This window comes from Peromyscus eremicus, chromosome 3, assembly GCF_949786415.1.
Source record: "Peromyscus eremicus chromosome 3, PerEre_H2_v1, whole genome shotgun sequence".
Lineage (NCBI taxonomy): Eukaryota > Metazoa > Chordata > Mammalia > Rodentia > Cricetidae > Peromyscus > Peromyscus eremicus.
The window spans coordinates 140,651,634-140,723,722 of NC_081418.1; the positions used below are offsets into that span (position 1 = coordinate 140,651,634).

Sequence of the window (72,089 nt, forward strand, 5' to 3'; positions counted from 1 at the left end):
TGGATTAGCACAGACAGATGGAGACACAAGAAGCACATGGGAATCCAGACCAACTAACTGGGCTGCTGAGGACAGAACTGAAGTGACAAGAGAGAAGAACAGATGAGACTTCTGTGAGCACAGAGATGTGGGAGCTGTGGAGTTCCTTTCATTGCAATACCCTAGAACAGGGGCTTGCTGAGTAAGTAACTAAATCTGTCTATAAGAATATCTCTGGGTCTGCACGTAATTTTTATAAGAAAATAACCTACAGAAACTGATCAAGCATATGGGATCAAACTGCTTTGAAAACCATGAAAAGAATGAGTTTCTTTCATTTATTTTGTTTCATTTATTGTGTGTCTGTGTCTGTGTGTGCATACACACACATGCCACAGCTCCTTGTGTGGAGATCAGAGGACAACAGTTCTCCTTCCACCTTTACATGGGTTTGGGGTTCATCTCAGGTTGTCAGGCCTTGTGTCAAGTATCTTACCTACTGAGCCATTTCATCATCGCAAGGAGTTTTTTGCAACAATATTATACAGAAAGTATTATGGTACCCAGTTGCTGCCCAGTGAACACATGTTTTTTTCATTCTATCTTTAGGCAAGTTGATGTTTTTCTCCGTGAAAGGGATTTAAACTTCCTTGCTACACATGAAAACGAAAATGCTCATCTCTAAGTAAAAAGTGAATACTAGCAGTTACTCTGGAAGTTGAGGCAGGAAGATAGAAGGTTCAAGACTTGCCTGGGCTAGAGTTAGTTCAGGCCAGGTTGGAAAACCAAAACCCCATTGAAAAGCAGAAATTAAAAAGAGCGCTAAGATGGGGCTAGAGAGATGGCTCAGTGGTTAGGAGCATGTACTGCTCTTGGAGAGGACCCAAGTTCAGTTCCCAGTACCCGAATCCAGAGCAGCCCGTAACACCATCTCTGGAGGACCCACCGCCTCTTGACTGCACTCCTGTGCACAAACCCACATTATGATGTATGTGTCCATGTATGTAACTACATTATGTTTGTGTCTGTACATTAGTTACATACACAAACACACTGACACAAACATAATGTAAGAATTAACAAAGCAAAATCTGAAAAAAAAAAATCTAAGGATATAGTGACAATGCCCTGAGTTCAGTTCCCAGTAATGAGAAAAAAAAAAGGAGAGGTGTGTGGGGAGGGGGGATGATAATATATTGAAAGACTCAATACAGGACTAAAAAAAAGCTTCCTTCTTCCCACAATGCCCATGCCCTAAATCTCTGGACCTTATTAATGTGTTGTTTTTATTAGTGTTAAATAGCAAATGGAAATTAACTTTGCCAATGGAATTAATCAACTAACTTTGAAAGAGATTACCCCCAAATAACCGAGTGAGTCCAGTGTGTCACCAAGACGCTTAAATGGTCAAGAAGAGGGCAAGGAGTTGGAGTGAAAGACTGAAGAAACCAAATCCAGGCAGTGTGGGCTTTCAAGGTGGAAAAAGGGGTATGAACTCAGGAATGTGCTCAAAGCTCCAGAAACAAGCAAGACTGGAACTGGTTTTTCTTTAGAGCCTCCAGAGAGAAGACCACTCTACCCATGCTTGACTTCAGACCCACAGAACCCAAACACAAGACTGTGTGCTTTGGAGTGGGGTGTTGGTTACAGCAGCCACAGCACAGGTGAGGTCTCATGCTAAAACAAAACAGAACTGTAGACTCACAGACCATGCAACCTCAGAGCATGTTGTTGTTGAGACCATAGCGAGAGGTGGGAAAGGTTGGGGAGAAGCATCAACGGGAGACAGCTGAGCAGTTCCTAAGATGCCCTGACTATTTTTGAGTACACTTATAATGGACTGCATTTGAGCATATATATATAGATTAAGCTATTGTCATGGGTTGAGGTGTGACCCACTCCATTTGTATGTTGACATTGTAGAACCTCCTACCCCCAAATTTGACACTGTTTAGGAATAGGAACTTTTAAAAGATGAGATAAGCAGGATTGGCCTTCATCTAATATGACTGATGTGCTTATAAAATGAAAATGCAAAGGCAGACAAATGTGTGGGGGATGGGGGGCATCATAATATGAAGACAGTCACCTCTCAACCCCAGAAAGAGGCCCAGAATAAACCCTTCCCACAGAGCTCAGGAGCAGCAGTCCTGCAGACATACAGACTTTACATTTGTACTTCTACAACTGAAAACTTGAGTTTTGGTTGCTCAAACCCCATCCAACTGCCAATAATGAAGGCATGGAGAAAAGGTTATAATTTGCAGTAGCACAAATGCTTCATGATGTCTCAGTGAAAGGATCAGTCTCCAGGTGTCTGTGAGTGGAGACGCCGATGGAGGAAGAAGGATAAACCAGGCAGTTAGCAGAGGCCGGCGTCTGTCCAGGTCCACTGCAGTGTACCAGCACCGGCCTTTCCCCCGACCACACACACACATCCACTGGTGGCTCTTATTAAGTAGCAGGGGAAAGGCATGGATGGTTTCATGTACAGAGAAAACACACACAGGGAGAAGACTCTTTACGGAAGGAAGTAGCACAAACGAGAGAGAAACAAAAGAGACAAGATGGTAATGAGATTGAGGAACTGATAGAGGGAAATAGGGAAAAGGAAAAAAAAAGATAGATTACAGAGAAAACAGGTTTGGCCTAACGAAGGACAGAACGTAGTTTTGGAACACGAGATAATAAAAATATTATCTCATTGAACAAATATTATCTCACAACCTTGTGCAGCAACTGTAACTGCAGTGCCGAATTCCAGGGCTGAGCATGCTGAACCCAAGATACTTATCTAAGGGGCTACGACCCTCCTATAAGTAATTCCTGTGCCCTCATTTATTCTGTACCCTCTAGGTCCTGGCTGTCTCCTCTCCGAGAATTTCATCTTATTTTTCTCTTTACCAAAAGAGACATGTTTTCGTGACATAAAAAGTCAGAAGTCAAAAGCCACAAAACCCTTGCTCCAAAGAAATACAGATCAACGCACCTTGGTTCTCATACAGCCAGCCTGGCCATTCCACCACCAGCTCCTTCTTTCCCTCTTTTCTCTCCAAACTTCAGACTCACCCCAGATGCAACCCGCATGCTTCTCCCTCCCTCTGACCCCAGAAGCCAGCTGCTACCTTATCCCTCCTCCGGTCACTCGGGTTTCAGATGGAGCTGGCCAGTCAGGGCACTGGAAGGGACAGGTGAGGCTCAGCCAGGTGTGCCAGCCTCAAGGAAAGGCTTTCCACTCTCAACTTCCCCCAGTGGGGCGTGGCTGCCCGCAGAGGATGAACTCTGGGCGGGCGCCCCACAAGGGGAAGTCTGCGGGCCCTGAGGTTTCCGGAACTCACCACACCGCAGCCAGCAAGAAACCTCGGCCCGAAACTGTAAAAGTTGGACTTGTTGCCAAGCGACGGGCTCAATTTCGATTGCAAGGTGAAGAAACGGAGCAAGAGAGAAGTCAGTTCAGGTGGGGCAACAGCGCCACCTCCTGGTAGATCCCGTAATCAGCAGTTTCCCCGGAAACTTGCAATGTCAGGGAGCAAGGTCTCCCCACCCCAAGGCTTTGCCAGGTGTTACAAGGTAATAAGGACCACAACCTCCACTCCAGTAAACCTAAAAGGAACCGATGCAAAAGAAAGTCCTAGAAGTAGGTCCTCACATATTTAGTACAAAGGTTTAGAAACTCCTTACGTGCTGGTCCCCCACCCCTCCCCGGGGGAAAGGCATATGGGAAAGTAGTTACCTACACTCCTTTGTTAAGCCAGCAGTATCTTAAACCCCTTTGTGGGGGGAAGGAGTCGCACATCAGATATCTTGCATATCAGATACTTACATTGAGATTCATAACAATAGCAAAATTATAATTATGAAGTAGCAATAAATAATTTTATGGTTGGAGGTCACCACAACATGAGGGACTGTATTAAAGGGTCACAGTATTAGGAAGGTTGAGAACCACTGGAAGCCCTCTTGACTTACAGTTGCGTCTTAGGGAAGAATTATAATTCAACTGATAGAATTACTTCATCAAAAAAGGCATTTCAAAAACCTAAAAAAGATGATCAATCCTGGGGCACACTGCTTTGTAACTGTTTCAAAGACATTTAACATGAAGTGAGGCGAATGACTCTTCTGACTTTATCTGAAAGCACGGAGACCCGAGAGAGGCAGCAACACCTAGCCATGCCCCCAGGCTTTACCTGAAAGGCTTCCCTGGCAACAAGAGATCACCAGAGAAGCTCTGCAGAAGCTGGGAGCTGTGGCCAGACACAGAATTGCGCAGTTGTGTCTGGCACCTTAAGTGAGACTCCCGAGGTACGAAGGGACAGTAGACATCAAGAACATTTAAGCCACGCAAGGGAAACCGTGGGACCCTGATTAGGAGTAGAGTTTAACCTGGTGGTTATGAGGTCCCTTACCATACTGGGGTCTTGGGGACAATTGAGGGTAAGTTTTGTTAATTAAAAAAAAAAAAGATATTCTACAATCAGCTAAAGGCAAGGAAGTAAATGTGGGCTGTCAGTCTTAGTGTAATCTGTTAACACTGGGTTGGTGTAGCCCAGAGAATGTTGGTCATGAGTAAACGTCCATGTTGTGTTAGTTTTATATCCCTTGTTAGCTCAGGTTGTATGGTAGTTGTCTATTGCTGATTTAACAAATTGCACAAATACAGTTGCTTGGCTAATACAGATCTGCATGCCAGAAGTTCACCAAAGGTCTTTTTGTACTAAAATGACTGGCTGTATATATGTCTTTCTGGGGGATCTCGGGAAAAATCTTTTTCCTTGCCTTTCTGACATCTAAGACTTCTCCCATACTCATTGGTTTGGTATAACGCCTGCTTATTGTAGTCATTGCCCACAGTGGAACATCACTGCTGGGTAAGCATCCATCTCTGAGCTTTCTCAGGGCTGAGGACCTGCCATCAGAAAGATTACTTCCCAGCTCTTTCTTCCGCCATCGAAGCTAGCCAGGCAATGAACAGGTGGAGTACTTCCACATTTTTCAGTGCTATAGTTCAAACCCAGGGCCTCACATATGCTAGGAAGTGCCTTTCCACTGAACTACATCCCCAGTCCTTGTTTTCTTTAGGGACAAAATTGTCGGGTAGGCAGGGAGTTAGGAAATTGGAAGGGGAGGCAGATTCTCAATGAGGCCGCTTAATGTTTTCAAGAAGGACATTTCAGTAAACAGTATTCAAAATGCTTATTTTGTTTGGTTGAAGAGGAACCAGATGAGCAGCTTGGGCCTCTAATCTGTCCCTGAAGCTTAAATTTAAACAGGTGACAGTAATTATAAATAGCTGTGCCTTCCTGCCCCAACACCGAAAAGAGCTAGAAAGGTAAAATTCTCAGTCTGGTTAGCTATAATCTCCTGTCTCATACACCCATCCCGAGGTTTAGGTTACACAGAACAACCTGCAAGATTAAATCAACAGAAATAAAATGTGTTTGCTTCTTCCTGTGTTGGCCTGAGGAGGTGGAGTGTCACATGATCTTGGGCAAAAGACAATTTTTATGCTAGCCTCAATAAAGCAAAAGGCTTACTACAACTGTCCTTTGTACTTTCTCCATTCACCTGTCTTGCCTTCTGGCAAGGAGTACTATCCTTCCCCTGGATTCCAGGTTTCATTCAAAGTTTTCTTAACCTTTTTACTGGTGTCTATTTTGTTCCTGGCTGGGAAAGTGCTTTTGGGAGATGTCCCTAACCTTAGGCTGCCTATTCAAAGACTGGGGTAGTTTTCTAATTGTGGTGACAGAGTTTCACTGTGGGTGGCCTTCAAATCACTGGGAATCTATTCTGCCCTGTTCTTGTAATCCTCCTGCCTCAGCATCCCGAGTATTGGAGTTAGAGAGTACAATCACACCTGCTATATGTGTGTTTGTCTGACTTTTATTGTTATGCACATCATTCTAGCCTCCCCCCACCCCCGAAAAAAAATCATATCTTAACAAAATGGTTCCATGAGTAAACATTCTTGCTGCCAAGACTGATGACCTGAGTTCAATCTCAGCTCCCACAATGAGGAAGAAAGGAGAGAAAAAAAAAAACCACAGGTTGTCTTCTGTCCTCCATGTGCAAGCCCTGCACACACACAAACACACACAGGCACACATGCAAACACACATTCACAAACATTTATGCAAATAAGAAAATAAATAAATGTAAGTAACATGTTTTTAAATTAAAAAGTTTAAAAAGAATCAAAATAATTCACATGCCTTATCAAAGAGTATTAGACAAACTCAAGAAATGTCAACAAGAAGCAAAACTCAAAAACCTTACAAATACATGCAGAGTAAACTACACATTCTTAAGTGACCAATGGGTCATGAATGAAAAAAAAATGAAATCAGGAATGAAATTTTAAAATTCCTAGAATCAAATGAAGCTGAAAACACAACTTACCAGGACCTTAGGGTACAGGGAAAGGGTTTCTAAGAGGAAAGTTTACATCTGTGGATGTTTGCATGAAAAAAGAATCAGAGCTATGTCAAGTGATTAACGCAATAATGTTTCTAAAGTTCTCTTGGGAACAAAACAAACACCAAAGTAAATAGCAAGGGAGGTTGGGAGTGGGGGTGCAGATGGGGTGGGGGTGGCGCATGCCTGTAAAGCCAGCAATTGGGAGATGGAGTCAGGAGGACCAGAAGTTCGGAAAGGAAGGAGTTTTGTGTAACGTCTTTTACTCTAGAACTCAGAGAAGCTGTGACTGTCTGCATAAGTCTGGGCCACCAACACTCCATCATGGACTGGAGAAGAATGAAAAGCCCCCAACCGTCTCTGAGGAACTATAGGCAGTTAACCATTTCTGGAAGAGTGAGAGGCCTTCTTCATTGGTAGAACCATTTGGGAAGGCGCCAGTGCTCCTGTAAAACACCTGTCATCCCACTCCTGCAAGCAACCCAAGCTCACTGGGTACCCCCCAAAAGACTTAAAGTAGAATCAGGGTTAATTAGGAAGATGACTTAGAAGGAGATAAGATAAGATAATGGGGAGTAGAATCAAAGCACGTTATGTTCATCTGGAATTGTGAAAGAGTGATTTCCTTAAGAGCCTGAACATTTCCAGACCAGCACCTTTGTGGTTTAATGTTCCTGGAGTACTCGGGATCTGAATCCTGAACCCCCTCCTTTCTGTGAAGTCTTGACTCAGCCATTAACTTATCAGTGAAGCCTTTTCTGACTCCTCCCACACCCCATCTTGGTACATCCATCACTCTTAGCAGGCTCCCACTCTTTCAGGACTCACTACTCCCAGACATACTAACAATTACTTGTTTATTTCTCCTCTTTCTTCCCTAACTCCACCATACAAGATTTTGTTTGCTCACAGATGTATCCCTAAAATGATGTATGGCATGTATTAGTCACACAATATTTGTGAGAAGAATGAATAATGTCAGCAATCCCTGGCTTATATTTCCTTCTGGTGAAAGCCTAAAGTGCAGTTGTACAGTTCTGAGGCAATTGATTTGACTCTTTTTGATACAATGTTTCTGCTGCAGCATGGTCTTTCTGTACTTTGTGAATACCTGTTGCTACTATTGGTTAATACAGAGCCTGTTTTGGCCTATGGCAACACAGGATATAGTTAGGCAGGAAATCTAAGAGAGATACATGGAGAAGAAAGCAGAGTCAGGAAGATACTTCAAGCTGCCAGGGAAGCAAGATGTAACAGAAGACAGGTAAAGCAAAAGACATGTGGTGATACATAGATTAATAGAAATAGGTTAATTCAAGATGTAATAGCTAGCTAGCAATAAGCCTGAGCCATAGACCCAACACTTTGTAATTAATATTAAGCCTCTGAGTGATTATTTTATAAAAATGACTGCTGCTCAGGCGGGACTGTGCAGGACCAAGAAACTTCAGTCTACAAGTTTCTCACTTAGAAGTATATCTATTATATATCTCATCAAATTCTTAGCCCACCTACTATTTACAGTGTTTCATGTCTAACATAATGTGCTCTATACCAGTTTTGACTTCAATGTATTTTCCTTTCACTTTATTCTCTTATCAGTGTTTCACTTATTCTTTTTTCTAGTGTCTTGTATATACATATACATGTGTCATATATATATATATATATATGTTCAACAAACACATACACACACACACACACACACACACACACATCCATTTCAATCTTTCTGAGAAAGAGAGGATTCAATAATCCCAGGGAACTTCTAAAATTAAGCTAAGATACTACTTCTTATCAGGCAGTGGTAGCACACACTTTTAATCCCACCACTCAGGAGGCAGAGGCAGGCAGATCTCTGAGTTCAAGGCCAACCTGGTCTATAGAGAGAGTTCCAGGACATCTAGGACTACACGGTGAAACCCTGTCTTTTTACATTTCATTTATGTAAACACAGCATTAAGCAATCCTTCACGAAGTAAGAATTGTATAATTCATGATGGAATAAGCATGAGCTCAGATCCTGTGTCCCCTGTTAGTAAGGCTGCATCCTTAGTAACAGGCTGCTGTGTTTGTAGGCCCTCACATTCTTCTATTAGCAAGGCAGCATGAATAGGGAAGCAAGGATGTAAAAAGGAGAAAGAGCATTGTGAAATTGCATCCTTTTTTTGTAATTTTTGCCTTGGAATTATGGCAGAGACTGTTCAGCTCCTCTTATCTAACCTAGCTTTTTTATAGGTGCATTTATACAATTCTCCCAGCCCCGTGATGATGTTGTAAGTAGCACTTGCTTATAGACCACTAGCATCAGGGATGTGTACTCTTTATCTGAAGCAAAATGGCTCCCTAGTGGCCCTGTGTACTGGCTGGAAGACTGAAACCACATTTTAAAAGTGACAGAGCCACAGCATGAAGGAAATTTCATTCCTGAGTAGCCACTGGGAAGAACATGCCTGGGAAAAGTCACCCAACCAAACACATTGGCAAGAAAAAACTGAAATATTAAGCCACTGGAATTTAAGGCTGTTAGGACAGCAGCTGGCATTAATTACTCTGAGGAAAGCCAGCCTAGGAATATTTCAGAGGCACATTTTCCATATCAGTAGAGGGAAATAGGATAAGCTACCATAAAGATAAAATATAGCATCTGACAATGTCTGCTATTGGGTTATTTAGTGAGCTATATATAAATTAGGGGGAAGATATAAAGATTGATTCAATCCTCAACCATGAAAAAGAAGGAGGAGAAAAAGGAAAGGAAATAAGGAATGGAGGAAGAGAGAAGAGGGAGGAATATATGAAAGTAAGCTTTCATTAAAAATCTTTAAAATTTCATAGATTATGGTGAAGCATAGTGGCAGATGCTTAGTCTATGTCATGTAGGGAAGGGGGAACATCTTGAGAAAAGAATGGCAATTACAAGAAAGGAAGTGACTAATGATCTGGAAGACATTTTTTTTAGTTTAGGGGGTTGGCACATATGTGTGAAGGTGCCTTTTGAGGCCAGAAGATATTAGATCCCTTGGAGCTGGAGATACAGGAAGTTGTGGGCTGAGAAACATGGGTTCTGGGGTTCTGACTCTGGCCTTTACGACTGAGCGGCAAACTGTATTAACAACTGAGCCATTAACTCCAGCCCCATGGAAGATATATTTTTGTTTTGTTTTGTTATGTTTTTTGAAAAATGAGTGACTCTAAATTATTTACTTTATAAAATCAAAGTAACAAATAGAATGCACCTTGAAATGAGAAGGGTGTAGTAATTACTTCACGTTACATGGAGGCTTCCTACTATCATGTGCTAAAATATTCAGTTATCATATTTAAATTGTTTTCTTTTCCATTTATGTGAAGACAAGCCTGTACTTTGCCAATTTTATTGCCATAATTACTGAGGAGAGTATCTTTTGCTAGCAAACAATTTTGAAAGATGAGTAGCTTTAGTCTAAAAGTGATATTTTAACTATCAAAAGCCCATACAACCAAAAGTGTGCCTGCATTAACTTGGGAGGTTAATGTGAAGAGATCAAGAGTTCCAGGACAGCTGGGCACAGTGGTGCATGCCTTTAATTCCATCACTAGGTGTTGTAGAATATTTTGATCTCACTCTGATACTCCCAAGGCTTGCCAATAAAGTTAAACCTTAAATCACGGGGCAGAGCCAGTGATTAGCTGGCCAGAATTGGCCATACAGAAGCCAGCAGTTTGAGTATAGAAGACACACAGGAAGGAAAGGGTGGATACTTGAGTTTGGTGCTTCCTTTTGGTTCTGGGACAAGGGAAGAGACCTGTCTCTTGCAGGGTCTCTGGCCAAAAAGCAAGGTCAGCTTCTTGCTACTCAACCTCTTTGAGCTAGCCGGTTTTCACCTGATCCTTTGACTCCCAAGTCGTATTGATAAATAGACTTAATTTAAACCTACCTATAGCATCCGGGGCAGAGCCAGGACATGGGACAGGAAGTTTCAGCAGGCCACGGCCTGAGTGGCTGGTGGGGCACTGACTGCAAGGCTGTGGGGCTGCAGACAAAAATTAAAATATCAGTAGATTCATGTGCAGCTGCTAAGCCAACAGAAAAACATCATTTGGTGCTCCAATAAATGGTATGACCACATGGATGGAGAAGTCATGCCAACTGGAGCATTCTCAATTACTGCCTGGGCCTTTCCAAGAGCCGCTCAAGGGACTATGTAAAAGGCTCATGCTTGGAAATCACAGGAGTGGCTTGGGCCTGATGGTGATGGCACTGTTGCTGTGGACAAACTGAGAAGTAAGCAGATTTGGCAAGACACTTGGGAAGTTCTTAAGGAGAGAGGTAAATAATATTAAAAAGAAAGATCTTTCCCATGTTAAGAATCAGAAATATCATAATATAAGGAGTTAGGACTCTGTAAAGTGCTACTAGAGATGGCTTGCAAGTGGAAAAAATAAATGAGAGGATAAACCACATAGCTGGAATTGATGTAATGCCAATTTTAAATACTATCATTTGGTAATTCATATTTTCCTTTTAAAAAGTTGTTTAGTAACTGCCAAATATGAAAATTTGACTGATAAGATACAAGACTTAGAAAGACTAATTATTGATAAGAAACAAACCTTAGAAAAACTTACTAATGAAAATAATAAAATTTGACTGATAAGATACAAGTCTTAGAAGGACTTACTACTGATAAGATACAACCTTTAGGAAGACTTACTACTGATAAGATACACGCCTTAGAAAGACTTACTAATGACAATAAGAAAATTTTGACTAATAATATACAAGCCTTAGAAAAACCAGCTAATCAAAAATAAGGAAAATACTCAGACACAGACAGGAATTTAGAAAAGAACCTACCACAGCATTGCATTATAAAACTGAAGAGTTTTATAATGGGATTATATTGCTAGCAATCCATGGAGTCTACTTAATGATCAAAGGAATTTATTTGGGGGTTAACTCACAAGACAGAATAAAGGAATTTGTCACAGAATCCTGGAAGGGTGAGGCAAGGTCCAATGCTGTTCTCTGGTAAGCTCTGCCCTGATCTGCCCCAGCATCCAAAACCACGAGGTAGTGAAGACAGAGCTGTATACATGCATCCCAGGTCTTAAGGATCCCCTAGCAATCATGCACCAGGGGCATGTATCTCAAGGTCATAGGCACGTGTAACAGTTACCTGCTACCTGCTAGAGGTGGTGCTTCAGGGCATGGCTCAAACAGCTCCCACTACAAGATGCAACCTAAAGTTATTAGAAAACCAACCTAGGCCCTCTGGATAGGCAAGACAGTTGTTTAGCTTGAACTATTTAGAGGGCCCCCCAGGCAAGCAGTGGGATCGATTGGGACCCATCCCTGGTGCATGAGCCGGCTTTTTAGAGCCCAGTGCCTATGATGGGACACTTTGCACAGCCTTGGTGCAGGGAGGAGGAGCTCAACTGAATGTACCAGGCTCTGCTGAATCCCCATGGGATAAGGTAGGAATGGGGGGTGCATTAGGGGAAAGGCTGTTGGGCAGGAGGAGGAAGAAAAGGGGAACCTGTGGTTGGTATATAAAAGGAATAAAAAAATCTCTTAATAATAATAAAAAAAAGAAAGCTGTTGGGCAGTGGTGGCACATGCCTTTAATCCCAGCACTCGGGAGACAGAGCCAGGCAGATCTCTACGAGTTCGAGGCCAGCCTGGGCTACCAAGTGAGTTCCAGGAAAGGTGCAAAGCTACACAGAGAAACCCTGTCTCGAGAAACCAAAAAAAAAATGAAAACCAACCTTAATTTTTCCAGTTACCATTCAAGAATGACAACCAGATGATAGGCACCCCCATGGCTATACGGAAGTTATCTAGGATCCTGTAGTATTATTAATTTCAAGAGTTTTAAGGAAGCAATCCTTTCAGGTGGCATCCATTCATCTTTTTATGAAGCAAATGTTAAATTCATGGGCCACTTGGACCAGATATATTTCACAAGATTGAAAAGATTTAGCAACAGCAATATTGGAAGCTGGTCCTCAGTTACAATGGAAAACATGGTGGAGAGAGGAAAGTAGGGTCATAGAACAATAAAGCAGAGCTAAAGGTATTGAAATTCCCCAAGAACAGATTCTTAATGAAGGGCAGTATATTGGGTTGCAAAGACAGTGTGAATTAGATGATCACACCTTGGCTCTAGCAGCTTTGAATGCTTAGGTGTGGTGATATATTGTGTTCCCCAAAATATTGTGCATATTAATAAAGCTTATCTGAGGATAAGAGGGAAAAGCCAGCCATTATATTAAACATAGAAGTCAGGCAATGGTAGCACACACCTTTAATCCTAGCATTCAGGAGGCAGAAGTCCATCTGGACCTCTGTGAGCTCAAGGTCACACTGGGGAACAGAGCCAGGCATGGTGGCATACACCTTTCATCACAGCACTAACTATAGAGGTCTGGAGGTCTGTACAGGAAGTGATGTAGCTGGGCAAAGAGAGGAAGTAAGATGCAGAACAGAAAGGCATATAGGCATGTGTATACAGGAAATAGGTCTCTTTGGGAGCTGAGGAGTTGATGAGGTGAGAGGTGGCTGTACCTCTTCCTAATCTGATCTCTCAGGTCTTTACCCCAATATCTGGCTCTGGGTTTTTTTATTTATAAGACTATTGAGCAGTTTGTATTACACTTGGGACAGGATTGAATCAGGAAATAGGACTGAGTCACTTACTAAAGTTATACAAGGCCAAAAGAAGCCTTCACTGATTTTTTTTTTTACAAGGATTGACTTCAGCTCTAAATAGAATAATATCAGTTCCATAAGTTAGACAAATATTAATTGAATCTTTGGCTTTTGAAAATGCTAATGGAGAATGCAAAAATATGTTAGGCCTTTAAAGACAAGATCAGCACCCATAGATGAATGGACCCAAAATACAGCTGCTATTGGATCCCACACTTATAATGATAATTGGATAGGATAAGTTATTTCTAAAAATTTAAAGAATAATCTAAATGTCACTTGTTTTAATTGTGGTAAACAGCATCATTTGAAAAATGTATTGTAGAATATGAGGTAGGTTTATAGAAAATTCAACCACAGAAAGTACCAATCAGGAGAGATCAATTACAGACACTTAATGATTTTCAAAAATTGCTGGGAGAGGTTAACTGGCTACTTCCCACAATTGGATTGACAACCCAAGAATGAAATAATTTATTTTAAACCTTACAAGGTGATAAAGACTTGAATAGTCCAAGAAAATTGTCAACTGAGGCTGAGACAGAATTGGCTCTGGTAGAAAAGAAAAATGCACACGTGGATTCCTTGGACCCAGAGCTTGATTATATCCTAGTCATACTACCTTCTACTTACTCTCCTAAAGTAATTCTTATGCAGAGAGAAGATAATATCTTAGAGTGGGTATTTTTACCACACAGAGTAAAAAAATTAAATACTTATGTAGAAAAGTTTTCTGAATTGATTCTGAAATGACAATTAAGACTTCGTCAGTTAGCAGGAATAGATCTAGCAGAAATTGTGGCATCTTTTAATAATGCTGAAATTGCCTTATTATGGACAGAAAATTAACATTGGTAAAGAGCTTGCAGTAATTTTAGGGAGGTATTAGCAACAAATATCCCCAAAGCAAGAGATTTCATTTTATTTTTTAAAAAAAAACTATAATAAAGGGAAAACCAATTTCTGGAACCTCCACATTTTATTTTTTATTTTTTATTTATTTATTTTTTTTTTTTTTGGTTTTTTGAGACAGGGTTTCTCTGTGTAGCTTTGCACCTTTCCTGAAACTCACTTGGTAGCCCAGGCTGGCCTCGAACTCACAGAGATCCGCCTGGCTCTGCCTCCAGAGTGCTGGGATTAAAGGCGTGTGCCACCATCGCCCGGCTTCAACCTCCACATTTTATAATGATGCATATAAATCAAGAAAGGCAAGTTATAAGTCATGAAATTTAAGTTAAGTGGCTCAAAGCCCGTATGATTCAGTTTACAAAATTGTATGCTTTTGTAGCTAGAGTTTTCCTGCCTGGCCCACAGTCAGGACAAGTCTCTGTCACCCGCCAGTCCCACAGCCACTCAGACCCAACCAAGTAAACACAGAGACTTATATTGCTTACAAACTGTATGGCCATGCCAGGCTTCTTGCTAACTGTTCTTATGTCTTAAATTAATCCATTTCTATAAATCTATACCTTGCCACATGGCTCTTGGCTTACTGGCACCTTCACATGCTGTTTGTCATGGCGGCGGCTGGCAGTGTCTCTGACTCAGCCTTCCACTTCCCAGAATTCTTCTCCTCCTTGTTCCGCCTATACTTCCTCCTGCCTGACTACTGGCCAATCAGTGTTTTATTTACTAACCAATCAGAGCAACACATTTGCCATACAGAACATCCCACAGCACTTCCCCTTTTCTTATATCTCATGTTATGAGATTTTCCAGAACCTCTTTTATTTGCCTTGTTTAATTTATTTTACATACCAACCATAGTTTCCCATCCCTACTCTCCTCTTGTTCCCTCCCCACCCATCTTCTTTCTATCCACCTCCCTCATCCAATCCTCAGAAAGGGTAAGGCCTCCCATGGAATCAACAACACATGGCATGTCAAGTTGAGACAGGACTAAGCTCCTCCCCACTGCTTCATGGCTGAGCTAGGCATCCCACCATAGGGAATAGGTTCCAAAAAGCCAGCTCATGCACTAAGGACAGATCCTGGTCCCACTGCTAGGGGCTCCACAATCAGACCAAGCTACACAACTGCCACCCACATGCAGAGGTCATCAGTTGGTTTCATGGCTGTTGGTCTAGTGTCTGTGAGCTCCCATGAGCTGAGGTGAGCTGACTCTGTGAGTTTCACCATCATGAGTCAGTAACATCATTAAGAGGGTAGTTGGGGCTGCCTCCAGAACCTCTAAATGTTGTTACTGACTCTCAATACGCAGAAAGACTTGTTTTACATATTGAAACCACTGAACTTATTCCAGATGATTCAGAATTAACTTTGTTATTTATTCAATTACCACAAGTAGTCATCCATTGTATATAAGACATATTAGATCACATACAGGTCTACCAGGCCCTCTAGCACAAGGTAATGATGAAATTCATCAGCTATTGGTAGGGTATATGCTAGAAGCCTCAGAATTTTATAAGAAATACCATGTTAACAGCAAAGGTTTGAAGAAAGATTTTTCTATCACTTGGCAACAAGCCAAGAAAATTATAAGAAAATGTTCTACTTGTTCTTTGTATAATCAAACTCTGTTACTTGCTAGAAGTAGCTGAAAAGGTACTCAGAAAATGAAATTAGGCAAATTGATGTGTTTTATTTTGCAGTTTGGAAAATGAATATATGTGTACCATACCAAAGATACACATTCAGGATTTCATTAAGCAATTGCTTTAATTCTGAAAAGGTTAATTCTATAATTACAAATTTACTAGAAGTCATGGTCATTATAGGGATGCCTGTACAAATTAAGACTGATAATGCTCCAGCATATGTCTCTAGTAAGATGAACAGTTTTGCGTATTACAACATAAAGCATTTTGCAGGTATACCACAGAATCCTACAGGAAAGCAGTTATAGAAAGATTTAATCACACATTAAAAGATATGCTTAACAAATGGAAAGGGGTGATAAATATTCCCATAGACAGATTACACAGTGCTTTATTAACCTTAAATTTTTAAAAAGCTAATGAAAAGGAAACAACAGGTGCAGAGAGACATTGGATAATGGAAAAAACTTCTGAACTAAATCATCCTACATATTTTAAAGATGTGTTGACCTCAGAATGGAAGCTAGGAGATGTGTTACATTGGGGAAGAGGTTTTGCTTTTGTTTCCACAGGAGAAGAAAAGCTTTGGATACCATCAAGATTGATAAAGATTAGATTTGAAAAGAGAGACTTCTGGATTAGGAGAGGCAATAATTTATCAATAAGTTTGGTCATTCAATCCAAACTAATTTATAAGACTAACAAGTGCCTTTCATTTGATTAGGCATGAAAAAAATTAATTGTTTTATTATTAAAAGATGCTTTTTCTGTTGCCAAAAAAACCCATATTGTCTTTAAAAAGATATAACCTACAAAATGGAACTCCCCAATGTTAGAGTTGGGACAGGGTTTTGTTTTTGTCTTTCTAAGAGAATAAAAGTATCCAACTAAGGAATCTGAAGACCAATGGACAATTGAGAGATTTGAAAAGGACAAAACATCAAGAGAAAATGTCCTGAGAAACAGAGTAAATTGGCTTAATTGTGTAGCACACATCCAACAGTGTAGAATTTCATAAACCTTCCCAAATATTTATTTCTGCTACTCTCTACAAACATAAAGGGCAAATGGTCTTTTTGTGGTCCTAATTCAAATAAAAATTAAAGCTGGTATTAGAGTTGGAGCATGCCTCTCTCCTTCTCTAAACTCATACATGCTTGTTAGAGGAAAATCAAAAATTTCTGCCTCATGTCAGAGGAGCCACTTGGTATGAGACAGAAGAAAATCAGAATTGAGGGACTATTCTATTGCCACTTATTTAATAATCCTTTGATTCTATTTTGACTCTTTAAAACTTTTCTTAAGGTATAAATATTTCTAAATTTATAAGATTTTATATATATAATTAAGATTATATAAAATCTTCTAAATATATATTTAAACTTTCTGTTGTGATATTAATGGTCATATAGGGTAGTAATTAATTCCAGAAATAGGCTTGATCTAGCTTCCTGGATGTGGTTTCAGGCTTGAGTCTGAAGCAGGTAACTAAGAATTAAGTTTGTGTACTCCAGGTGTATTTAACAAACAGTGGTCCTTTAACCTCTCCAAGATCTGCTACATATGACATTTAAAATGTTTTAAGTTTTATGCTCTGAACCATGATTCCTAGCAGTGACCTTTGGAGTCTCCAAAAAGATGATGAGGCCCCACAATGACTATTCCACCTGGATTGTGGTAATGCCACTAAGCTGACAAACACCACCCAAAGATCAACTTTGGACTCCAAACTGCTTAGGACAACTTCAGAGTGGTTAGCTAGGAATGTCCAGCCTCACAGACTACTCGAGTTAGGACTTCAGATAATCCCTGCACTTTCCCATTACACACAACAATGATACAGCTAGCTTTCCCAGGACTTTACCATTATCTCAATTTCCTCAGGATCTCATAAAGATGACATCACTCCCAGAAATCAGGAAGTAATTTGAAGACCACAATGCCCATGTTCCTAAGAGTTAGAGTGGGTGTTTTTGGTTGTTTGGTGGATTATAGATGTTTGTCATCATTTAGGGGGTTGGTTGCAAATCATTAATGGTCATGGTAGGGAGGAAACCAAGCAAGGGAGGTTTGATTCAAGGATCCCTTCTGAAAAAAATGAGGGGGGCGGAGATGTGGTAATGATAGGATAAAAGGGTAGATTATTGAACCTACTTTTAGACTAAAAAGCAACTACTAGTCTTAAATATTTTATATTGGTATGCATTTTTTTATATTGATAAAAATTTAAGGTTATTTTTGGTATACCATACTGTATATATGTTTCTATTCTTGTTTAAGGTATTGTACCCATGAAGCTCATGTTAACATGTAATGTATAATTAAGAAATACTGGTTAGTACTTAGTCATCTGTAATAATCAAACTTGTAGTCATGGTAGGCATATTCTCAATGTTCAACAGAAATATATTTTAGATAGATAGGTGGTCTTTAAACACTTCAGATACCAATAGAATATGGCATTTAAAAACTTTTAATAACCTAAGGCTTTTCATGACAGTGAGACACGTCTACTCCTGGCAGCACCAATTTACTTCAAAACAGAATGATGAGCATCAAAGAAGCTCCATATCGAGTTTGCTTTCAATTTGGCAAAGATAGCCATTTGGGCAAGAAACTTCTCTTGCCTCAACTGCTGACACTATCCTGTCCAAATTGGACAAGCAAGACACAAAAGAATGTAACTGCCAAACTTTGCCAAGTCAAGGCAGGACAGTCATTCATAATTTTCTGTTTCACAGAAATGTCTGTCAGATATTGTAGGCCTGTAGGCTGAAGATGAATGCCCCAATGTTGCAGATGAACCTTGGGTGACTGTCGAGGCAGCTAGATGTCTCTGTCATTTCTGTAGTTTTGGAAGTTGTTTGTTCTGCACTTCCTGTTTACTCAGGTAATTTTATATCCATCTTGGATCTTTGATGGGGTTGAAGACTAGATAGTTATAGTTTTAGTTTTCCTTGAAATTCCTTCCAAGGAATTTCCTTCCAAATTCAGAAAAGAAACTCACAAAAAAGGTGTAAAAATGTATAAGGTTGAGAGACATAAAAACTTAAGTTGTTTATCTAAGATGTTTTAAGGTCTGGTTTAGTATAAAACTTTGGACTAAGATAGTATAGATAGTACAGTAGTTTCTCCAAATTTGCCAAATATGTGGCCTGGGCATTGTGAAAGTAATTCTTAGCTGATAATTCTCCTTATTGTATATAGTTTTATTATGTTAGAGTTAAAAACCTTCCCTTTTTATTTAGATAATACCTAATAATTGTTCTAATCACCTTTGCTTTTTATTTAGACAAAAAGAGGGAAATGTGGGCTATTTTGATTGCATTCTGATTCTCCTGAAACTTGCTAACAAAGTTAAACCTTGACTAAAGGGTGGAGCCAGTGATTAGCTGACCAGAATTGGCCACAGAGAAGCCAGCAATTTGGGTATAGAAGATGCTCAGGAAGGAAAGGGCAGGGACTTGAGTTTGGTGAGTCCTTTTGGTTCTGGGACAAGGGAAGAGACCCGTTTCTTGCAGTGTCTCTGACCAAAAAGCAAGGTCCTCTAGGTGCTACCTAACTTCTCTGATCTTCACCCCATCCTTTGACTCAGAGTCATATTGATAATTAGAATGATAGAGACTTAATTTAATCCTACATATAGCGGCTGTGGCAGAATCAGTCCATGACCAGGCCAGAGGGGCACTGACTGTGGGGTCATAGAGCCTCAGATGATAATTAAAATATCAGAAGATTCATGTGCAGCCACTAAGCTGACAGAAAAACATCAACTGGGACGCAGAGGCAGGTAGAGCTCTGAGTTCACGGTCAGACTTTTCTATATAGAGAGTTACAAAACGTACAGACTCTTTCTCAATCCTCCTTCCAAAAGAGAAAATTCAAGATTAACCTTGGCTACATAACAACTATGAGATCATGCTGACTACATGAGAACTTATTCAAAACAAACAAACAACAACAAAACCAAATAAATGAATGAATGAATAAATAAATAAATAAATGATACAATAAAAAGTTAAAAATCCAACACTTTTGAAACATGCATTTACTCACAATACATAACTCCCAAGCAATGTTTCATCTAGGTGTCTTATAGCCAAAGAGACATTTACATTTAAGAGTCACAACCTCCCAACAGCTGTCATATCCATAAAAAATGGTGCAACTAATATAAAAAGAAACTCACTAGTCTAATATTTTGATATTCAATAGTTACTACTTGTTCAAGATGATAAGAATGATTCCAAGTTGTGCATGGTATGAGCAAAGCAATTATTTCATCTAAAAATGAAATTTAACCAGAAACAGACTTAGTGGAGGCAAATGGGGAGCAAAGGGCCAGTAATTTCAATCTGTCAAGGAAGTGTCTTCAGGCATTCTTTGTCATTTTGAGTATGCTTTACTTCCGATTGCAGGGCTAACTCACACTTACACTATGCTTGCCATTAGAGGATGTGTCACCATGGTACCATGGCTTAAACACATACTTTATCTAAATAGAAGCAGCATGAGTAGAATGAGTCTCCTACAGTGAAGTACAAGGGTATGTTACAGGCTCACAACCGCCTGTAACTCCAGCTCGTGGGGGTTTCAACTTCCTCTTCTGGACTTCACAAGCATTTGTGTGAAAGCATGTATGTGTATGTGAGAGAGTGTGTGTGTGTGTGTATGTGTGTGTGTGTGTGTGTGTGATATGTATGCACCTGCATATATAATAAAAGTTTCCTTTTAATAGCTGAGATTTATTTATTTATTTTTTACTCAGGAAGTGGCACCAGTGTTAAATACTGAATAGGAATTCTTACACAAATTTGTTCAGATTATTTTTAGTTTTCTCTTAGAAGGTCCTTCTTTTAAGAATTTCTTCACCCTCTGGGTTGGCAGTGTGTGTGTGTGTGTGTGTGTGTGTGTGTGTGTGTGTGTGTGTGTATGTGTATATATATATATATATATATATATATATATATATATATATATATATATATATTCACAACCATCTCTTTCTATTGAATCACTTTTCCTGTGTATTCTTTTTTAAAATGTTTTTTTGTGGAGGCCCAAATTACAGAGGGTCAGAGAATCTGAGCTTGCTTTACCCAGCAGGGCTGCATAAGGGGATGATTTGACCACGGGTGTGTTTACCAGGTGTCTGGAAGGGTCTACACTTGGCTGTACGATGTACTTTGATCTAGCAAGGGGGAGGTCTTTTGCCTCTCCTCTTAACATGTTATAAAAAGTCTTTTGAATAAACCTTTGAGGCTGTTGGGTATTGACCCAGGTCCTCCCAAAGCTATCCTGTGTAACACGAATCTTAAATGGTCTTATTAATAATAATAATAAAAACTGGAGCCAGATATTGGGGTGAATGCTGAAAGATCAGAGAAGCAGAACAAGCCACAGCCAAACTCACCTCACCAGCTTTTCAGCTGATTCTGTTTCCACGAATCCTCAGACTGAAAGCCTCTTGAGTCCTTACCCCTGAGGGTCTCAGTTGAACTGCTGCTTAGTTCCTGTCTCCTCACACCTTATATACCATTCTCCACCCAGCCATGTCACTTCCTGGGATTAAAGGCCTGTGTGCATTCTAAGCAAAGGCATGAGATCTCAAGTGCTGGTTTTAAAAGTGTGTGCCACCACTGCCTAACTCTGTTCCCAGTGTGGCCTTGAACTCACAGAGATCCAGACAGATCTCTGCCTCCCAAGCATTTAGGGTGTGTGCCACCACTGTCTGGCCTCTGTATCTAATCTAGTAGCTGGCTCTGTTCTCTGATCCCCAGATAAGTTTATTAGGGTACACAATATATCACCACAATCCTGTGTTTCTGTCTTCCCTCTCGTCATCGTTGTCTAGGTCTCTTTCTACCTGATATTTTTTATCCCTCTCTCCATCTCATAGGAACCCTTGAAAAGGTGTGAGCTGACCTCCCACAGATGGTGGCCTGAACGTGGGGACCCCCCACAATCTTTTAGGTTTACATTATACATATGAGCATTTTGCCTGCATATATGTTTGCAGAGCATGTGCATGCCTGGTGCCAGCAGAGGCCAGAAGAGGGACTCAGAGCCCCTGGGACTGGAGTTACAGGTGGTTGTGATCTGCTATGTAGGTGTTGGGACTCAAACTGGAGTACTCTGCAAGAACAGCCAGTGTTCTTAACCATTGAGCCATCTCTGCAGCCCTTTCTGTGTACACATTACCTTCTTGAACATTCAGATGCTCAACAACTTTCCAGGCCGTTCTGTTTCTGTTCAGTATTTTTGGTACCAGGAGTTCTCTTTTTAGACAATGTCACTTCTTTATTGTCATTTTCCTCTTCTAAACATGCATTCACCTTTTTTGGGGATTCAGAACTTATTAGGACCTTAAATTGACCACATTCTAGATGTACCACCTTCTCAGTTTCTGCTAATAAATCTTCAGTGGCAGGAATGGCACCACCCTCATCCACATGCTTGTGATACTGTGATCTTTCTCGAATCCTTCACCAGCTTCTGTTTGCTTCAAGGACTCCTCAAGGGATATTTCCATTTCTTGGTGTGGCTAAAAAAATCCCTCTTTGGAAATGCTCAGGGAGTTATTTTCCTCCATGGCAACAGCGTCTTCCATTTTCTGACAGTGAAAATGGAAACAAGGTTTCTTCGCTTCTGTTGTCTTGACTTCCTGCCAGTCCTCCTCTTAGTGCTGCTTTTGATGTGCACTCCCCCTTGTGTGTCTCTTTGGCTTGAATCTTTCACAGATAGCTTTTAAAGTCAATGGTCTCAGTTTTAGAGATGAATCCCTGAAGGTGTTGGTCTGTCCATGCAGGTGAATGAACACTTTTGCAATGAGGGGGCTTTGCCTTTGGGTGGGGAAGTAGTTTTGCCTTGTAAAGCAGCTGCTTGCAGATGAAGAATTACCACTTTGGCTTTCAATTCCAGCAGCTGGATCAGGTGTGATATAACGATGAGAATCCACTTCTGATTTACCATCACTGGCTCTTTACTCAGCTTTTTCCTCTTACACAAGGAAAAGAACTCAGTTTCTCAAGACCTGGTCTGTTTTTTTTTTTTTAGACAAACAGACTCAGTCTTACTAGGAATGGAGCTTGGCTTTGAACTTTTTTTGTTTGTTCTTTTGAGACAGGGTTTCTTTGTGTAGTTTTGGTGCCTGTTCTGGATCTCGCTCTGTAGACCAGGCTGGCCTCGAACTCACAGAAATCCACCTGGCTCTGCCTCCTGAGTGCTGTGATTAAAGGCGTGTGCCACCCCCAACCCCCACACACACCCACTGGCCTATGAACTCTTAATCCTCCCACTTTTTCCTCCCCACAGCTGGGATTAAAGCCCTGAGATAACATGCCTAGTTTGTTACAGTTTTTATCTTTCTACCCACCCCACTCAGCTCCTTAAACTTTTCAAATAGTTCAGATAGATTTATATTAGCCCTAAGTGAATCTACAGGCAAATTTTAAAGCAGAAGAGAGCTAAGATTCTGCCCTTCTCACAAGCTGGAGCTCTGATGAACACTTTTAACAACCTAGTCAACACAAGGAAACAAGTTTCCTTTGTCCCTTCCCAGAGCTAAGAGTATTAATTACTAAAGCAGAAATTACTCGCCCTAGATGGGGAGGTGATCCTTTTATTGAGGCACGGATATAGGATAACTTAGCATTGACACCTAACAACTACTAACATTAGTAAAACACTCTTACTACTACAGAATTGAACAACACGGGTACAGGACTTCGAAGAATCAAGCTGCATGGACCAGGAAGCCTCCTCCCCAAGGACTGCCTCTCATAGTGTTACCATCTTGATAGGGTTTCTTTTCTCCGCCAGTAAAGAATTAAAAGGCAGGAAAATATTGAGCATGACAGCTGTGGGGAGTCTCAAACACAGCAGACAGGTAAAGGCAGGCTTGTATTGGGCGTGAGGAAACACACAGCAAACGCGCACACCATGAAACCCTACACAAAGCAGAGTGGGGGAGTTGAAGCCCAGACTCTCACTGATGGCTTGTTTTTGTTGTTTTTATTTGTCTGAATTTTGTTGTTGTGTTTTGAAGTCTTTGAAGGGTCTTCCTCTCATAATTTAGGTTTGGTCAGTTTGAAGAGAGACAGATGGCTGACTGGCACTCACCCCTCATCAAAGAAGCTTTTTTGCAACAGATCAGCTATTACAGAGATACACAACTGTCCAAAATGAAGAGAGTATGTGACGGTGGGCTACCCAACCCCAGCTGATACACCACAATACAACCCTACACCCGAGGCTCAGGGAAAAATGCACAAGGGTCAGAAAGACCACAAAAGCCAGAGGCCTGGGTTGTCCACAGTTAGTGCCCCAAGGTGTGTCAAGGAGCCTGTACCCATGAAATCACTACCACGTTTGCCTGAACAAGACCTGCACAACGACCGAACTAGCTGACACGCCACTGTGCGTTGGGGTTGGGACTGTTAAAGCTGGTCCTTGTTAGAGCTCTTGCTGCAAAGCCTGACAGTTCCGTCCTTAGAACCACACGGAGGAAGGACATCATCTGTACATTGGTCTCCGGCCTCCACATGCACTGTGGCATGTGTACCCACACACACACACACAGTAAATGGGTTTCCTTTTGTTGTTTTTGCTTCTAGTTGCTTTTAACAAAAACAAGGGACGATTGAGATGGCTCAGCAGGTATGGGTGCCAGCCACGAAGCCTAAAGAGTTCAAGCCCTAGGACCCACATGACCAAAGAAGAGTGATCCTCCTAACTGCCACATGCAAGCACTCATAAGCAAGCTTACAAATGAACATTTAAAAAGTTATTTGTGGTAGTGACTGCCTGGAGGCCTGCTCAAGATTAGGCCTGTTGGTATCCTGAGAATGGTAGGCAGTTGTTGGGAAAGAAAAAAATTTCTTTAGTCTCATTATCACTGGTAAATTGCCTGAGACCAACCCTGATACCCTAATGAAACTCAGAATCACACACACACACACACACAAAAAAAAAAAACCTTGGGGCTGGAGAGATGGCTCAAAGGTTAAGAGCACTGGCTGTTCTTCCAGAGGACCTGAGTTCAATTCCCAGCACCCACATGGTGGCTCACAACCATCTTGATGAGATCTGATGCCTTCTTTTGACCTGCAGACATACATGCAGGCAGACTACTGTATACATAATGAATAAATAAATCTAAAAAAAAGACAAAAACAAAAAACTAAAAGAATGTAGATTCTATGAGTAAGGGAATCGGCAGGATAGAGAATGGGGGTGAATATAAAATACACTTGCTGAAAAAACAAAACACTGCAGTTTTACTATGTTCTAGCTCAAAGTACTTCACACACACACCATCGTGACTACATAAAGAATTATTTATCCGTTGTAGTCAGCCCACAGAAGTCATTGTTCCAGGGACAGATTGTCAACACTAGTCAGCAGCTAGCCTGGTCTAAGCCCTAAGGAAGACATTGTCTCCTTCCACACCATAATGTGGACCAAACTACCTACTTGAATGTGTGAACATATGCTGAAATGGTACCTGGAAAGCAGACACTGTTCTGTTGGTGCAGACTCTGTAGGGGAGGTGAATAGTGGAGAGCTCAATGTGGGGCACTGCATAGAAACCATGTTGACTTTTTGATCCATTATGGCTACCACCTCCTAACCTGCTGAGTACAGGTGGGTGTGTAGAAAAATTGAAGGACTGCCCTGTCTCCATGTCTAGCTGTCACTGGCCTTCAGAGAGTGAAGTAAGTAATTAAACGGACTCTGCCATCTACCACTCAGCTCACAGAAACCACTAATCTGAGGCAGATTACTTCTCTATCCACCGAAAACTCAACTGTTTGAACATTCTGTGTATGTGTACCTTTCCATACTCTAAAATATTCAAGCTCTACCTGTTGCTGCCTCTATCTCCCATCTGTTATTGGCACTATGGCCCACCTGGATACATCATAATCCCTTGACTCACCCTACTTGAAGCACCAAAGTAATGATCCACAGTAGTTTACATAAAAGGAAATCTTTCCTTATGTAAAATCAGATAAATCCCCAAAAGGAAAATATTTAGAGGGGACCTTTCTTGTCACTATCACCGAAACTATGTAAACACAGCCTCAGAACTGTGTTTTTTTACAACAGGTTATTTACCGTTTCCGAGGGCAACCTAGGAATGACAAGACAGGAAGCTAGGCACTGTTCTACTTTAGTGTGGGCTATGGACATGCAGGGATTGGGGTACAAGGTGTTAAGACTTGTCCCTTAATGAATAGCCAGAGACAACTGTGTATACATAGGACATGGTTTGGTGTAGAAACACTCAGGTATAAAGAGTACTTCATAAATCTACAGAAAATTGACAGTAGATCTGAAACTGTCCATCCAGCTGCTGTTCTGATGAATGGTCAGGAAATTCAGCCTGCGACACCTCATCCTAACCACTCCCTACCAGAAATGAACTTATCTCTAGGTTGCATATTTCAAAGACACCCACCCAATTCCTATGACCTCAAATTCATGACACAATGTAAAACATTCACTAACTCATCTGTGTTTGGCTCAGCACTTAACAGTAACTAACGGCCTGAATGATGTAGGGGAAAGGAAAATACGGGGCTGGCGAGAGTGGTTAAGAGCACAAGCTGCTCTTCCAGAGGACCAGTCTGACTCCAGCACCCTCACGGCAGCTCACAACCATCAGTAACTCCTTCACTTCCAGGAGATCTCTTCCAGAGATCTCTCTCTGGCCTCTGAGGGCACCAGGTACTCCCGTGGCACACCGACATGCACACTTAAATTTATAAAAAGACAGGAAAATATACACTAGTTACACAGCGTCTCCTTTGAAGGTAAAAATTTTATTTTTGAGGAACTTGTTACTGCACATTTCAGAGAGAGCTATGTAAGAAAGCAAAAATGTTCTCCCCTCATCCTAGGAATAAATAAGGGCATAAAATTTTGTTTTAAATCATGACACTTGGAAGTTTAGCACCAGCATCCAAAATGAACAACAAAGGAAAAAGAGCATTTACTATATATTTCAGATTTCTTTGGTTGGGGTAATCCCCATGTGGTATTAATATTTCTTCTTTTAATTCATATTACCAAAACAGTAAAAACCAGGAAAAAAATATAAAGCTAGTGGTTGCTGAAACTGGGGAGGCCGCTCTCCTGCGCCTGTGCAGGTTCCCGGGATGCAGCTTGATGGACATTGCTGGCTCATTCCCTTTGTAGCTGTTAGTTTCGTAGAGAATAGCAGTAAACATTCTAATGTCCAAATCTTGGTTAGTCTTCCATTTTATTGCTTAGATGGTTCTTTGGTGTTGGTAAGGTCGTGGGTGTGCTTTTTGCCTTGTTTTTGAATTGTCATTAATTCTTAAGGTCACCTGGAAGAAATTAAAATCAAACTTAGCAAAAGTGATATACAATGACCAAAAGTTAGGACAAACAGGCAAAAATTATTTTCATACAATTCAAAATTATTTACAAGGCTTTAAACCAAGTATACATCTTGCACAGGTAAAACAGGATGAAAATTCTTAGGTTTTGGTGAAATACTTTTACCAAGTAGAAAAGTCAGTACACAATAACGCACATGGAAAGCCTTGTATGACTGCCATCTGTAACGCAGTGTTGGGAAAGGCAGAAACAGGCGGACTCTTGGGGCTTGCTGGCTATTAGCCTAACTCTATAAACAACAGAGTGGGTTAATGCAGGTCTCACTGGGGACTGTGTCCATTCTGCCTCAAGAAACAAGGAGCGCTGCTGCCAGCCAGCACAGCAGTATGCTCTCTGGGAGAACCAACTCCAATTGCTCAGCACACTGTGCAGGAAAGCTCATTACAAATCCAAAACTGTTCCTTCAAAAAATGGCTCCAACAGAGTGGGTTTTACAACGTACAAGGGCAGCAAGAAGAAATAGATAAAAATCAGAAGGGTGCCAGGTAGAAACCTGGGAATGAGCCAGGTATGGTAGCACATGACTGCAATCCGAACACTCAGGCCAGCCAAAGTTCAAGACCAGCCTGGACTACAGAATGAGCTGAGGGCACCTGAATCTAAAAAATGAGCCCTAGTCTGTCTACCTCTCTGCCCTGTCCCCCAAAAACAACCCAGAACCCAAAACAAGTACAGTATAAACTTTTAGCCTAACCCTCTGACAGCTGTAGCTTCCTGGCTACACTTCACTCTACTAGTAAACTGACAAAATCTTCAGTAAGACAGAAAACAGGTGACTGGCACACTGAGAGGCTGCTCTTCTCCATCCCCGTTCTAATACCTCAGTGTTACTTCAAACACTCCTAGAGAGTCCTAGCCATCCGACCAGCAGCGGATATCAACAAGGCAGAGGATAAACTGTTCAATCCCTGGTCCCCAAGCAGGCTAGAGCTGCAGAGTCCTCACTAGATCTCACACCACACTGCACTGTCACAAAGTAAGTAACAATGATCAGAAGATGAGCAAGGAAAAACCAAGTTTATGCTACAGGTAACAGTTTCCTGGAATTTAAAACCACACCCTGGTCAGGAACCTTTAAATTTTCAAACCGAGCCCAGTGTGGTGGTGTGTGCTTGCAATCCTTGATCACTTGAGTTCAGACAGCCTGAGCTTCATTGTGAGACTCTGTTCATTTGTTTGTTCTTTGAGACAGGGCCTCTCTATTACGTAGCTCTGGCTACCCTGGAACTCACAGTCTTTCATGTTCTAGGAATAAAGGTGTATACCAGCACACCTAGCTACTAAAACACTGTCATAAAAACGAAAGCAAAACAATGACATTGACTAACAGGTGCCAGAACAGCACTGGTTTTTCTAAGTGTCCTTTAGAATGAGAACAAGTCAGAGTCCCAGCACTCACAGGAAGTGGGTGGCAGGGGTGTGTCTGCAACCCTAGTGCCCTGTGCAAGACAGGAGCATCCCTGGAGTTCGGTGGCCAGCGAGTCTAGCTAATGGGCTCAGCGAGACCCTGTCTCAACAAATAAAGTGGAAAGCAAGAGGAAAAAGCGACCTCTGCTCTCTACACAAACACACAAAAGCCAACTGTCAAGCCAGGCATGTGGGCACAGGCATTAGGGGAAACTTGAAATAGGATTGCCTCAAGTTCAAGGGAGCGAGAACCAGGCCAGCCAGGGTTATAAAGCAAGACCCTGTCACAAAACACCACCACCAACACATGCATAAAAAATAGGTAATAGGGTGGGAGTGATTAAGAGTGCTTGCTACTCGTCCAGAGGACTTGAGTTTAGTTTCTATTACCAACACTGGGTGGTTCATAACTGCCTATTCCAGCTCCAGAGGATCTGACAGCCTCTTCTGGACTCAGTGGGCACTCACGCTCACAAGCACATATCCCCACACAGACACATATACACTAACTTAAAAAAGATGACACTGTCTAAATAAATAAAGATAATAAAATCTGGCCACCAGTTGGCTTATTGGGTAAATGTGCTTGCTGTGCCGGCCTTCTGAGTTTCACTCCCAGACCCCATGGTCAGATGAACTGACTCCTGAAAGCTATCCTCCAACCTCCACACATGTGGCACATGCTCCCACACAAATAAGAATTTGAATAAATGAAGGCCATCTTAGAAAAAGTGGAGATCATTAACCTGTCTCCTTACTTATACCTCAACTTACTCAAATAGGGTCAACCCCAAATATACTGTGCAGCCAATCACCCTCAACGCCCCCCATCTCCAAGGTGCAATGGAGACCAAGGATGGCACAGTGGAATCACAGGTGTACTGAGAACAAGGCTCACCCTGCTGGTGGTGAAGGTGCCTGGGGGCCGGGGTCACTCGGCACTGCTCTGCTCGGTGGCTGGAGCTGGGTTCTCAGTTGACGCGTCACCTGCCTTGGTCTGAAACAAAGCAAAACCAGAACTAAAATCCTTCAGAGGACTGTGCTAAAGGGAAAAAAGTCTCAAAAGAGAATTTTCTCACCAAGGAAGAACAATAACAATGAAGATTTCCACTTCTCCATGTGAGTCAGAGATTAAGTGGCTTCTAGCTGGCCAATAAATACCCCTCTCCCTAGAGTACACGGCACATAATAACTGCTGTCACTCTGTGCTTGCTCGACATCGATTTCCTCCTCTATTAACTACTGTCCTTCATCCTAATTTCCCAATCACTGCTAGTGTAATTCCTCTAGAGACTGTTAACAAGTCAAACACTCAGTGTGTTACAGGCAGAGAATATTCTCTACGGATGGGTCCTAAGCAAAATGCTGTGCTTGTCAGAGTCCAGTTTCACACACAGCAAGACCATCTTCAGGATGATAAAGAAAGCGGCGGCACAGCTAAGGATGGCTGGGTGCGTCCCTCCTGGCTGCTGCCTTTACCTCTTTGCCATCTTGTGAAACAGTGTTCAGGGGACGGGGCCGGCGCCGATAGTTGTAGGGGCGTCGGAATCCGCGGCGGGCAGACGGCTGGTTTGGACCATTGGCCGCTTGCTGATTCTCTTTATCTTCAGCCTCTCCGATCGCAGGGGCAGGTCGTGGGCGAGGAGGTCCCCTAGAGCAGGGAACACAAGCTACGTGAGGACACATTCAGTGTGACTGAAGGCAATGTGTGGGCAGGGATGGGGGTGGGAGGGATCTCAAGGACACAGGGTTGGTTTACTATGAATCAAGTGATTAACAAGTACTTGCTGAATGAATCATCCACAGACCAGACCTGCAGATGCAGATGGAATGTAGTCTTGGTGAGAAACTTTATTTCTCCATTATTTTGCTCCTTCACTTGTTCACACATTTGTAGTAAACCAGCACACAGTAAATATATAGGGTCCTACAAGGGACTTTGATAGGAACCTAGGATAGGAAAATGAAGAAAGACGTATGGCCCAGGACGCAGCCTCCACGAAAGGTGACCCAAGCCAAGACCAAGACTCTTAATGAATCAACCACGTAAGGAAGGTCATGGTACAAATCCTTTCCCAATATATTTTACTTTTGTTTTAATAAATCCCTATTGATAAATTACAAGGTAAAAGTTGAGTATCCCTAATCCACAAATCCAAAACACAGAATTTGAAAATATGTAAAAAGCTTAACTAACACCTTAGAGCATTCTGAATGGGGATTTTCCAGTTAGCATGTTCAACTAGTGAAACACATGCAAATGTTCCAAAGTCTGAAAGTGACAACAGTTCTCTGGTACCTAGGTTTTAGATAGGGGAGGGGCAACATGTAGGACACACCATCCAAGAAGTCGCATTAGTTCCCCTCACCTCAAGTGAGAAGGAATGAACAAAAACCCCTATCATGAAGCTTCCACAGTGAGATGGCTCTAAATGAAGAGCACCTGTTCTCCAAATGCTGTGCACTCCAGACCTGTGGCCTGGTTTCCATCCCTGGAACCTGTGGTGGAGATCCATCCTCTGACCTACTCATAAATGCTGAGGCACACACACAAATGATATTTAAGGATGAAACCAAACAAAACAGTCACCCAAAGGATCTCAGAGAGTCTAGCCCAAATGAGGCTTTGGAAAAGAAAAAGCGTATTAAAATGGCCCACCCTTCACTAACAGTAATGACAGTGGGACCGACACCCAGGATGTACTGAGGGCATCATGGTAAGTATCAGAGACCACTGAATGACTCCATTTTCATATTTTGAAACAGGGCTTCACTGCAAGCCCTGACTGGTCTGAACACTGAGATCTACCTGTCAATGCCTCCAGCTTTGAATAACATTTGAAAATGTCCAATGTACAGATCTGGTGCCCATTGCACAGTCCAGAAACATGCCAAAGGACGTACAGCTACTAAACTCTGATTCTTCAGAGGCTATGTGTTCCATAGCTAGATTCAAAAGCCCCAGTAGACTACCTTGACGATTTAAATATTCAATATCTCAATTTCTCTCCATTTCTGGCACATTAAACTGCTTACCAATTAACTCTTATTTTGTTTAATTTAGTAAAAAAAAAAAAAAATTAAGCATTAAGCCAGACATGGTGTCAAACACCTTTAATTTCAGACTTGGGAGGCCAAGAGGTGAGGCATGAGGAGCTCAAATGTGAGGCCAGCCCAAACTACATACTAAATATGAGGCAAGACCTGGCCACCACACAGTTAAGACCCTGTGTCAAAACAAAACAAGTAAAAAGATTAAGTAATTCATGTGACTTCAAGTTGCAGGCCATGACCAACAGCCCAGTTAAAGAACAGCATTTTGACTGCTAAAGAGTAAAATATCTTAACACTGTGTAGAGCCCTGGGCTCTATCCCCACCATAAAAAAAAAAAAAAAAAAAAGAAAGAAACTTTCAGGCTTGTGACCAAGGCCACCATTATCTTCCAATAATAAGCATAACCATGAAACAGACCCACAGTGCCCTCATCCACTCTACTGTCCCTCTCAAAAAGCTGTGGCAGACACTCATACCTGCGGAACCTTGGGCGGTAAGTTGGATTCCGATGAACCTGGAGCTGTGCTCCCTCAGGGACTCCATCCTTCATCTCTCCAATCTCACCAGCCTAGAGAGGGCAACGACAGCTGGAAATGAGTCAGGACACAGGGCAAGGAGGGTCAAAGCACATAGTCACGTGCGGAAAACTGGCTTTAAAAAGCAAATCAGAGTCAAGAGCTTTGTTACCCGACCTGATGCTCCAGTAACAGCAGCCCTACTTACTGGTTATTTTAATGAATGACAGGAAAGGAAAACTCATTCCTACTGCAATAGCCTTCTCCCACTTCCTTAGCACAGAGCACCTAGCTTTTCCCACAACATTAAAATCTGACCCTTTCAATACTAAAGAGACTATTTTAGGGACTAGGGCTACAGCTCAGCTGGCATGGCTCTCAGCTTGAACATGCAAAGAACTGGTTCCCAGCAACAAAAACAAACAAAATAACTTAATAAAAGGAAATGACATTATATTTCTGAGCAATAGGACACGTTCAACTGCTTCAAACTCAGATGCACTGACTCATTAACTTATACTGGTTTCCCATCCATGTCACTGTTAGCTGAGGGCAGGATTTAAACGCCTGGAAGAATTTAAAGACTGCGGGGTTCAACTCAGTACTGACAAATATTTAGCGTAACTTTACCTATAGCTCTTCCTTGTAGCTTTTCCATCTGTTTATGTCAAGTGTAACATTTAAAAGTATAGTGCGTTGTTTACTTATGGGGAGGTAAGACAAGGTTTAGCTAGCCTCAAATGTGTGATCCCTCTGCCTCAGTCTACCACATGCTAAAATTACAAGTGTGTAGTCACCACCCCCAACTTAAAAATTCCTATGATAGTGATACAGCTCAGCAGATAATGGTACCTGCCTCTAAGACTGGTAGCCTGGATTTGCACCCAGGGACCCACATGATGAAAAGAGTCCTTGGTCTGCAAAGTGCTTTTCCTGCAAGCTGGAGGGCCTGGGTTTGGACCCCCAGTACTAATGTAAAAAGCCAGGCATGCATCTGAAATCCCATAACGGGGGAGGCAGAGACAGGCAGATCCCCAGAGCTCAGTGGCCAGTTTCAATGAGAGATCCTGTCTCAAAAATAAGGTATAGGGCTGGAGAGACAGCTCCGAGGTTAAACACACTGGCTGCATCATCCTCATAGTGGCCCACAACTACCTCTAACTCCAGTTCTGGCCTCCAAGGGCACCAGGCAAGCATGTAGAACAGACATACATGCAGGCAAAACACTGCCCCCAACACATACAAAATACTAGTCAAGTATTAATAATGTAGAGATCAGTAGAAGACACCTGTCATTGACCTCTGACCTCCACATACACATTCGCACTCACAAAACAACAATCCACCCAAGCCAGGCATGGTGGCACAAACCTGTAACCCCAGCACTCAGAAGACTGAGGCAGGGGCATCACCCTAAGTCCACGGTCAACCTAGGCTACTCAATGAGCCCTTGTCTCAAAAACAAAACACTTCCTTACTCCTCCTCAGAACCAAATACCATCCTTCATCTTTTTAGGATAATAGAAGCACGACCATTTTCATCACCCACCAGCATGCCCACTAGCCTCCTCATGATTAACTCCTATTTTACCCTGGACGAGGGCTTCATGTTCATGTTTGTTCTCAACCCTTGAAACAGACTTAACCCTATTTACCTCTAATCTATCACTGATTATATTTATCTCTATTCTATCACTGATTAAAGCTTATAAGCCTCTTGAAACCACACCCACCTCTTTCATTTTAAAATAACCACAAATGGACATATAGAACAATTCTCAAACCACATTATAGTTTTACCATGTGTCAATGTCCCTTTCTATTTAGAATCATGTGTTAAGTTTATTTGTATTTCTTTTAGGTGGAGATGTTTCATCTTTCTTGGTTTTCATGATCTGGGCACCTAAATTTGTGTTGCATTACATTTACTTCATGTGCCTCTGATAGGAAAGGTCTCCACTGAATGCTCTGTAAGGAAGTCCCTTCACAGCCTGTAAATGCCTTATTCCTCAAATGTTTCATATGTTCACGTATTTATTTCACCTGTATGGATTCATGGGTTTCCATTTTATTCAACAAGCTATAATCTGTTACATTCATTAATGGCCAATAGGAACTCCTGCATTCTGGCTTGCTGCCTCTTGACAAGTCTCCAACATTCTTTAGAGTACTTCCTGCCTTTTTGGCACAGGATGTTCAAGGCTTGTAATGTATTTTCCGACCCAGCTCAGAAAGCAAACATTTCTAGAAAGGAGTTTCTTTCTGTACAAGAACTGTACCCAGAAACAACCAACCAGGGATGAGCTGTGCTCAGCACTCCTAGGGTATCCTTGCTTTGGGGTCTTTAAGTAGCAGTACACTCACAGAACACACACATGATCCCGATGTGTTCCATGTGTATGGCTACCTTCATCTGCCTCACCTAGCAGCTCTGGTAGTGAGCTCTTCATATGTTAAATAAGGGGCAAGTGAGACCAGGGGGGACTCAGCACCATCAAAAACAAATCAAGAAATATCTTGCCATGATCCCCCGTTTCTCTGAGCTCCTTTACAGATACAGTTGGCTACAGAAAACCCACCCCCTGATGGTGATCTACCAACCATTAGGAAGGAACATCAAAGAGCACAGAGCCTCTCTTCCCACTTCCTGCCATTTAAAGTTCTCACCATAATACTCCACTATGAGTTATCGAATCAGACCACCAATCTCAGCCTCATTTCCTCTACTTCCTAACTTCCTGTAACAGTTCCTTCCTGGAATGTCCTGCCAGCATGCCCCTTCCCACAGCCCTTTGCCAGGCAATATTCACCTTCTCAATCTCAGCCCTGACACGGCAACCCCGGGAACCCCATGGTGGCTGCATCTCCCTTCACTGGACACTCCCCACTCTGCTGTCCTTGGTGCCATTTCTCTGTAACCAAAAACCTGCTTTCCTCTGCTGCACTGAAACCTCTCCACAAGAACCACAATACTGTCAACTACCACATCTTAGACGACACTTTCCTCTGTTCAGCCACTCTTGACCTCTGATTGCTTTTTCTGCCAACCTTCCTGCGGAAGAAAGACTTCCAAAACATCTTTCTCCTGAAACTCCATCTTCATTCTTCTCACATTTTTGCTCAAGTCCACAGAGGTACCAGCTCCTCCCACCACATACTTTTCCAATTATCAAGCCCCACCCGTTTGAGGCACTACCCGGCCCTGACCACGGAGCCTCACTTGCTGAAGCAGTGCAGTATCTGACTCACATGTACACTGTTTACAACGGTCCACCTCCTTGATTTGCTCACTGTCCCCTACAGTCTGGTCATGAAGAGTAGATACCACAATGATGCTTATTCTTATTGCCTCAGATGCCCATCTTGGCCTCATCAGGTTTACAGCAAGACAAAGGTCCTTACCAAGCTTTAGCAGGAATGACCTGCCTTCCCCAAGAGCTCAGCGTGCTCACTCCTTCCCCTGCACTCACCATCCCAACCACATGTGCCTGCATTTAACATTCTGAACCCTCCAACAACAAACAAAAGGCAGAAAGAAAGGTCACTGGCTCATTATCTTTGTGTGGGGGTGTATGATGTGTATTTGGTGATTCTCTTCTTTTTTGGCTTTAGTTTCTCAAAGCACGGTTTCTGTGTAGCCCTGGCTGTCTTAGAACTCTGCATACCAGGCTGGCCTCAAACTCAGAAGCTGGATTAAAGCCATGGAACACCATGTCCGGCTCTATGATGTGTCTTGTATGTGTCTGTGTGGTACAATGGGTATATAAATACAACACTGTACCCGTAGAGGACAGAGGTCAACCTGAGGTGTGGGTCCTTGCATCCCACCATGTCTGAAACAGGGTCTTTTGTTGTTGGCTACTGTGGCAGTCAGGCTAGCTGGCCTGCAAGCTTGTGGAGTTTCCCCTATGTCTGTCCCCAGTCTTGCTGTAGGAGAGCGAGCAGTACATATACACACTGCTACGCCCAGCTTTATACGGTTTCTAGGGATCTGAGCCTGGCTAGGTCTTCATGCTTGCATGGCAAGTACTTTGAGAGAACCATGACCCTAGTCACCAGTTGCTAATTTTTAAAAACATTCAAATCTCTTTATTGGTAAGAAAAGCAACAAAAATATGGAAGCCACATTACTTATTTCAAACATCTGCCACCTGGTAGGTGCCACAGTGCTGCTTCCTTTTCTCATCAATGACTTAGGTTTAGGAGCTCTTTTTGTCAAATACACACACTACCACTCTTGAAAACTGAGACCCTTTGGCTACTGATAAATGTCCTTAAGCATCACACAAACACCATTGGTCTGCATGCTGCATGGCATCATTTCCCATGCTGCCTGCTAACACTCCATAAAATCTCACTCTGCTGTTAAGTGTCAAAGCCTTTTCTATCTGAATTTAAATTTTTAACTACCCCAGAGATCTACTTTTACTTTTCAAAATAATTTACAACAATGATGGTAAAGACACCTAGTTGCATGTAAACTTTATGAAGTTTTCGATTTCAGCTGTTGATCTGGCTTAGGCAGACTTAGTAACTATGTACCAACACTGCAGCAGTATGCGTGAAAGACTCTTTTGCTGCAGACATCCAATAATGGGTTTTGTTTTCAATATGGAATGGCTATGGTCGGCATGCATTACAATCACATGTAGTTTTATGTGTTGCTGAGAGTCAGCAAGCTGCTAAAAAATGCAGCATTAAGTCACGATACTAAGACACCAAGGAATCATTTTGCTCTGGTCTTCAGTATGAACTATACTCTTTTAATGATATGTGAAAGAATCACTATCGTCTCAGGAAGTATGCCAAATAGCACCATTACCCCAGGAAGTCACTGATAAAGCAACATAACCAATGTTACAACCCAGCTGACTGCTCTCACCCTCATTTCCTAGAAGCCCAGAGTGTTGCCCTGAAGACGCCCACTGTGCCGCATGGACCAAGTGTTCCCATATATCTGACACTACTTGTTATTTTTAGCACATTTGTCAGGGGCAGCTGTTGAAGAGTTAGAAGGGCAAAAACAAGAAGCCTTGTAGAAACAACAATCATGCATGATGGGAATGGGAGGAGTGTAGCAAAGAGACTGAACAGAATGTTCAGTCAAAACACTGGTGGGGGGGGGCGCGACCCACATTCACTAAGGAGGAAAGAGCCGTAGCTAGTAATAAATAAGGACCCCAGTTCCCTGGGAATTGCAACATTGGTGTAAAGCTTATTACAGATTCACAAAAGCTCTACCCATTTCCAGCACTCGATCTACATACTGTTAGCTTGCCAGAAAACCAGCACTCTCTGCTAATTTGATATTTTAATTTTCCACTGTGCTCCACCTTCATGTTTAATAGAACATTCTAGTAAAGGCATTCAGTGCCTCCATTTAACAGGTGAACAACAGTTTTCTCAAAATTTGAAATAACCAGTAACAGAAACAGGATTAAAATTTTGGCCCTTTTTGAGATCGGACTCCAAGTTCTTAATCTGTCTCAGTATGTACCACAGGCTAGCCCTAAACTCAGACTCCTCTTGCTTCAGGATGCATCGTCGTGCCTGGCTTGTTTTTTCTTACAAATCTACAAACTAGACACCCTACTACCCCTCACTGTGCCACATGATATGCATGTTCATGATTTACTTCAAAAAATGTTTCTATGAGTGTTCTCAACAGGCAGTGGGCCTTGCCTCAGCTTTGATAGTATGGGAAGCTGCAAGCAATGTGTTACTTCCGGTAGCTGGAGTTGAAGGAGGAGGAGGAGGAGGAGGCAGAGAAGGACGAAGGGTGAGGACTGCTGAGGAGGAGTCCCAGGTGCATTTTACCTGCATTCTGTTGGGATGGGGAAAGACCCGTGAGCGACGGTCAAAGGTCTGTCCCACGTGGTAAGGCGGGAAACGCCGCTGCCGGTACGGAGGGCGATACTGGGGGCGGCGCAGCTGATTCCTGGCCCCAGAGAACTGCCCATCTGTGGCAGGGGGCTCAAATCCTTCACTGCTGCCGCTCCCTTCCTCCTCCTCCTCCCCAGCGTACTAGCGAAGCAAAGAAACAGAGTTTCAGAAGAAGTTACAGCCAGGCAAGAACCAAAGAATACCACTTAGGATGGCTATCACCAGGAAACACCCACAACGCCCAGAGCAGTGACCATTCATTGTGCAGACACAAGGCACGTAGATCAAGTGATTGCCTGGGGTAAACTACATGGAGATTAAAATAGATCTATGCAGATAACATACCGAGCAGCAGAAAAGCAAGAGCAATCAATCTATTACCAAATCTAATGGCACTGAATTAAAATAGCAGTGTTAACAGTAGGCTCCTTTCAATGTGTCTCCCAAATTTACCCCAGCAGGAAAAGTCAAGAACTGTCAAGAAAAAAAAAAAAAAAAAACTTTATGATGTCATCAGTAGATTTGACCTAGGCAGTATGCTTCCTAGGGCAACAAAGAAAAAGCACTCCCAAAACTCCACTAAGACGTTCATCTCTCACCAGCTACTAGGATACAACGGCATGCAGTCTCTCAAAAGAACAAACACAAAGACTCCCACTATCTTCTATTAAACCATATATCAAAGACTTGCAATGGTACAGTAAATGCCAATCTGCTCTCCCAATCTGCACGGGATTTTCAATTGAAATGTTTTATATCACTATAAGTTACTTTAAATTAAATATTATAAACCCTTCCCTTTGAATGGCTAGAAATAAGCTTTAACTGTATTTTAATAGCAGCAAATCCTAATACTAACCATTTCTAAATATAGAACTTAGAAGATTACTCATTTTTCCTATTCTTTATTTTAACAAATTAAACTAACAAATACTCAAGGATTTATTATCACAAATCTCAATTAAGCCAGTCTTAAAAAGAAATACCTGTAGTTCCTTTAAGGTGAATTGAAAACTAATAAGCTCATGACCAGTCTCTCTTAGAGGATGGGTTTAAAGCTTCAGAGCCTCCACACCAAACACACACGCCCAACTAAACTCCCCACAGAACTGGTTTGTTCTAACTTCACAAACCAACAGCACACTGTTCTCTGAGGTACCAGGGGTTAACTCAAAGGCCCATCCACGTTAGGTAAGCGCTCTACCACTTAGCTATATCCCAGCCCTTTTTTTACTTTTCATTTTGAGACAGGGTCTCACTAAGTTACTCAGGCTGGCCTTGAACTCACTCTGTAGCCCAAACAGGGCTTGAACTTGCGATCCTCCTGCCTCAGCCTCCCCAGTAGCTGGGATTACAGACCTGCGCCACCAGGCCTGGCTCATTCTACTCTTTATAAAACCTGTATGAATAAATGATTCACAGTTATGTAAAGACATACTTTGCATAGAAAATATTCACCACATAAATTTCTGAAGGCGTATCTCTTAAGTTCACACAGTCAAATCTTCCATAAAGACCCTTATGAGGCAATCACAATGGCACCACCACTGCAGACTATACTCAAGTCAGGACAATAGAGACCTCCACATAGACAAACTATGTATTTTTTTCCCAGCTCATGGAGGGAAAAATCTTTAGGAAAAAATTTTACCTAAGATTTTCTACCACTTTTACTTTTGAATTGACCTAGACATCAAACTGATCACAGAGATCTGGGACATGAACAAACTTGAGTTAACATCCCCAGAGTAAACTGCTCATCCCTACCCCTACCCCTCAAACATTAAGAGGTCTCTGTGTACATACATGTGGAGGCTAGAAGTGGACACTGAGTGTCTTTCTCAATCACTCTCCACTGTGTTTCCTGAGACAGGGTCTGTCACTGAACCCGCAGCTCATGAATTCAGCTAGGCTAGCTGGATGATGAGCTACAGGGATCCACTTCTCTCCCCCAGCACCTGGGCTCCCACACATCTCCAACAGTACTCAGCAGGTGCTGTAATCAGGTCTTCATGTTTGTATGGCAGGCACTCTGATCCTTCTCCCCAGCCCTTGTGACTTTTTTTTTCAAAACCAAAAAGAGTAAGAAAAATATAAATAGATAAAACGTAAGGAACGCAATAAAATCAACATGGGGGACAGGAACAGAGAGGACAGTTTGGAAAGTGGAAGCACTTAGGAAAAGATGTGCGCCTATCAAAATGGAGCGGAGTATTTTCATCTGTAGATTTTTCTTCCTTTTTTTTTTTGAGATGAGGTCTTACTACATAGCCCTGGCTAGCCTGGTACTCAAGAGATCATCTGCCTCCCTCAGTGCCCCATGTGCAGAGATTAAAATCCATCATACCTGGCTAATTTGAAGATGTTTCTCTTTGTATGACACAAGCACCTTCCACACTGTGCTCACAGAGTACCCTGACATACATACATGGCGCTGGTACCAGGCTCTACTTCCACAAACATCAGAAATATGGACTATTATATTACCATACCTTCTGAATTCAAATCTAGCAAGGTCCTCACGATCACAACTGGGTTCATTATGTTTACCTTGAGAATACTCCAGCCAGCTTCACCTGAAACTGCTTTCACCTGGACTGAGACTAACTGAAAGAACTAAAAATCAGTAATCAGTCTCCTCTTCTTAACTTTGAAATAAGAGCAAAAGGCTTCCCTACATAAAGCAGCCCCTTCACTGAAGCAAGTCGCTCAGCACTTCTGCAGGGAACATGCACAGTGATTCCCAAGACATCCCTGACTCTTGCTTGCCAACCAAATGCGGACTTCCTTAGAGGCCAGCTGTCTCAGCACCAAGGCAGAAACAGGTTGCACAGCCGTGATAGGAACCCCAATCCTGGTGCCAGTGAATACCACACAATGAGGATCTGGCCAAAGAGAAGCTTTTGGACATCTTGGCACCTTAGTTAAATCTTCTGGTTACGAGGTACTTGAATGTCTGTTACTTGCCACCAAGTCCATCCTAAATGATACAACTTCTGACTGTCAAGTTTCCAATAGGACAGTTAGCTATGAGCAAAATCTGGGCACTAAAAATTCCCCTTCAAAAATAATCATATCTCTTTATCTCCAGGACATGGCACCTTCAGATATGGTATTTATCTGTTCCTATGTTCATTCAGTTTTCAACATGAGAATATTTGTAATCAATGGTTAGGGACAGACAACATACATTACGGGGAGGTCCACGGCGTCTGCCATAGTAGCCGCGTCTGTAGCGGCGCCGGTCAGCAGCGTAACGACTCCCTTCTACAGGAACTCCATCTGGACCAGTCACATTTGCTGCTTCAGCACCCTGAAGAAGGAAACAGAAGGTCTCTATTTTTCAAAGAAACCAAGTAACTTCCTCCAGCAACAGACAACTTTTGTGTTAAGAACTCCTACTATGATCCTAAAAACACTGTTTTTAACCACCTCAATGAGAGTGCCTGGCCTCCAGAACCACACACCTATAGCTTGAGACGCCCCACCCCCTTGTCTGGTCAGCCAAGTTTAGAACAGTGCATATTTTTTAGAACATGAATGAATGACTACAACACACTTCAACAGAAGAGAGCAGAAATACAATGACACGTGCTACCATGTGCTGAAACCTGGGATACCCTGAGATACCACCCGAATCCTGGTTGGTTGGCTCCAGATGCTCTGACCAGCCCTGAGTCACTACTTAGTTGGAAACATTTCTGAGCTTTGCAGAAACAAAGAAAAGGCCCTGACATAGGAACAGTCTCTACACACAGCCCTCTTTTAGGCCTCATTATATTCTTGACAATGACTAAGAGCCCTTTTTTCTACTCCTAGGTGCTAGGGACAGAAGCCAAGGACAAGCATGCTAGGCACAAGTATTCTAACACTGAGCTACATTCCCAGGCACCACACTACCAAATTCATCTGCAACAAATTTGTACAGAAAAGCCCCATTTCTTGGAGATATAGGATATTCTAGGGAATCAGGAAACTTCAACCTGTCCCATCTGGGACCTCAATCACTTATCTTTACTATGTAACTAGGTACAGAGGTACATACTTATTTGGCCAGTGTGAATCTTCACTATCAAGCCCTGGGGTTTCCCAAAGTCATCCTGCATACCTGTTTGGACCCTAAATTCTGGAGAGCATGAGATCAGAGCCAAGAACACCTACTGGGAAGCTTTGTCTCCTAGGTCCCTTAGAGCAACCTATACAAGGAAGAGGCTGTGTACACTATCCAGGAGGATGCTGTCTGCAGCCATTGCAGGATCCACCGGAAGAGGAACCAGGTTGGCTTAATTGGTTGCAGTCAACACTTTTTTGGCAGGGAGGTGGGAAGGGTGTACTTCTGAGGCAGAGTTTTTTAATGTACAGCATAGGCTGGCCTTGTATCTTGCAACATTCCTCCTCCCTCAGTCTTTCTGGGATCACAGGCAGGTACTTCCATGTCTGGTTTCTGTGGTGCTGGGAATTGAACCATGGGTTGCATGCATGCTAAGCAAGTATTACCAAACAGGCTACATGCCTGGCCCAAGACAGTTTGGGGTCCAAAATAAATGTATCTTAGACTTTGAGAAACTAGCATTTATTCCAGAGTTCCTTTAAGTATAGAGCATACTGAATATTTATAGTGGCATCCAGTAAAAACATTTCTGTCTCCAATTCCTTCTATCACAAAAAACTTAATATTTCACTGAAGCTGAAAAGCCACTTACTATACAATAAAATTATGTGTCAGCACACTCTTACACTACCAGCTTCTCACCTTTTCTCCTTCAACCACATCAAACTCTACCGTTTCTCCATCTCCCACACTGCGCAGATACTTGCGTGGATTATTCTTCTTGATGGCGGTCTGTCAAAGAAACAGAGAACTCCATTGGAGGTGTATTCCAATACTGAAATGCATTCATCAAATTCATGATAGCCAGAATACCATATATGTATTTAACTTAAACAAACAAACAAACAAACAAAACCATTCTTCCATTACCCTGCATCTCCAAACAACACTCTACATCACAGTGAACATTCCTTTCTTGGTTTCTGGGATACTTCAAAATGTATCTCAGTAGGTGGATGGATTAAAGAGATATAGTCAGTCAAGACACTGAATCAGTTACATCAAGCCAAGAGGGTCCTGAGATTCTCCTGTCTATGGCTCCATCCACAAGGGCAAAAATGCCTACATGAGACCTTATACAGACACAGAAGCATGGTTTGGGTACAAAGGGTTTATACACGAGATACTTTCAGCCTCAAAAGCTTTTAAATGGGAGTGGCAGGCTGGAGTGATGGCTCAGTCATTATGAGTACATACTGCTCTTGCAAGGACTTGAATTGGGCTCCCACACTCACAGTATGTGGAAGATAACCGCCTGCCACTCAGAAGATCTGGTGACTCTTCTGGTCTCTGTGGTGATATACTGTGTACCCTAATAAATTTGCCTGAGGATCAGGACAGAGCCAGCCACTAGATTAGACATAGATGTCAGGCAGTGGTGGCACACGCCCTTAATCCTATCATTTGAGAGACAGAGATGCTCTGGATCTCTGTGAGTTCAAGGCCACACTGAAAACAGAGCCAGGCAGTGGTGGCACACACACCTTTAATCCCAGGAAGTGATGTCTGGGAAGAGAAAGGCATATAACATGTGAGGAAACAGGAACTCACTTTCTTTAGGCTGAGGATTTTATAGAGGTAAGAACTAGTGGCTGGCTGTTCTGCCTCTCTGATCTTTCAGCTTTTACCCTGATACCTGGCTCTGGATTTATTAAAAGACCACCTAAGATTTGAACAACAGTCTCCACTGGTACTGTACTCATGTGCACATACCAACCCCCCCATAACCATAAATAAAAATAAAAGGTGCAATAAATGTTTGTGTGGCTGGATACAGTGATGCATGCCTGTAATGCCAGCATTTGGGAGGTAGAAGTAGTAGCATCAGGCCTTCAATACCAAATTCTTTCTCAAAAATAAAGACTGGCTTGGTGGCTCATGTTTGAAATGATCAACACTTGGGAAGATGAGTCAAAAGGACCAGTGTGATCTTGAGGCCAGCCTGGGCAACAGGGAACTTAAGACCAGTTTAGACACAAAGAAATTGCCTCACAAAGGTAAATGAATAAAAATGAGTGATTTTAAAAAAAGGAATATAATATCAATGAGATAAATATTTATGACCCTATATACTATGATAATATAATGAATAAACAAATCATTTCAGGAAAGATAGATAACACACAAGTGTAATCTGGTCTTTATGGATGAGGAGACATGAGGCCAACAGGTGACTTCGGAGCTAGCAGGCTCAAATGGAAGAGATTGTATCCCTACACTGTATCTGTGAGTTCTTAACATTTCCCACCTCACATGCCAGTAGAAAACTTGAAGATGCCACTCTGCATCAGACATCTGCACCTACATCGTCCGCTTAAGAAAAGCCCCTTTCTCTTTTTCAAACACAGGAAAAGAAGAATCCTCAACAAATTTCCACTTCCCTGGCTGGCATTTCTAAACAGTTTAAGGGCTGGGGAGTTTCTATGGAACTAGGTCAACCTTATTTTATAAAGCGATTAGACGTGTAATCCAGCCTTCCTCTACTCCGAGTAGGAGGGAGAAGAGAGGGAAAAGTGAGCCAATAGGGCAGAGACCTCACCCTCTCCAGGAGGCGGCAGCTCTGGACAGGATGTATGCACACACAACATGAACATTTAGCCATTCCAAAAAACAGCCCCTCCCTGCCGGCTCTTCCCTTTTTCCTGTTAAACTGGGCAGGCCTCAACACACTGAGGTGACTCACCACACAACCTCATGGGGCTGGAATCGGGTCATTAGCTCACAGGCTAGGAGGCCATCACCAGCATGGAAACCCCTTTCTCCCAGCAGTCACTGAACAGGGCACTTCTCCCAAAGGCCATTAACCTCCAGATGTTACAGTCAACACTTCCTTTCCAGTCTGTTAGGACTTATCTCAACAAATCTACTCCAACTATCTAGATACAACAGAAATGTATCCCACAGGGCAGACATGGAGGATAGAAAATATAACTGTAGGTTTTTGTATGTGGCTATCTCCAACTGCCAAACTCCAGCTCAACACATAAACCCGAGCACTAGGGAACAAGTGCAGCCCGCGAGCCCTTACAGGCCAGTGTGCCTCTGTCATGCTTTCAACCCTGAAAATGGTATGCCTCTCTCAGACTGAATATACAAAAGGAACAGCTCAAATGGGTGTGACTTCTCCTAACCTACTTTATAAAGCAAACAATCCAGGTTGATAATAAAGAACATCTGAGGACTAAGACATATGAAGCAGAGTTCCACAACACTCACTTGCTCAATTTCTTTCAGACAGAAGGGAACTGGAGGGGGTTGAGGGGGGTCGGTGGTCTTTGGACCTGGACATGTACTAGACACTTCTCAGTCAACAGGAGGGAGAACTATCTAAGAACAGGAAGCTTTCTCACCTCTGAGACACACACAATTCTACCCTTCTGCTTGTGGGGTACTGTTCACAAGACAAAGGAGTTTTATCCAACACCAGATCAGGCAAAAGCCAGGTTGGCTCTAGCCAGGCAACCAAGAGAACCACAGCATCAGGCCAGTAAGAAACTGACATGGAAGTAGTTGTTTAACTGAATACGACTTCATTCAAACTTGAACAGAAACCACCCAAATGCTTGAAAACAGTTAATATGATGGGACAATCGAAGGTTTATCTGCCACTCTTAATAATGTTGAACTGAGCTCTCATTCCAAAAACAAAAACAAAAACCCGAAGGAGTTCCGGATACTGCAATCATTTGTAGAACTCTCATACAACCAATGTAAGTACCACTGATAGAATCCCTCTTACCTGGTGTACAAACACATCTTCTTTGGTGTCATTTCTGTTGGGAGGCAGAAAAGAAAAGAACAACTCAAAATTAAAGGTTCTGAACATTCAGAGAAGCTTCAAAGAACCAATGTACTGAGCTGAGATCTCAAGACCTAAAAAAACACAACCTTTTAAATAGTTTGTCTTTTCAAAATAGATGCCTAGAACCAATACCCACAGCCCTCGTCTCTCCCACATGCCCCTGCACTGCTCTACACTGCATCGCAGAGATCCAAGCATTGGATTCCCCATACAGAAACATCTCTTTGCTCTCATGTCTTTCTCAATCACATGCTGTGTAATCAGAGCCCTAAATTTCCCTCCCAGCAAAAGTAAGACAGTCAAAAGGACAGGGCACAGCTGTGAACTAGGCTCTCCTTACACTGAAACTTAAAACAACCCTCCAACCACCCCACCCTAACCTCCACTCCACCCAGACAGATCAGGATTAAACGGGAGGAATCGGTTTTAAAAAGCAAGGAAATCACCAACATCCTGTAAAATACATCCCTATGTCTCCCAGCAGCCTGTGGTTACCTTCATTCCTGTGTGGTCACAAGTCACCATGGTTTAAACACTGGCTTCCTCACAGGACTTGGACCAAACCAGGGCTGGGCTTTCAGCCCCAGCTCAGTTACTCTCTAATGTGTGACCTTAAGGAAAGCTGCTTAACCAGGCTCTCTTCTCCATCTGTGAAACTATGGATAAGGCCTAACTAAAGCTCTCCCCACTTGCCTGCAGTCTTCATCTGTTCTCTTCTAAAGGCTAGGGTATATGAATGTTTTTAAATGTCTTAATATAAATAATGACCAACAGCTTAGAAATGAGACTGTTTACCGTGCTTACAAATCTCAAAATGTATATATACAGCCTATTCATTAATAAAGTAGGACAATGGACTTGTAACTGCCATTGCTACAAAGTAGGTACAAGAAACACAGACACATACCGATTTATAAATCCATATCCATTTCTGACGTTGAACCATTTGACAGTGCCAAGGACTTTGGTGGCTAAAACAGGATTAAGCAGATATGTTAGCACCTGACCTACAAAGAGATAAAGCTCATATCACTAAGGTCCTGATATCATTACACAAAGCCAAAACACCCTTGAGTAAACCATTAATGGCTTAACTCCTTCCCTGCCCCCCCTCCCCCAAATGGGTAAGAATGTGGAGCTGTGATTATCATGCAGTACTTTTTACCCAGGCCTCAAGGGGTGGTCACATGCCTGGACAATTCTGCGGTAATTAAAATTGAGAAAGGTGGTTGGGGGAATGTGCTAGTAAAGACTCAGTTCTAAGGCAGAGGCAGCTGCACATGCCTACAAACCCAGCACTTGGGAAGTGAAAGCAGGAAGATCAGGGGTCCAAAGCCAAAGCCAATGTGGGCTGCCTAAGACCATCCTTAAAAAACAAAATTTAAAACACAAAAGCCCCAGGAAGTTGCCAGGGCTGGGGACTTGCTCAGCTTAGTGGCAGAGCACTTAGTATTCAAGAGGCAACAGGTGTGATTCTCAGCACAAAACCAAATCAACAACTAGAAAAAAAGAAAAACATTCCAGTCAATTCACCCACAGACATTTCCTATGTGCAAGGGAAGAGCCACAGAGAAAGTACAGATAGCTGGGCCATCTTATCATTTTCATACTTTGAAATACTAGGCAAACTTTTAATAAGGAACACAGGAGCTCCTTCTTAGTAACCAACCTACAAAGATATAAAGAAACTTGTCTGGTGGCCAAATGAGGGCTGGTCACCAGTCCAGAGTAATAATAGAACTGATGCTGGCTCACCCCAGTTCTGTACTTACCATCTCCAACACAACAGGCCCTTTTCACACCAAGGTCTTTCACCTGCCCTCTTCAGCTGCTAAGAAGGGGTCCCTGGCATTCTCTAGAGTCAACTTGATTACTGTCTCTATCCTGTCACGGGCAGGATAATTTCTCTACAATGCCTCACTTGAGAATTCATCAAGAAAAACAATCTAAATTCTGTAGATACCCATTAATCTTAAACTATTCCAAATACGACTGCTGGAATCAATGGTGCATGTCAAATTTAGTAAACTCTAGGAAACAGATCTAAATCCAGGAAATGCACAAGACAATCAAGACTCAAAATACCACCTGGCACTTAAAAAAGGAAAAGTTTAGGGGTGAAAGGTACAGATCCCGGCTGCCTCGCTGAGAGATGATGCTGTTCTGAGTGAGGCGCAAGGGCAGGCTTGCAAAAGCATCTTAGCTTTCTCCGAAAGCCTATTCAGCCTTTAGCTTAAAAACCAATCTAATTTGAGCTTCAGAGCAAAGGGGAAAAACTGATGTTTTCAGATGTCACCAGACACAAGAGGTCAGGTTTGGATAAACAGTATGACCTCTATGCCTGGGTTCTACATTGGAGGATTTTGTGTTTCTTTCGAAACCTCTGGACCTACAGATACACTCACAGAGTCAAACTGATAGAAGGGCAACACTAAGCTGAGTGGTGGTACACACCTGTAATCCCAGCCCTTGAGAGGTGGAGGCAGGATGATAAGGAGTTAAAAGTTCTCCTCTGCTACAGAGTGAGTGAGGCCAAGGCCAGCTTGGGCTACTTCACGAGAGCAGCCTGGAAAAATAAAAAATTAGTGCAAAACCAAAAGACATACACAAGGAGGTGGGGTCAAAGGTAACGATAACACCACAAGGGGAAAGATGAGAAAGATTCTCAAGTCTGTTTTCAAGGTTGAAGGTTTTTTTACTTCTCAAAGTAGTTTAAAAAGCACTAATTCAGCTGAGTAGTTGTGGCTCATGCCTTTAATCCCAGCACTTGGGAGGAAGAGGTAAGTGGGTCTCCGTGAGTTGGAAACCAACCTGGTCTACACAGTGAGACTGTCTCAAAAGAAAACAAACAGACAAAAACTAATTCTCCAAATATTTCCAAGGACTTAATATAACCAAACAAATTCACTCACTCTTTAATACTACAAACATATTCAAGTACACAACAAGGCACTGGTGGAGTTCCCCCATCTAGTTCTTTTTACTCATGTAAACTGTTTTCCCTAAAAGACTACGTGGTATAAACCAAAGTTAAGGCCCCTTTGCAAAGACCAGAATGAGAGCATCCAAGAACAGATATCCATTTCAGTCAGCACTGGGTCCAGAACATTTTGGGTATCCATGTGTCTGCTTGGCACAGGAGATGGCAGACCACACTAGACAAAGACAAACAGTACTCAAGTGTCAGGTGCAAGGCTTGCCCTTCATTTTCAGAGTCTGGACTTTTGAGTGGCAGGATGAAAGACATCAGAGTCGTCACCAGGTTATCTGGCAGAAACAGAATTAACTGTTGGAGATTGCGGAAATTAACCTTCATTTATCGGCTCCCTCCATCTCCAAAGACATTATCTACTAGAAGTGCAAGGATCAAGTGAAAACCTGTAGGATTCCATCTTTCCCTCGGTATGGTATCATTAAGAACCTGCTTTGGTTAGCAACACGGGGTTCTTTCTATCTTTCATTTTGTGTGGAAGTGATCCAAGCAGAGTCTGGTGGAAAGTACCATAATGCAACACTCACAAGACCTTAAAGGAACTTTTTAGTGAGGATAGGGAGGAAAAAGCAAGCAATTTGGCAGGAACTGAGTTTTTAAAGCCTTGGAAAAACAAGAACCGAAGGATTGTCGAGAGTTGGGAAAACCGAATGGTGTTCTGTTTCTTCCACTTATCCCTTCAGCTTTCTTGCTAAAAGGGGAGGAAGCATGGAGGGCAGACGAGCCCAACTGGCCCCACCCAGAAACAGTGAACACTACTGAAGCATCCCACACCATCTGTTAACTTTCCTGTTTCGGAGAGCGAACCACATGCGCCACGCACACACCCTTCAGGGAGCTTATCCACCACCCACCTGCTTGGCAAGCCCGTGGAAGACCTCACACTGGGAGTTCCTTAAAGATGAGGACACCGAAATATAGGGCAAAACCAACAGCCACCGTTGCAATCAATGCCTCTGCCTCCTAAAATCTCCCGTCTCCACCTTCCCGTTTCCCTTCCAGTTACAAGTCCCAAGGTAACCATATTTTGGACACATGTCCTACTCCACTTCCGACCAAGTTTTTCCCAGCCCCACACCACGTGCGTTCCCACAGTGCGGGGAGAGGGAACTGTGTAGCAATTGGTGGGCACTGGAAGGCTCTTTGCATCTGTGCCATGGCGAGGGGTGGCGAGGGGTGGGGAGGGCACCCGCCCCAAGTTTCCCGAGACGTTGCAACATCCCTGTGCCGGCATGTGGCCGGCAGGAGCATGGCGGCTGTCCCAAATCCACGAGGGAAGGGCGTCGGGGACAGACACCTGACCCTCCCAGGCCAGAAAAAAATAAAAAAATAAAGAAAAACAATAAAGTCTTCCCAACTCACCCCGCCCATCCCTCCCCGGAATCCCATCTCGCACCCCCCCCACCCCCACCGCCCCAGGAAACGAGCTGCTTTCCGGACCCACAGCAAAGACTCCAAGTCCCGGCCCACGTGTCCCAGCCCGCCCTGCATCCGCGTCCATCCTCGCCCGCCGCCTCTCCGGGGCTGCACCCGAGGACTCACCGAGAACTTTCTTCTCCGCGTCCTCGCTGCCCGCGGGGGCTGACGAGGCCGGGGCGGGCCCGGGGGCTGCGTCTCCACCGGGGCTCCCCGCGAGCAGCGCGGCGGGCGCCGGGGCCTGGGGCGCGCCGCCGGCCGCCGGGCTCTTGGGCGCGGGGTCCGGGGGCGCCGCGGCGGGCGCGTCGGCCGCGGCCTGCGGGAGCGTGGTGCCGCCGGTGGTGGCCTCGCCCGCCTCGCTCATGCCGCCTCTCCGCTCTCTCCGGGCACCTCGGTGGCGGTTGGCGGCGGTTAGCGCGGTGGCGGTCGCGGCGGCCGGCTCGCTCTCGGGGAGGCCGGTGCGGATCGCGCGGCGCGGCGGCGGGCGGCGGCTCGAGGGCGGGGGACGCGCGCGCTCGCGGTCTCGCTGGGTCTCCCGGCCCCGAAGATGGCCCCGCGCAAGTGCTCGCGGGCGGCGGGCGGGCAGGCGGGCGTGGGGCGGGGAGAGGGTGGGGAAAGCCGGCTCGGCTGCTCATTAGCATTTAAAGGCGCCCGGGGTTCTCGACAAGGCTTCCCTATGCTGGCGGTCCCCGGCTGTGGGCTCCTGCACTGGGTCGCCGCAGAGCAGAGGGGGATTCCCCCTCCCAAAGACATCTTTCACCTGAATCTGCTTCTTGGAGAGGTGGAGTGGGACACCCACAGGCCGCCTTAAGAAGAAAGGAAAGCCCCAAGTCGTTTACATTTTCGCATCCAGCAGATAATAAAAACTATTCTGGGTGCTGCGATTAGGAACGCGAATAACCCGGGCGCGGAGGCTGGCTGGCTCCGGTAATATGGAAACGGCACTGTGAGTTCGAGCCTAGGCATGGGCTACTGAGACTGTACCTCAACTACCCCTTCTCCCAAGAAATCACACAGACACAGGATTGGAGATGTAGCTCGGGGAATCCAGTGCTTGTCTAGCAGGCACAGAGCCCTGGGTCTAGGCGTGGATCAGTTCAAGGTCATCGTCTGCAAAAGAAATTTGAGGGCTACAGGAGACTCTCCAAACAGTGCATACGTGTGCCGGAAGACCACTCCTCCAACAAAACAAAAACTGCAGTAAAATCTTAAGGCTCCATTTAGCGGCTCCACAAATGAGAAAATCAAAATCTAGACCTTATAGAATTATTGCAAATGCAGGATTTACACAGTTAGAAGCAACAGATAATAATAAGCTGTTAATACGCATTAACCTACTTCGAAACAGCGAAATAAAGCCACATCGTTCCTTTTGTTTCCAATTGGCTGTAATTAGCTCTAAACTGGTGAAAGCTTGAGCAACTGGGAGCAGGGCCTGCAACAGCAGGTAAAGGCTTGTTTCTGAACCTGACCACCTGAGTTCCATCCCAGGGCCTACCTGGTAGAAGGAGAAAACCCAACTCCCTCAGGTTGTCCTGACCTCCACACCTGTGCTGTGGTAACAGCATGCTTCCCTGCCCCCCATAAATGGGAAAAAAAAATGTTGTTGTTTGTTTGAAACAAGGTTTCTCTGTGTTATCCCTGGCTGTCTTTGTACCCCCTCCATAAGGCCAGACTAGCCTCTGAGAGCTCCTATGCTGCCTCCCCAGCGCTGAGAATAAGGGCGTGCACTACCATGCCCAGCTTAAAAAGCAGTTTTTAAGGAAAAAAAAAAGAAAAAACCAAAACCAAGAGTCCTCCTGGCCTCTAGGATGAGCCATACATGAAGCAGCTCAACCGTAAGCATTCCTAGCCCAGAAGCACACATTATTCTTTACGGAGTGATGCTGAACACATATGATCAAAAGACTGAGACCTGTACCAAGGACTGTCTGCAATACAAGGCCATTTGGCCCCTATAACTCAAAATGGTGCCTCCCCTTAATAACCCAATAATTATGGGCCAACTCCTCAGTGCCCTGAAGTTGCTAACCTTTATGCGAGTTTTCCAAAGGTGCTGTGACAAGTGGATGAATTGCCATACATGTTTTCAGTGTCTGTCCAATGAAAGTTTCCCTTTAAAATTCCCTCTTTCCCCAAGTGTTTACCCTCCTTTCCCCCTGGAATTTTTTGGTCATGTCACCCTCTGCCATCAAGATGGTAGCTCTCAAGTGCAACTCAACTCCTCTTACACTTCCACTGGCTAACACAATCCCCAGTCTACACCTTGCACACAGTTAATGTTTGGAAAAGGAAAACAACAAAGACTAGATTATTCCAAACTCATATACTTATCAATGCAGTCATTATTAATAGAGTCCATCCATGACAAATACCATTTTAAAAAGTTAATTGTTAAGCCATAAGGTGGTGGTGCACACCTTTAATCTCTGTACTGGGGAGGCAGAATCAGGCAGATCTCTGTGAGTTTGAGGCCAGCCTGGTCTACAGAGCGAGTTCCAGGACAGCCAGGCTGTCACACAGAGAAACCCTGTCTTGAAGAAACACAAAAACAAACCAACCAACAAACAAAAAATTAATTGTTGGGCAGGTGAGATAGTTCAGCAGGTAAAGGTACTTGTTGCCATCCCGGATGCCCTGAGTTCAATTCCCAGAACCCACATGGTGGAGGGAAGAAACAACTGACTTCTAAACCTGTGCTGTGGCAAGCATGTCACCCATGTTACCCACCCACCATGTATACACATACACACACACACACCACACACACACACACACACACACACACACGCACACTAAAAATAATTAAAATATTAAAAAATAAATAAAAATAAGTTCTGGACAGGGTTGGTGTATCACAGCCTTGTAATCCCAGTACTTGGGAGGCTGGAAGGCAGATCATAAATTCACGGCCTGCTTGAGCTATATAATTACATCCCATTTCCCCAATAAAAAACATAAATAAAAATAAATAAATAATCCTTAAAATTAAAAATATAGTTTAATTATCTTAGAATTAAATCCTCAACGTTTAAACAGTACCACTGCATGTTCCATATTGAAATCAAATGAAAATATAAATAACATTTAAGGATTTGCCACACCTGGCAATAAGAAAAACATATTCACTGTTAGAGAACAACTCCTAACCTCTGGAAGACCCTAAAGGAATTGTAGATGTTGTTACTGAGACTTGCTAGAATTTGAGCTGGAATAGTTCTCCCAACTAACTCATCATTTCATCCAATAAAAGCAGCTGAGAGTTCTTGATCCTGAACTACATAAATCTAGAGAGAGTGAGTGAAAATAAACATGACATCTCATTTTAAAAATCTTAACTTGGAGCCACCTTAGATATAAATGAGCATAAAGATACTCCTCACTCCTCCACTCATATGCGCGCGCACACACACACACACACACACATCCATGAAGCACTCCTGTATGCTGGACAAAATACTGCACTATAAAGAACAGATGTTGCTCAAGACTGCTCCCTCTGAGATCTTTATGTGATATTCAAGTGTTTTTCCTTATCTTTTTCAAACCTGTTCTGTTTTGTTTGTTTGTTTGTTTGTTTGTTTGTTTGTTTTAGGCAGAGTCTCCCATTGTGGCACAGTCTGGCCTGGAGCTCATGAAAGTCTTGCTGTCTCAGGCTCACAAGTGTTGAGTCTGTAGGGTGAGTTATCGTACCTATCATTTATTGTTTCTCCTATAAGCGTGTAATTGTTATTTCTTAAATGTGAGATAACATGGATGCAAAATCTAATTGCAGACAGCCATCATTTTAAAGCACTGGCTGTCTTGGTCCTGAGAACAAATGCTACTCTACTCCTAGTAAGAAGAAAGTCAGAGCATCCATAAAGGTTGCAAAGGCCGGGGGAGAGAGTCAGAGCAGCGTTCCCATAGATCTTTGGTGTCCCTCTTGAGTCATTCTGTCTCTGCAAAGCTCTTAACCCTTCACAGCTCTATCTAGGTTTTAGGATACTTAAAGCCAATACAATTTAGAGCTCTTTCTTAAAAATAAAGGGCTGCAAGATGGCTCAGCAGGTGAAGATGTTTGCCACCACACTGGTGACTTAAATTCAATCCCTGAGGCAGACATTGTGGAAGGAGAGAACCTACCCTCACCGATTATCCTCTGACATCCACACTAGAGCATGTGTCCTGTCCTCAAAGAAAAAATAAGTAATTTTATTTTAATTATAGTTCTGTGGTGGTTTGAAGAGAATGCCCCCCCCCCCATGGGCTCTGGTATTTGAGAACTTGGTCTCCAGTTGGTGGCGCTGTTTGGGGAGCTTTTAGGTGTGACTTTGTGGGAGGAAGTGTGCCACTGGAGGTGAGTTCTGAGGTTTAGAAGCCTCTGGCCATTCCCAATGTGCTCTCTGCTCCTGCTTGCCATTTGAGATATGAGCCCTTGGTTGTTCCTGCTGCCATGTCTGTTGCCTGGTGCTTCGATTCCCTGCCACGATGGACTCGTAGCCCTCTGGAACCAGAAGCCATGATGCTTTATCATAGCAATAGAAAAGAAACTAACACAAGTTCTGAGACTAAATTTGCTAAGGCCATTCTAGAGTCTTACTAAAAGTCTTCAAAGACAGGAGCCCTGAAGTTCATTATCTTCATGGTACAGTACCTGTACCAGCTCTCTCAGTGCTGACATTGTCTCAAGAAGTCCTTCTGGCAGCATCTTGAAACCTTTACTTGCCCAGGCATCTTCCTGTAACTGGCTTTGGGGAACCATGGTTTCCTCCTCTTTTGCTTTCTAAATCTCTGGCTGACAGATTCCCACCTGGAAGTCTGTAATAGAGAAGAGATTCTGGGAAGTGTAGCTCCTGCTTTTGAAGAGGCTCAGGATGAGGCTGAGTTGACAGGAGACTATACAGCAAATCACCCCAAGAAAGAAACAAAAGGTCCTAATTGACTATGGTGATTACATATGGTTTAAAGAAGCATCTACATTCAAGTAACTAAAACAGGGAAACAGAAACAGAAACCTGACTGAGATAAAACTGCATAGAAGGGAAACAGTTGACATCCTAAGGTAGAAATAGAAAGTAAACATTTCCAGAGTGTCCCTAGCAGTGTTGGGAGGAGGAGGGCCCTGATTATTCCATTCCATTCTCATTTGCTAACATTGCTTTGAGCATAGATGTTGACTGGTCCCATTAAGTGCTAAAAATGTCACATAGAAGGAAACAAAGATGGCCCCAGTATTTGAGGAGATTATGGTTTAATCAGCACTGCCCCAACTGAAATGTATTTGGAGCCCCAAATATAATATATATATATGTATATATGTGTGTGTACATGTGTGTATATACATACATATGTATTATATACACATTATACATGTTACATACATATATATCATCTACATAATACACACATATTACATATATAATATATGAGTGTGTATTATATATTTTATATATACTTATAATTATGAATGTATGTGTGTCTTAGTCGGTGTTCAATTGCTGTGAAGAGACACTATGACCAAGGCAACTCTTACTAAAGAAAGCATTTAATTGGGGACTTGCTTACAGTTTCTGAGGTTTAGTCCATTATTGTGTAGGCAGGCACTGGAACAGTAGCTGAGAGTGCTACATCCTGATCCATAGGCAGAGAGAGAGAAAGACAGGGCTGGGCATGGGCTTTGGAAATCCTCAAAGCCCACTCCTAGTGACACACTTCCACTAACAAGAACACAGCTCCTAATTCTTCTAATCCTTTCAAACATTTCCACTCCCTGCTAAGCATTCAAATACATGAGCCTATGGTTGTGGGGGGCATTCTTATTCAAACAACCACAATGTGTATCTAAATTCCACTCTTTGGTTTGGGGAGATAGGGTTTCATTCTATAGCCTAGGGTGATATAAAGCTTACTATGTTGCCGGGCTGACCTCAAACATAGACTCAAAATGATTCTCCTGCCTCAGCCTCCAAAGTTCTGGAATTATAGCCATGAGCCACAACACCCTACTTTAAGTTTAAGTCACAAGAATAAAAAGAGACAAATCTTCCAGGAGGATCCTGTCCCTACACTTGGATATGTATTAGTTTCTGGGACTCTTCTAAGAAATTTATCCTATGCTTTTGGTTATTACTTCATTCTGAGTACTTCTCTTTGCCTTAACTCTTGTGATTAAGCCTATAAAAATATCTTTATTAAACTCTAACTCTCCTTTAAGCAAGAATACAAATAAACATATGAGGGTTGGAAAGATGGCTCAGCAGGTAAAGGCATCTGCCACTGATCCCCATAACCCACATGGCAGGTTGTCCTCTCACCAGGGAGTGGAACTGTTTGAAAGGATTAGGAAGATTAAGAAGCATGGTCTTGTTAAACAAAGTGTGTCCCAGGGTGGGCTTTGAGGTTTCAAAAGCTCATGCTTGCATGTACCTCTCACCTACTACTTCAACACTATATATATACATTGACATTGAGTCAGGATAAAAGTGACTGATGTTTTAAAATATTTTTATGTAGTGTGTGTGTGTGTGTGTGTGTGTGTGTGTGTGAGTGTGTCATAATTCACAGGTAGAAGTCAGAGGACAACTTTTGTTTCTGTCCTTGAACCTTTACGTGGATTTCAGGGATTGGGCTGAGGTGGTTAGGCTTCTGGGACAATCTGTTTCTCAGGGAGCCATCTCCCAAATGCCCCATTTTCATTAAATGATATTTTAAATAATTTTGGCTAGTACTTTCAAATCTTGGCTTGTATGTTACACTTACTGCACATTTTACTTTGGATTCATGACATTCAAAGTGTTTAGTATGGCTAGTGGCCACCATAGTGAGTAGCACAAGTCTTCCAGACAAATAGAAGTACTGCCTGAATGATTTTCCTGGAATTTGCTGTGCTAAGACATGAAGTCTGAACTACTCATCAGCCATCAGTGACCCATTAAGACAATGCTACCTCTCAGACTGACTTGAACTTCCTTTTTAATCATATAATATCCAAAGATTTACCAGGTGTGGTGATATATCTCTCAAATCCTTGCACTCCAAAGGCAGAGCCAAGTTCAAGAACAGCTTGGTCTATACATCCAGTTCCAGGTCAGCTGAGGGCTACATACATTTATATCAAAATAATAATAATAATGATAATAATAATAATATTAATAATGGTAACAACAAAAGATTTACATGAATCATAGTTCTCTAATTTTGAGTAACCATACAGTGGTATTACTGATATATCCTAAGGTATATAAATAAGTTAACTGATAATATCCACCACTCAGCACCCTTGCCTTTGTGGATATGGACTCTCCTTAACTTTAATGATATTGGCACACTGGCTGAGTATATATTTGGGCTCCTTTCATTTTTTTAATAAAAGATCTAAGAGAAATTGGGCATGGTGTACTAAACTGTAATTCCAGCACTCTGGAGTCAGAGGCATGAGATTGCTGCAACTTTGAAGCCAGTCTGGTCTACACAGCTAGTTCTGGCTAGGCTATATAGCTAGATCCTATGTCAAAAGACCCAAAATTAGCTGGGTGTGGTAGCACATGCCTTTAATCTTGGCACTTGGGAGGCAGAGACAGGTGGATATCTGTGAGTTCTAGGCCAGCCAGAGCTACATAATGAGACCTGTCTCAAAAAAAATAACAACAACAACAACAAAAAGACTGCAAATCAGCCAACTGCAGTAGCACCTACCTATAATCATAGTATTTGGGAAGTGGAGACAGGAGTATCAAGAATTCAAGGTCATCTCTGACTACCTAGCAAGTTCAATGCTTACCTGAGTGACTTGAGACTCAGTCTCAAAACCAAAGAGAAAAGGGTTGGAGAGATTGCTCCAAGAATAACAGTCAATACTTGTTGTGGGATATTTGATCACACTATGTGAAGATGTCTCGGTTTTACCTCAGCTGCCTAAAACACCTTCTGATTGGTTTAATAAAGAGCTGAATGGCCAATAACTAGGAAGGGGAGGATAGGTGGGAATTCTGGGGAGAAAGAGGAACTCAGGAAAGAATCAGAAAAATAGAGATTTGCTACAGAGACAGGGAAAGTCAGATGTACTGTACTAAGGAGAGGTAATGAGCCACATAACAAGACATAGATTAATATAAGTGGGTTAATTTGAATTTTAAGAGGTACTTGGGAACAAGCCTAAGTTAAGGCCAAGCTTTCATAATTAATAAGAAGTCTCCATGTGTGGTGGTATTGTGTTCCCTGAAATATTGTGCATACTAATAAACTTATCTGGGGTCAGAGAGCAGAACAGCCGCAATATTAAACATAGAGGATAGACCGTGGTAGCACATGCCTTTAATCCTAGCATTCTAGAGGCAGAGATCTACCTGGATCTCTGTGTGTTCAAGGATACAGCCAGGCATGGTGACTCACACCTTTAATGCCAGAAAGTGAGCCTTTAATCCCAGGGAGTGATGGCAGAAAGCAAAAAAGTATATAAGGCGTGAAGTATTCATGTGCACATATTCCACCTGCTCCCTAGCACACAGATGCATAATTAAAAATTAAATAAATCTTTTAAAAAAAGAAATATCTAAAAAGAAGAAGAAAACAAACCAATAATAAGGAGAAGAGGTAACTTGACAACCCTGTGGGACACCGAGCTTTAGTATTCAGAAAGTGTCGTACCTCTAGGCCAGGGACCATTACAGAAAGAAAAGAGAAGCAACTACTAAGAATGTTAAAGGCTCATTTGGTGGTGTGGGGGGGAGGTAAAAAGGGTTGTCTCAGCATATGTTGATTTTACACATAAATTGCAGCTTCTAACATTGTTCTATTTTTTTAACTCCTAAGCCATTTAGATAGATTCTTGCTAGCATATTGGTGCAATTTCAGAAAGAACCAAATATAGAAGAATGGGACAGGGAGTGTGTCTCATACCCATATCAACCCTATTTGTTTTAGGAAGAGGGAACAGAGCACAGAGATGAACCCCTTTTCAAACCAATTCAGCTATTTCACAACAAAGTAGAACCCAGTGTCTGAATCTCATTTCCCCCAAATGGAGAGAACCTGCAAACACTCAGAGCTGTCTGCAGGGTTCTGAGGTTTGCTGGCTACTGAAGGACAGATCATTCCAATTAGGGCCTCTGGAGAGGAAACCAAACAGCTGTGTGCAATTTTCTTTAGAACATCTTGGAACACTCCAAAACAAGGAATAAAATATATCCCCTTCCTGAAAAAGCTCTCTTCTGCCTTTATATTTCTGCATATATATATATATATATATATATATATATATATATATATATATATATATTTCTCCCTTCCTTTTTAAAAAAGCTATTTAAATCTGCTTTCCTTATTATTTAATCATCATCATTACTTCATACCTTCATGTCCTTATTTCTATGGGAATTAAACTTCATGGAAACTTTATGGAATACCTAACATCAACTCTGTCTAGAAGATATAATGTCTTAAATTTTTGATATATGTAATAATTCTGGGAAAAACACTCACACTCTGCAGAAGACAAAACAGTACAATTCTTCTTATTTTTTTCTTCTTAACATTGTTCCTTTGGAGGCCAGACCTAGTGGTGTTTGCCTGTGATCCCAGTGTTTAGGAGTGGGACCAACAGACGGTAAGTTCAGGGTGCTACTCAACTACACAGCCAGTTCAAGGACAGCCTGGGCTACGTGAGACCCTGCCTCAAAAAAGAAAGGAAAAAGAAAAAAAGAAGTTCTTTTCTTCTCAAATTAAGTGTTCCTCTGCCATGATTTTCATCAGTATGCTTAGCTACTTACTGCAGTGGTCTGTTAGTGCTTGCTTTTGCAGACAACTGTTTATTTGGACTCTCTCTCTCTCTCTCTCTCTCTCTCTCTCTCTCTCTCTTTCTTCCTTCTTTCATTCTTTCCTTTCCTATCCTCCTCTTCCTCCTCCTCCTTCTCCTCCTTCTTTCTCCTTCTTTTTCTTTTTAAAAACTGTATAATGTGCCGGGTGGTGGTGGCACATGCCTTTAATCCCAGCACTCGGGAGGCAGAGCGGATCTCTGTGAGTTCAAGGCCAATCTGGTTTACAGAGCGAGATCCAGGACAGGCACCAAAACTACACAGAGAAACTCTGTCTTGGGGGGGGGGGAGTATAATGCTTTGTAATTCAGGCTGGCCTAGAACTCACTGTGTCCCCCAGGTTGACTGTCAACTTTCTGCAACCCCAGCTTTCCAAATGCTGTTAGTGAAGATGTGAGTCACCAACTAGACCCCCACCCCCTTCTCTCTTTCTGAGGCATGAACACAGGACTTCATGCATACAAGTAATTACTCTAATACTGAGCTATGTCCAGTCCTTTAATTGTAATTCTTCTTGTTTTGGAGTGTGTGTGTGCGCACATATGCTTTTGCCCCTACAAGTATGTGTGGATGGCAGACAGTGATGTCATATATTGTCTTTCTCTACCATTCTCCACTTTATATTTTAGGACAGAAACATAGAATTTACCATTTTGGCTAGATTGGTTGGACAGTGAGACCTTAGGATAAATTTGCCTTCACTCAAAGCGCAGGGACAGGTAGCCAAATGAATGGAAACATGTGAACTATGAACCAATAGCTGAGGAGCCCCCGACTGGATCAGGCCCTCTGGATAAGTGAGACAGTTGATTGGCTTGATCTGTTTGGGAGGCATCCAGGCAGTGGGACCGGGTCCTGTGCTCAGTGCATGAGTTGGCTGTTTGAAACCTGGGGCTAATACAGGGACACTTGGCTCAGCCTGGGAGGAGGGGACTGAACCTGCCTGGACTGAATCTACCAGGTTGAACTCAATCCTCAGGGGAGTCTTTGCTCTGGAGGAGATGGGAATGGGGAGTGGGCTGGGGGGATGGGGGGGCGGGAGGGGGGAGAACAGGGCAATCTGTGGCTGATATGTAAAATTAAATTAAATTATAAAAATAAAAAAAAAATTGCCTTCACTCCTGGCTCTGGGGTACAGAAGTCTTGCACCACATCACTACCCTGTCCAGTTTGCCCAGCAGACACTTTACTCACCGAGCAGTCTCCCTAGCTCTCTTTTTTAAATTTAAATTTATTTATTTATTGAAAATTTCATAGAAGCAGACGGTGCACTTAGATCACATTCCCCCTCCCTCTTCTGACATAGATGCTGCCACTCCCACCTCTTCCTCTCAACTGAATAGTCTCCTCCTCCTCCTCCTCCTCCTCCTCCTCCTCCTCCTCTTCCTCCTCTCCCTCCTCCTCCTCCTCCTCCTCCTCCTTTTCTTGTCCTCCTCCTTCTCCTATTTCTTTATATCCCACTTAGTCTAACTAGAGCTGCCTGTTTGCACATGGGTGTGTAGGGCCATCCACTGGAGGATTGCCAACCCGTGAGGGAGGAGCTACACCCATGAAGAAAACTGACTCTGCCTCCCCCGGCAGCCATCAACTGCCAATAGCTATCAGCTAAGGGTGGGCCCTTTCCCCATCCATGCTGGAATGCTGACTGACTGGCTTGGTAGTCTACAGTCAGCCACAGCTGCTGCTCTTAGTTCATGAAGGCAATGGCCCTGTAATGTCCAGGAGGCACTATTTCATGCAACCCTTCTTGACTTCTGCCTCTTACAATCCACCCCACACTTTCTTTGATATTCTCTGAACCTTGGGAGGACAAGAAGATATAGTGCTTCATTTGGATTCAAGCGTCCCATAGTCACCACTTCTCTGCTTTTTGATGTATTATGAGTCTGTCTGTCAACTTCCATCTGATGCAATAGGAAGCTTCTCCGATGATGAATAAGAGCTCACTAATCTAAAGGTATAAGGATAAGTACTTAGAAGGCGTTTTGATGCTATGCCCATTAGCAGAGTAACAGTGATACTTTCTTCCCTAGAGCATGTGGTCCACTTAACCGTGGGTTTTGAGGCAAGTTAATACTACCAGGCTGCCGGGAGGTGGTGGTCCATGCCTTTAATCCCAGCACTCGGGAGGCAGAGGCAGGCGGATCTCTGTGAGTTCGAGGCCAGCCTGGGCTACAGAGTGAGTTCCAGGACAGGCTCCAAAGCTACACAGAGAAACCCTGTCTCGAAAAACCAGAAATAAAAAATAAAGAATAAAAAATAAAAATAGTACCAGGCATGAGTTCCCTCCTGTGAAGTGGGTTTTAAATCCAATCATAAAGGTATTTGTTACCCCCATAACATTTATGCCACTAACTACTTTTGCACTAATGGGTATATTTTGCCAGGCTGGCCATGATTATAGATTTTAGTGTTCATGATGGGGTTGGGGGGTTGGGGGAGTAAAACCCTTGGTGTATTTTCTTGCCAGCAGCCTACATAACACCTTCTAGCACTGTGAAAACTAGCCAGTGGGAAGGGAGCTTCCAGGCCAGTACCAGCTTGATTTACCATATCTGTGACCAAAGTTTGTGGTGTTCTCTACAATTGAGTTTTCCTATCAAGTTCTGGTAGGCAATAAAGAGCAATGGTGTTCATCAGTATTATTTGGGGGTCTCTGTGATACTCTTGACCAACAACTTGAAGGGAGGTATCCCACATCTGACAGTTTTTGCTTGATAATCTAGGGCTTCTGGGAGAAGCATTATCACCCTATGTAAGGTAACTCCGATCAAAAAACTGGGAAATTTTGTAGTGAAAAGTGAGAACATTTGGGTGGGGGATATTGGCTCCTCATAAAATTTAAAGAGTAAATGATTAGTTCAAATACCATCTTAGCATCCATAAGATAGTTATAACATTGAAATTAAAGTAAATATATACATTAAAATTTACCACAAAAATAGCACTATTTGCCAACATAGGTGTCAGTATGTATTTACTTTGGTAGTAAGGACTAAGTATAGAGTATAGAGTGGAGCCAGGCACCGTGGCTATTGCCTGAAATTCTAGCAATTGGCAGACAGATGGGCAAAGGGATCACAAGTTTGATCACAACCTGTTCTGTTCTGTTCTACAGAGCAAGTTCTGGGCCAGCTAGGGCTACATAGCAATACTTTGTCTCAAATTAAAAAAAAAATAACAAAGAGTAATTTTAGCCCTTTCCACTTTCCACGTGTATAGATCTCTAGAAATCTTGCTACACCATAAGCAGACTCTTGCAAGTTCTTTTCCTTTTCTTCTACTTCTGCTGGGCTCCCTCACATTGATCACTACTGGCCTTTTATAAGGTAGATGAGAAAGAGTGAAATAGCTCAGTTGTATCCAGATCCCTAGTGCCTGTGTAAAAATAAGATGGCAGGGGTAGGGGAGTGTGGAGGAGGCATTGCCTTAGTTGGTAAAGTGCCTGCCTCACAAGCATGAGGACCTGAGTTTGGATCCCTAGCACCATACAAAAACTGGAAATAGAATGTGTCTGTGACTCCAGTACTGAGGGAGACAGAGACAGACAGATCCCTGGAGCTCATGATAGTCAGAAGTCTAGACATGGAGTCTCTGAAAATTAGGTGGGAAGCAATTAAGGACATCCAATACCATCCTCTGGCCTGTAAGTGTATGCACATGGAACACACACACACACACACACACACACACACACACACACCATAAAAGTCATTAAATTTTTTCAAAGAGCTGGCAAGATGTCTCAGTTGGTAAAAAGAACTTGCTACCAGGCCTGGTGACATGTGTTCAATCTCTAAGATCCTCATGGTTTGAGATGTCCTTTGACCTCCACATGTGTGCCCATATGCACTCCACACATACACTTGCAAACAAAACAAAACAAAACTTAAAATAGCAAATTAAAAATAACAAGTAAGTAGATTTCAGTTCAAGTAAGGTAGTTCATAAAAACAAAATCACAAGAATCAAGTGGAAGCATGTCTTGGGGCATGATGTTTTGAGTGTCTGCTATTATGTTTTGCCGTTTTACAAAACAAGAAACCCACATACCTATAAATCAGAAGGTGGGCAATGTTAGAAAGTATGCTGTAGTAAAGCCACGGATTATATCATCAGGTTATGGCTTCTCCCATTTCTCAACTGTCTTGATCTCATAAGGCTTATTCACATTCAGAATTCACATATACCACATGTGAGCACATACCTATAATCCCAGAACTTGGGAAACTGAGGCCTGGAAGATAAAGGAGTTAGAGGCTAGCCTGAGTTGCATAGTGAGGCCCTATCTCACCCCCCTCACCCAAACCTGAAAACATTCACAACCTATAATTCCCATGAAATGAACTGTTTTCCTAATACTAATGTAAGGAATGGGATATTTAAAGTGCATCATTAAATATAGAAAAGCCTAAGAAAACAGAAGAATGCTGTTGTGCTGATATATATGAATGCTAACTAGCTATTTAATAACACAGATTAGACCCAGGAGGTTATCAGCTTAGTAGTGTCAAAATGTGTGAAGAGCACTTGTCAGCAAGCTTAACCACCTGAGTTCAATCCCTGGGACCCATGGTGGAAACAGAGAACCAATTCGTGAAGATTGTCTCCTGACAGCCACATATATGACAGCATGTGCATAGATAGCTGCAATCACACATGTATTGTACTAATGTGCACATAGTAATAATAAGTAAGATTAAATACTTTAAAAACATTTTGGCTGGGCAGTGGTGGTGCACATCTTTAATCCCAGCACTCGGGAGACAGAGGCAGGCAGATCTCTGTGAATTTGAGGCCAGCCTGGTCTACAGAGCGAGGACAACCTCTGTCCTTGAAAAACCAACCAACCAACCAAAACCCATTTTATTTTATTCTCCCTGTGTGTGTATGTATGCACATATGTATATGTATGCATAGTTCTGGAGCAGGCATGTGTATGTCATGGCATGGGTGTGGTGGTCAGAGGACAACCTTTGAGAGTTAGTTTTTTCCTTTGACCATGTGGATTATGGGTATTGGACTCAGGTCATTGAACCATCCTACCAGCTCTAATCTAAAATTACATTTTTAGAGTGTGAAAGAGGAGAAACTCAACATAATGGCATTAAGGGTTGGTTGGAAATATATCCACAATCTTCATGGATGGGGCTTGGGTGATGGTTGGTATAGTCTTTATCTGTGAGATAGCCACAGGGATGGGCTTCCTGGCTATTCTGTTACCCACATTTACTAGATGAAGCTTACTCAACAGCATGGTCCACACTTCATCAGTCAACTCTCCATGGCTTAGGAAATAACCTTCACAAACACTACTCAGCAGGTGTAACTGGCCACACCTAAGTCTTAGTTTCTGATCTCACTGTGTTCTTGTCCCTCAAGATTTTTTGGCACTCTCCTGGTCTCTGTGATGGCTAACACTATTAAGCAAGCTGCATGTGCCTACAGAAATAGGCCAAGATGCTATGTGAGACAGAAGATTGTCAAGAAAATGCTGGGTTGGGATCCCTGATGTCCTTTGTACCTGCTCATCCCCATCCTTCCCCAATGAAAAGCAGCCAAGAACAGACTTACACGCCTCTTAGAGACTTATCACTTCAATTGATCCTGTCCATGTTTTTTTTTTTTAATGTAATCCCCATTTTTTGTTTGTTTGTTTTGTTTTGTTTGTTTTAAGAGACAGGGTTTTACTCTGTGGACACAGGCTGGCCTGAAACTCACTGTGTGGCCCAACCTGGCCTCAAACTTGCAGTGATTCTTTCACCTCAGTCTCCCCTGTACTTATCTTACAAAAGTCACCATGCCCAGTCTAGTTCAGTCTGGATCAATCAGATTTTCAAGACTGCCTTTTCTGTGGTTTATGGCATTATGACTTTTATATTAGTAGGAGGCAGTATTATTTTCTGGTGTCTTCCATGTTACTACAAAGGGGATTTATGCTTATTATTTCTAACTTTTCCATCAGATCTTTAAAGCCCAAATTCAGACTGTTAATGTGGTGGTATTATGTTCCCCAAAATATTGTGCACCCTAATAAGCTTATCTGGGGTCAGAGAAGAGAACAGCCACAATATTAAACATAGAGGATAGGCAATGGTAGCACATGCCTTTAATCCTAGCATTCCAGAGGCAGAAATTCCTCTGGATCTCTGTGAGTTCAAGGTCACATTGGAAACAGCCAGGCATAGTGACTCACGCCTTTAATCCCAGAAAGTGAGCCTTTAATCCCAGGGAGTGATGGCAGAAAGGAAAGATATATAAGGCGTGAGGACCAGAAACTAGAAGCATTTGACTGGTTAAGCTTTTAGGCTTTTGAGCAGCAGTTCAGGTGAGATCCATTCGGATGAGGACTCAGAGGCTTCCAGTCTGAGGAGACAGGATCAGCTGAGGAAATGGCGAGGTGAGGAAACTGTGGCTTGTTCTGCTTCTCTGGTCTTCCAACATTCACTCCAATACCTGGCTTCAGGTAGGATTTTATTAATAAGACCATTTAAGATTCCTGCTACACTGTTTGCATGACTTTGTCATAGGTTAGGAAATCACTCAGGTTGATTAAAACTAGGATCTTTGTTGTTTTATTTTCCCTGTGTGGATGATATGATTCCACCAGCTCCAGAAAGCCCAGTGATTCAGTGTTCACTCAGGAGAGCACTTGCTTGGAAACCACAGATGACAGATATGACAAACGTTTGGAAATGGCTTCAGACTGTGGCTGCCTTCATCTTCCCACGTCCTTCCGTCTTTCTCAGCCTGCCAGGCTCAGCTACATGGAAACTAAGAAGAGGAGAGGGGACATATTCAAAGTGAGATGAATGACAGGGACATTGGTGCTTTGCTATCTTTTTGTTTTTCTTCCTGAGACGGGGTCTTACTATGCATCCTTTACAAGCCTGGAACTCCATATGTAGGACAGGCTGTCCTAAACTCACAGACATCAGCCTTCCTCTGCCTTCAGAGTACTTGAATTAAAAGTGTGTACCACCATGCCCAGCTCAGCTTTTCGATCTTTTATACGCAGATTTTTTTTTTTTTGTATTCCTTTTATATGCTAGAATCAGCCTCAATTCTGGATTCTGGTAAGCAGTTCCAAGTCCATCTACATTTTCAATTTGATTTATGTAAATTAAATTGCCTTTTATTTATGTTTCAGTGGAAAAAAATCCAAGAGAATTTTAACTGGATCTGGTTCTGTGATTTTAATTTTTTCCTATTCCAAAAGGAAAGCTGAGATTTTGGCAGTTAGTAGCTGACTGGCTGGAAACAGAATTTGTTTTAAGACTCTGTGAAAATCCAAACCCTCTCAGGAAACTACGCTTGGCTGTTTGGAGTGGAAGAGAGAGGAGCTGGTGTCTTCAAGAAGGGACATAAAAACAGGATGGGGCTCCCGGCCTTAGCGCCATCTTCCTTGGAACTCCTGCGCCATGAGAGCGAAGTGGAGGAAGAAGCGCATGCGCAGGCTGAAGTGCAAGAGGAGAAAGACGAGGCAGAAGTCCAAGTGAACAGGGCTTGAGCACCCGCGAGGCTGGAGGAGCAGAAGCAAGGGATGCTGAAGGCCGGGGCTTTGGTGCAAGTTGTTGGACTGTGTGCTACTGCCGCTGGAAGTCTTGATGGACCTGGAACATCACCACCGCCTTGCAGAGACCACCTGAGAGACTTTGCTTTCATTACAACCAAACCAGTCCCGCTGGCCCTCTGCCCTGGAGCCATGGCATTCTGGACTCGTTCTGTTCTCACTTGTGGCCAGGTGTAACTCGTGTACAATAAACCATCGTTTTCGCTGTCTCAGCTGAAGAATCCAAAAAAAAAAATAAAATAAAATAAAACCAAACCCCAAAACAAAACAAAACAAAACAACAACAACAAAACAACAACAACAACAACAAAAACCCAGGATCCGAAGCAAGGAGGTTTTTGAGGCTAGGAAAGGAACAATTGGTTACTATGGGTAACTGGGACTGTGGCCCACTCCTTTTGTGCCTCCTAGAATGACTATGAGGTGCACGGAATTTTTTATGCTGGTGGATTTGGATTGCATGCTGTCTGGGGGGGGGGGGGCTGGGTGGGTAGTATTTGGTCACTGTAGTGCAGGGCCATAGAATCACTAAGCTTGGGCACTTATGCAAAGTGGTCAGTGTGCGCCGGGCGGTGGTGGCGCACACCTTTAATCCCAGCACTCGAGAGGCAGAGCCAGGCGGATCTCTTGTGAGTTCGAGGCCAGCCTGGGCTATCAAGTGAGTCCCAGGAAAGGCGCAAAGCTACACAGAGAAACCCTGTCTCAAAAAACCAAAAAAAAAAAAAAAAAAAAAAAAAGTGGTCAGTGTGCATGTGAACACAGGTTACAGACGGATGCCTGTGCTCTGTCTAAGAGTCACAGGCTGATTATGGATGGGAAGGACAGGCAGATCTGTGTAAACCACTGAACTTCTTGTTGTCCTAATGGGATGGCTTTCCAACATAAGGCTAATTTGAAGTTTACAAAAAGAAGGCAAGTCACATGTGATGGTGGTTCATGCCTATAAATCAGAGTACCTGAGCAGTGGAACCAGGGAACAGAAGGATCAGGACTTCCTGGTCATACCAAGATGCATAGTGAATTTGAGGATAGCCTGGGCTGCATGAGGCCCTGTCTTAAAAGAGAAGAAGGACTGGAAAAGGAAGAAGAGGAAGGAAAGAAAGAAAGAAGGAAAGGAGGAAGCAAAGAAGAGAGAAAGGAAGTGGGGAGGGAGGGAAGAAGGAAGGAAGAAAGAGAAAGAAAAGGAGAAAATAATGTAGCTGGGCTTGATGGTTCAAGTCTGTAATCCTTGATACTTTAGAAGTTGGGACAGGATGATCCAAGTTCAAGGCCTATCCTACCAAAAGCAAACCACAGATTCAGTGCAATCCCAATAAAAAATCCAGTGCCATTCTTCACAGAAATAGAATAAAACAAAAACAAGCCAAAACAACCTTAAAATTTATATGGAAGCACAAAAATTTCCAGATAGCCAAAGCAACCCTTAATGTGCTACAGGCTTGGGGGTGGGGAGGTGGAGACATTGTTAATTTACCATGCTTGACTTCAAGTTTCAACAAATGGTACTGGGAAAACTGAATGTCTACAAGTAGAAGGATGAAACTAGAGCTTTACCTGTCATCCTGCACAAAACTCAACTGCAAATGAATCAAAGACCTAAATGTAAAATCTGAAATTGCCGGGATAAAAGGTAGAATGTGCTCTACAAGATGTTGGTAAAGGTCAGAACCTTCTAAATGGGATTCCAGTTGCCCCAGATATAGGACTAAAAATTAACAGATGAGACCTCATCAAATTAAGAATTTCTGCACAACAAAGGAAATTATGTATTGAGTAAAGGGACAGCCTACAAAATGAGGAAAGAAATCTTTACTGCCTATGTATGTGACAGAGGATTAATATCAAGATTATACAAAGTACTCAAGAAACCACAAGAAAACCAATAACTCAATTAAAAAACTGAGCTACAGAAGTGTACAGAGAAATACAAATGGCTAATAACTATCTTTAAAAGCATTCAACACCCTTAGCTATGGGGAAATGCAAATTAGGACTACTTTGAGATTCCATCTCAACTCAGTAAGCATGACTATCATCAAGAAAGCAAATAGCAAGTGCTGGTGAGAATGTGGGAAAAGGGAAACCCTTTTTCACTGTTGGTGTGGTTGGAGACTGGTATAGCCACTGTGGAAGCCAGTGTGGAGGTTTCTCAAAAAACTAAAAATAGAACTACCACATGACTCAACTATATTATTTTTAGGTCTATAAAAGGACTCCACATCCTACTACAAAGACACTTGCATGTTGCAGCTCTATTCACAATAGCTGAGGAATGGAATCATCCTAGATGTCCATTGAATAATGACTACATACTGAAGATGTGGTACATATACCCAATAGGATTCTCATAAGTGAAGAAAAAGGAAACTTTCCCATTTTCATAAGAGAGCTGGTAAATATTATACAGTCAGGTAACCACGGCCCAGGAAGACAAATGCCACTATAGAAACCTACTATTTTTTAAGCTAAACATAAGATGTAATTATTATTTTAACATATGAATTAAGTTACCCTACATTACTGAATAATGCTACCCCAAGAATCCATAGGTCTTAATTTAAAGTCCCAGTGCCAGCTGGGAGGTGGTAGTGAATGCCTTGAGTCCCAGTTGGGAGGCAGAGGCAGGTGGACCTCTGTGAGTTTGAGACCAGCCCCGTGTACACAGAGAGTTATAGGACAGCCAGGGCTACACAGAGAAATCCCATCTGGAAAGACAAAAACAAAAACAAAAATTCCTAGTGCCAGGTGTGGGATATCTCCCTATGAGATACTGAATAGGGATCTCCTAGAGGATTACAAAACAAGGGGGGGGGGGCTATTGTCGTTGCTCTTAGCCACACCCACTAGAATTAGATAGTGGGACCCTGTTATTGAAGACACCACATAGTTGGGACACAGCACACATGTAAATCAAGCTGGAACTGAACTGGAAGCTTCCTCTCCACATCAGCACTCACTGTACAAGCAGGTGACGTGCAGACAGCTGGGAGACAAAAAGGCATCATTAGTCTTACTCAGTTGTGAATGCCACAGACTGCAATACCTACCTGCCTGCCAGACAAGATGTTCCTACTGGTATAATGGGGGCATGAAGGAATCCCCATTTTGCTGTAAATTTGGGGAAAATCCTGTGACTGCAAAGCTCATAGGCCCTTGAGAGGGACCTTAATATTGATGCTATGCTGAACGGACACGTAGCCAAAGTGCCTTCTCAATGTGTTTATGCTCTTAGACTAATGCTGCTCTCAGCCTTGGCTGAGTGGTTTTGGTTAATATAGAGACTGATAACTGGACAAAGTACTGAGACTAAATGACTGTGAGTGTTTGGCCTTAAATGGGACATCTCCCTCTCCAAGGCCTAGGAACATCACCAAAAAGGGGACAGAAAGACTAAGAGCTGAAGGATCGAGAGAGTCCTGTGAAACTGTCCTCTCGATATGACATGACTGATGGAACCATGAACACACAACAGCTGTGGCCACATGCACAAGACCTGCACACACACAAATACGATAGGAAAGTAGGAGGGGGCTCCTGGGGAAGAAAACGGGCTAACCAGAGCGAGAGAAGGACAAGAGTGTAGCGGGGATGAGTATGTTCCCACATTGCATGTATGTGTGAAACTGTCAAAAATATTACATTGAAAATTTTAAAAGAAAGAAAGTTGAAGGTGTCCCTGGGCTACAGAGTGGGTTTAGGTTAGTCTGGGCAACTAAGTGGGACCATGTCTCAAAATAAAAATATTGGAAAAATAAAAAATAAAAGGGCTAGGGATGTTTCTCAGTGTTAGAGTGAGTACTTGCCTAGCACATAGAAGGAAAGGAAATAACTGTAGGCCGGTGTGTGTGTGTGTGTGTGTGTGTGTGTGTGTGTATACATTAAGGCCATTCTTGCTACCTTTCTTTCCTTCTTGCTCTGAGCCCTAGGAGGCTAACCACTTAGGCAGGCAGCTTCTGTAGATGGCCTCTGCCATGTGGTTGGGTCCAGCTGCTGGTAAGTGTTACTGAGAAACAAAAGGAAGGGACCAAAATGAGTTGGGATATTTATTATTCAAGGATCCCTCTCTAGGGGTGGACTGGGTCCTGGGTCATTTCCCTGAAGGCAGCAGATCTTGTCTGGTGGCTGTCCTTATAGTCGTTTCCCTATGTAGTAACTAAGTCTTTTTATGAAACCTGTTTTTTTTTTTTTTTTTTTTTTTTGTTTTTTTTTTGTTTTTTTTTTTTTTGAGACAAGGTTTCTCTGTGTAACAGCCCTGCCTGGCTGTCCTGGAACTCACTCGGTAGACCAGGCTGGCTTCGAACTCACAGAGATCTGCCTGCCTCTGCCTCCCACATGCCGTGGTTAAAGGTGTGCTCTAACACTGCCTGGTGAAACCTGGGATCTTTAGTGGCTACTCTGCTATTGTCAGCCCTGGGGATTCAGCATCATTCCTAATTCTAGCTTTGTCTCTTTAGTGAATTATGTAT

The 72,089-nt window shown here is 42.7% G+C and overlaps 1 protein-coding gene and 1 non-coding gene across 3 annotated transcripts; both read right to left on the reverse strand.

Moving 5' to 3' along the window:
* Positions 1–26,455: 26,455 nt before the first annotated feature.
* Positions 26,456–50,684, reverse strand: Ybx3 (Y-box binding protein 3). 2 transcript variants are annotated; one of them, XM_059258688.1, is made up of 10 exons: positions 50,383–50,684; positions 46,756–46,819; positions 45,786–45,819; positions 42,689–42,778; positions 41,126–41,248; positions 37,870–38,076; positions 32,014–32,105; positions 29,962–30,133; positions 29,381–29,479; positions 26,456–27,002 (listed from the first exon to the last, which is right to left on the reverse strand). In XM_059258688.1, exons 1-9 carry the CDS (start codon positions 50,618–50,620, stop codon positions 29,414–29,416), a joined length of 1,086 nt encoding a protein of 361 aa, XP_059114671.1. In that variant the 5' UTR covers positions 50,621–50,684; the 3' UTR covers positions 26,456–27,002; positions 29,381–29,413. The 2 variants fall into 2 exon arrangements, with proteins under 2 accessions (XP_059114671.1, XP_059114672.1); XM_059258689.1 differs by lacking the exon at positions 37,870–38,076 and having other exon boundaries at positions 50,383–50,680.
* Positions 42,104–42,232, reverse strand: LOC131907541 (small nucleolar RNA SNORA70). The gene has a single exon (XR_009378445.1). It is a non-coding gene; the product is annotated as a small nucleolar RNA SNORA70 (small nucleolar RNA).
* Positions 50,685–72,089: the final 21,405 nt, after the last annotated feature.

Bases quoted from the DNA above. Each gene is read 5' to 3' on its own strand.
- Ybx3 (XM_059258688.1), bottom strand. From the start codon at position 50,620: ATGAGCGAGGCGGGCGAGGCCACCACCGGCGGCACCACGCTCCCGCAG. The intron at 42,779-45,785 runs GTAAGAGGGATT...TTTCTTTGACAG, and splicing joins AAGATGTGTTTGTACACCAG to ACCGCCATCAAGAAGAATAA. The intron at 30,134-32,013 runs GTATGAGTGTCT...TCCCTGCTCTAG, and splicing joins TACCGCCCAAGGTTCCGCAG to GGGACCTCCTCGCCCACGAC.